We start from the raw sequence: 62,888 nt of genomic DNA, 5'->3' as shown, positions 1-62,888 counted from the left end.
GTGGGTCTGGACCTCACTCATTGTCAGTTCGCTTGGGCCCAGGCAAGGGCTTTACGCCCATTCTACAGGTGAGGAAGTACTCAGAGATGAAGTGTCTCACTAAGAATTCCTCACCTTGCAGTGACATGGATGGGTTACACACAAGAATCTACTTAAATAAGATAAACTCCTGTCTGCCGGTTCCCACATCACTCACAAACAGCTGGGTGGATTTTTACCCAATGGGTGGGCATGTTCAGGATGATCTGATTTAAAATATGGACCAGTGTGAGTATCCAGAACTCTCTTTGGGATGTCCAGGTACACCCAGAAGATCTTAAAAAGAAAGTAGACATCATCTGGCGGGGCTGGAACCCAGGCTCAAGGACAAGCAGATGGGAGATGAGGTAAGTGTACTAAGAAGCCAAGGAGAGAAAGGAAGCAAAGAAGGCAGGGGTCAAGGGCGGACACGCAAAAGGCAGACAGTAAATTCTGACCAAGTAACTGTAAGATACTCAAGAACATGCAGTTGAAGTCATGTGCTCCTTGGTAAATGCAGCAGAGCTTATTTACTTAATGATGATGTGTTTGACATTGCCACTTGGATGTGTGAGGCAACTCAAACATAACAAGTCCCAGAGTAAACGTCCGCTCTCCCCACACCACGCCAGCTCCTCCCTCAGCTTTCCCTCTCCCAGATAATGACAATTCCCTTCTGGCTCAGTTCAAAACCCTTGGAATCGTCTTTGGCGCCTCTCTCTCCCACACACCCCATTCGATTTGTGAGCAAATTGTGTTGGCTCTACCTTCAAGATTTATCCAGGATCTGACCCTTTATCACCTGCTCTCCCACTACCACCCTGGCCCAATTGCCTGGATTATTGCAATCGCCCCCTCACTGGTCAGTGAGTTTCCCAGTCTCCCCCCAATGTGGTCAATTCCCACAGCATCCAGAGCAATTTGCTGAAACCTAAACCAGATGCATCTCTTCTCTGCTCAAAGCTCTTTGACGGCTCCCATCTCACTCAAAGTAAAATATGACTTCACTCTGGAATATTCTGTAAGCCCTACACAACGTGGTCCTCCTTGTTAGCTCTTCATGGTACTGCTGGGAGATGAGCAAGGGAGGAAGGATGGCTCAAGGGATAGAGATCATGTTCCCAGGGTTGGGAACACAGATCACTCACCCGGGGGCTCTGCCCACCACTCTGCCCCATCTGATTCGATGTGGCCAGCTCACTTCACCCTCTCCCCAGAAAGCTGGCTCCCTGCCCATTCTCCAGAGCCAAGCCGGATAAGCTTGCAGACTGTGCGCTTGACTGCGGCAGGCCCCTGGATTCCACCCCTTTTTAGGCCAGACTGGAGCTGTGCATGGCCCACTCTGGGCTGCAAGGCAGCCATTACAGGAATTTAAATCCCAAGAACGGGTCGGCCCAAGGCCAGCCTGCTGTGTCCTGGCTGTGACTCTGATTCACCCAGTGACTGTGAGCATGTCACCTCTCTTTTCTGAATGGCTCCCTTCCCTTTTTACATCCTGTAGAGTTCTGATGGTTAAGCTTTTTAAGGATAAGTTGATGAAACATAGCTGTATTCTGTGAGGCAGACAAGTAACCAGAAGCCAGAAGATGCCAATACCAGCTCACCATTGGCCTAAAGAGAGATCTAGAGTGGACAGTCACAGAGTTCTGTCCCAAGTCCTGTCCTAGTCAACAAGCCCATTGGTCCCTCTAAGGTAAAAGCCTATTGTGATGTGGCTGGAGGGCAATAAGATGTTGGATATCAAGAATGCCCAAAGACCTTTACCAGCAGGACAGAGGGGCTGAAAGGAAGAAGATAAAATACGAAAGAGTGAATGTCAACCCTTGTACTAGGACCTAAAAGCCAGCAAGTGAGTTTGGGACGAGGAGGACAGGGCTGCCATGAAGCAGGGTTAAGGCAGGAGTTCTTAAGTGGTAGAAGTGGGAAGTACCACCTCTCAGGGAGCATTTTACAAATTCATGGAGTTATTTTTGGCTGTCACAGTAACTGGTGGGAGGGGGTGGGGGCAGGCTCTCTTGGCATCTACAAAGGCAGGGACTAGGGATGCTGGGCTTTCCACAATGCACAGAGCCGTCCCATCCAACGGAAAATTGCCTGGCATCCATCATGATTTTCAAACGTCCGCCAGATGAAAACCCATGATAAATATAAATAGGTCGCACTTTAGAACACTGCAATACAGAAACGTTTTTACAAGACATTATGTGAAAAACCCAGTAAACTAGGAACGGTTGTTATAGACAGGGAAGCATAAATGGAATAAGGACAGTGACTCAATTATTGTATAATTTTCTCATTCCACACAGTCCATCTAGACAATATTTTAGACCATCTCCAAATACCTATTTGGAGAAAAATATTTTCAGGGCACGAATGCAGCTACTGCAAAAAACAGTGAGGTCCACAGCAAATATTTAGTAGAGATGTGTGACTCCATTACAAACTTAGAGTCAATATCAGTAACTTAGCAAAGATGCAAGGCATCTCATTTCTTTGATGATGGTTGTTTTGAGCCTATGCTTTGGAAATTACGTGTTGAAATGGTTTCTTTTGGGCTTGCCTGTTGTTTTTCAATCTTATGCAGAAATGGTCCCCATAGGTGCATACAGGATTGCTCCATACTGTTGGCTATAAAGCTTTCTTTCACAATTCATCCTCTGGCCCTGTTTGCCTACCACAGGCTGAATGCACCCCTCTGCTGAGCAGTGGGTTTCCAGGACGGTGCATTTTTCTGTGTGACTGTGTCACTCCCCTGGGTAATAAAATAAGTATTATTTATCATTATAACTCTGAGGCCCACCTCACTTCTGAAAATGCCGCATTTCCTCATTCTTTCCACTTGATAAACTGAAGTATGCCTTGATGTGTTCTCTTTATTTCTGTTAGTTGTTCTTTCTTTCTCTTATCATATACAAATAAGTCTTGCCCTAAGAACAGTTTTTATATTTGTTTCCACTCATACCTTCTGCCCTTTCATTTTCCCAAACTTTTCATGTGTAATGGAGTCTGATCTGCTTACATCTCTGGAATCCAAACGTATTAATTATGAGTAGTTATGGCTCTGACATCTTCATTATGTCTTAAGAATATTGAAATACACAGTATTTTATATTATAAATTCCTTCCTATTTTATTTCCTTTATATTGCACACTGGGCATTGTATAGAAATATATATGTGCCAGTAAATTATCACCCATGAATTTCATTTCAGAAACTTAAAATGAAAGATAGCATAAAGATATTTGATATAAAATAGGGACTTTGGCAATTACACTTTTAGGTTTATACCCAACTACAATAAGTACACCAAAAGACAGGCACAAGAATGTTCTCAACGACACCATTTGTAATAGTCCCAAACTGGAAACAATGCAAATACCCTTCAACAGCTGAATGGATACATAAACTAAGTGTAGTCACACAATTGAATTCTCCACAACAAGAAGAATGGGCTATTTACAAATACAAACACCACCACAAGTGAATCTCACTTGAACTTGACCGTTGAATGAAAGAAACCAGCACAAAAGAGTATTACCAAATGATTCCATTTATGTAAAGTTCTAAAACCAGCATAACGAATCAATGCTGTTAGAAGTCACAAGAGTGGTTACCTTTGGGTAGTTTGATTGGTTAGAAGTGCAGTGGGACCTTCCAGGTGGATGGCCAGGTCCTGTTTCTTGATCTAACATGTCAAAGAAGCTTGAAAATATTCACAATTCACACAACAAATCGAAACCTTAAAAGATGGGTGACTCCTCAACCTGATAAAGGGAATCTACAAAAACCCCACAGCTAACTTCATCTTTACTGACGCAAGACATGGATAATCCATGAAGACTCAATATTGATGAGATGGCAACACTCCCCAAATTGATGTATGGACGATTCAGTACAATCCCTACCAAAATCCCAAGTGGATTTTTGCAGAAATCTACAAGCTGACTCTAGAATTCATATGGAAATGAGAAGGATACAGAATAGCCAAAAAAATCTTAAAAAGAAGATTAAAGTTTGAAGACTCACACTTCTCAAATTCAAAACTTTCTACAAAGCTATAGTAATCAAGACAGTGTGATACTAGAAATAAACCCTCATATTTATGTGAATTAATTTTTTTAAAGATTTATTTTTATTTATTTCTCTCCCCATTCCCCCACCCCCATTGTCTGCTCTCTGTGTCCATTCACCGTGGATTCTTCTGTGTCCACTTGCATTCTTGTCAGCAGCACCAGGTATCTGTGTCTCTTTTTGTTGGGTCATCTTGCTGCGTCAGCTCTCCATGTGTGCGGCGCCACTCCTGGGCTGGTTGCGCTCTTTTCGCATGGGAAATCTCCCCTTGCGGGGTGCACTCCTTGCGCATGGGGCTCCCCTACACGGGGGACACTTCTGCGTGGCACGGCACTCCTTGCGTGCATCAGCACTGCACATGGGCCAGCTCACCACACAGGTCAGGAGGCCCTGGGTTTGAATCCTGAACCTCCCATATAGTAGGCAGATGCTCTATCTGTTGAGCCAAATCCACTTCCCAGTGTCAATTAATTTTTGCCAAAGGTATCAAGACAATTCAACAAAGAAAGAATAGTTCTTTTTAACAAATAGTGCTACAACAACTGAATATCCACATGCAGAAGAATGAAGTTGAACCTTTCCTTACACCATCACAAAAATTAGCTCAAAGTGGATAAAAGCCATAAATATAGAGTAAAAACAAAAAACTGTTAGAAGAAAACATAAAAGTATATCTTTGTGACTCTGGGTTAGGCAGTGGGCTCTTAGATACAACACCAAAAGTAATGAAAGAAAAAATAGATAAAATGGACTCAATCAAAATTTAAACTATTTGTGCTTCAATGGACAGAATCAAGAAAATAAAAAGATAATTCAAAGAATGGAAAAATATTTGTAAATCATGTATCTGATAAGAGACTTGTATCCAGGATTTACAGAGAACTCTAACAACTCAGTAATAAAGATAAATAACCCAATTTAAAAATGGGCAATGGATCTGAATAGACTGCTCTCCAAAGAAGATTTACAGATAGCCAACAGGCACATGAAAATATGCTCAACATCATTAGTCAATAGGAAAATGCAAATGAAAACCACAAGGACATATTACCACTCCATGTCTACTAGCACGGCTTTAATCAGAAAAACAGATAATAAGTGTTGGTGTGGATGTGGAGAAATGTGGAGCCATCGTACATTGCCATTTCAAGCAACCATATATTGTATAAATTCATTTATATGAAATATCCAGAATAGGCCACTCTATAGAGGCAGCAAAAGCAGTGAGATGACAACCTCCACATTATTTGCCCTCAAAAATCTCACATAAGTGCATTTAATAGGAATGACCCAATTGTTCTCCAAAGCCCTAGCTGTAAGGGAATATGGGAATCTTCCCCTTCAGTTCAGGAAGGCGCATAGAAGCAGGTGGAAATGGATGTTGAATGAGCCAACCACCATACGAACCCAGGGCTACAGGGATGACCACTATGTGCAAAAGTGATAAAAAATGGGAAGCAACCTCAATGTGCAGCAAAAGGGGTTTGGTAAATTAGAGTTCACCTATTTTGTGAGATTCTAGACAATCATGGAAAATGTAGAAATACATTTTATGACTTCAAAAGATGCTAACCACATACTGAAAAAAGACAGGTAACAAAAACATACTTACAGGCGTCTTTCGTGGAGGCAGGAAACACATCTGCTTCATCTTCCTGTGCCTCCCCACCACCTGGCCCATGCTTAGCCAGTGGATGCGCAATAAACATTTGTTGGATGATTGAGTGATTTCATTTTTAGAAATTAAATATTTTTGCATATAAATTATATATATATGCATACTTAAATATGATATATCAATACTGAATGAAATACAACAAAATCCTAACAGCTGTCCTCTCTGGTGATATGTGGAGTGATTTTTACTTTCTTCTTTTAGCTTTTCTGTCATTTTCTAAATTTTGAACAGTGAATATGCTTTAATAACAATTAGGGAAAAAAACACAGATATTTCCGTTAAAGCCACAGAAAGAAGACATACCCACCTCATTTCTCTACCTCCCACAGGGCCTGTCCCAGGTCTGGACCCAGAAGAGGCACCGAGTCATGCCTGGTGACCAGGTGAGTGGACCCTTGTTTGCTGCCTGGGGGTTCTGGGTCTGTCTCACCTGGGGAGTAGAGCTGAGCTTCTAAGAAAATCCTGATTCTAGCACAGTAGTGCTTCTCCCATATAAAATTGGCCAAGTGCCAAAGGTGAGTGACCATTCCCAAGTGCCAGTCTTGAGTGCCTTGCCAAGGCTGTGCCAGGATTAGGTCACACAAGGGCCTTGAAGAACTTAGATGGGTGACTATGTCCTGATGTCCCATGTACCCATCAGGCTCTGGAGCTGGAGTTCCTTCAAGCCTGCAAACCAGTGAGCCAGTCCTCAATGTGAGTTTGTAACACTTTCATCTACACAGTTGTTGAGGTCTTAGGTCTCTTTAAGAGGAGTGTAGAGACCAGAATGGTGAAAGTGAGAGTCCCAGATGGCTCTGTGCTACCTGGAACCACACCTGGGCTAATGAGGTACATCCTTGGCCTCAGATCCCCCATCTCACCAAGAACCAGCTTCTGCCTCACATTCCTATCCATGGTCAAGGCACTTGGTAACATGGGCCCTTTTCTCCCTTGGGGTCTTTGTGAGAATTGGAGAAGACCTCAGAATGCTTGCCAGCACCAGCCATTACTTCATTTATCATACTCATTAGCCAGATGGAGCAACCAATGCTCCAGAGGGAAAAAAAGAGAGAGAAGGAGAGAGAGAAATCAAGGTCGAAGCCAAGTGGAATGGTGTGTTGTCATCCCCTGAGATAGGGGACTAAGGAAGAGCTGATGGAGGGAGGATCAGGACAGTCAAGGAGGCCATCAGATCAGTGGGTCTGGAATCCAGGAGCATGATATGGGATGGAGGATGCACATGTGGGGTCGTCAGCATACAGACAGTATCTAAAGCCATGAGGAGCCTCCTCTGGGGTTGCTGTGCAGATGGAAGGAGATGACAGCACAAGGACGCCCACAGAGTAAGTGTGTAGCGAGCGATGGCAAGCAGCTGTTGCCAAGGCAGTTGTCATCGGGACATATGACCTTGAGGTTGAGTTTTGAAGGATAAACCTAAGGAGCAGCATGGGCAAGGCATGGAGGTGTGACCAGGTCCCACCATCTCCCTCCCCCAGGCCTGCATCTTCTCCCACCTGCTCAGCAGCCCCAGCCTCCTCCCCATGCTACCCCACTTGCTTACTCCTACCCCAGCGAACAATTGGCCTCCTTGACAGAGGAAAGGCATTCGGCAAAAAGCATCAGTTTTGGAGCCAGGCAGGACTGGTCTTGGGCAAGTGCCTCAGTCTTCCCATCTGTAAAAGGGCGGGCCCTTGTGAGGCTTCAACACGAAGCCACTGGATGTAGCTGAGCTGGGGTCAGCTGCTCCCCGTGGGGCTGGGAGGGAGGCTTGATGAAGGCCAAGTGCCCAGAGTGGGAGGCCCGATGGCCCTGCCGGCCTCCGCCGCCGCGGCTGCCCCAGTGGGTGTCCTAGCTGAGTCCCAGTGAGCTTCTGGAGGTGCTGGTCTAGAAAGATGCTCTTTCCCCAGGGCTACCTGACGGCAGCCACGATCGGGGGGCTTGGAGGATAGGGAGTGGAGGTGGCTCACGGAGTTCAGCAGGGGCAGCTGCCAGCAGGATGTGTCAGAGCGCGGGGTCGTCGGAACCAGCCGAGTGTGAAACCACCCTAACAGCCCCAGGGCCCAGCCCAGCTCCGAACTTCCACCCAGTGCTGCGGGTGAGCTCTTTCGTCTCTCTGAGCCTCATTCTTCACTTCTGGAAATTGAGCAATGGGGTCATTTGTCATGCAGTGAACCACCCTAGAGACTGTCCTTCTGGGACAACATGGGGTAGAAGACAAACAAAAAGCAGTAGCGTGGGAAGTGGATTTGGCCCAATGGATAGGGCATCTGCCTACTACATGGGAGGCCCAGGGTTCAAATCCAAGGCCTCCTGACCCGTGTGATGAGCTGGCCCATGTGCAGTGCTGATGTGCGCAAGGAGTGACATGCCACACAGGGGTGTCCCCTGCATAGGGGAGCCCCACGCAAAAGGAGCACACCCCGTAAGGAGAGCCGCCCCGTGCAAAAAAAGTGCAGCCTGCCCAGGAGTGGTGCCACACACACAAAGAGCTGACACAGCAAGATGACACAACAAAAAGAGACACGGATTCTGGGTGCCACTGATAAGAGTACAGGCGGACACAGAAGAACACACAGCGAATGGACAGAGAGAGCAGACAACTGGGGGTGGGGGTGGGCAAGGGGAGAGAAACTTAAATAAAACAAAAAAAACAGCATATTGCCTCATTAAAAAAAAAAAAAAAAAGGCAGTAGCATGTCAAATTCTCCACACGGAGCCCGGGGTAGGAAATGAGGCCAGCACCCTTCTCACATACCCCTAGAGCCAGCCTGAAGGTGCAAATGGAATGGAGTCCTCAAAGCCCCTGAAAATGATAAAAGCAATAAAAGCAGCCAACGTGTGTGCAGCTTTCCCCTGTGCCAATGCAAGGCCCCGCAGTAACTCGCTTATTCTTAACAACCCTGTGCGGTAAACACACTTACAGCCTCATTATTTGGGCAGGAGACAGAGGTACAGAGACATGAAGATCTTGCAAAAGGTCGCCCCGCTGGGGGGTCCGCTCTGTCTCCAGCTGCCTGATGAGCCCGCTGCCCCGGCCGTGGCCACCATGCACAGCTGCTGACCTGAGCAGAAGGAGGATCCCCGAGCAGGACAACCACTTCCCTCTTCCCACCTCTCCCTCCCGCAGCACATGTCAACTGTCCGACTGCCACTTGGGAAAGGCCGGGGTTAATCTACTGAGCCCTCAGAACACGCACAGAGAGATTCTTTTTATTTTAAAAAGCTTAAAAAACAAAGCAAAACCAACCCGTCAGGATTGTTTAGAAATCTGAACGTTCTAAAAATATCAGCAAAGAGGGGAGACTGTCCATTAGAAGATTCTCAGCGACAGGGGTGATGCTAATCCTATGTGATAGGTGTACTTTTCTTTCAGGCCTGGGAGGTGGGGAGTGCAAACTGCCCTTCTAGAAGTCAAGCAGCTCTGGGTGCAGGCTCAGGAGGCTGCCCGTGGGGGCCCAATGAGGGGGGAGTGCTGGAATTTCCTTTCCCACATCCCCAGCTCCATTTCCCAGGAATTCTTACCGGAGGAAGAGGCCTCGATGAATCCATTCTTTATAGTTCAGCAGGTCAAAATCACTGACTCATAGAACCCCAAAGGTTGCTAGAAATGGCTTATTTAGTCCAACCTTGCCATTTCACAATAGGGAAAATGAGGTCCATAAGTATTCAGTAACGTATGGTAGAATCCTCACTGTGCAGCTACCTGCCTCCCAACAGGGTTACTGGGAATTTAAGAAGGAAGCCGTGGTGATGCATTGATTCAGATCCACGTTCCCACTATGTGCTCTGGGGTAGGTTAGTTAGGCTCTCTGAGCCTTGGTTTCCCAATAATAATCCCGAAGACCCAGAGAGTCCTGGAGGAAATGTAGGTGGATCCATTCAGCTTTTTAATTGCCTGCAACATGTACTGACTCTGGCCAGCTGAACATGAAAAAGATCAGCTGGAAGGATGTGAGAGTGGTTCACTGGGATTCACCCAAAAGAAATGAAAATGAATATCCACACAAGGACCTCTATGTGAAGTTTACAGCAACTATTTATAATTGCCCAGAACAATCCAAATGTCCTTCAGTTGGTGACTGTATCTATAAACTATGGTAGAGTCAGTCAATGGAAGGGGAATTAACTCCTGATACTGCTGCAACGTGGATGAATTCCAAACGCATTACACTAAGTGAAGGAAGCCAGGCTCAAAAGACCTATATGATTCTATTTACATGACATTCCAGAAAAGGCAAAACTATATGAACAGAAACCAGATCAGAGGTGCCAGGGCAAAGGGTTGGGGGGAGGAAATACTTGCAAAAGGGCGAGAGGAAATTCTGGGGGAGTGGCAGGGAAGGGGGTAACGGGAATGTTCTATATCATGATCATGGTATAGTTACACAGCTGTATCTGCTTGTCAACTCATTGACCTGTATAAATAAAATGGGGGGATTTTATTGTATGTAAATTATAGTTAAAAAAATCTAACTTTTTTAAAAAATCAAAGGGCAAACTAAAAAGCCTGGCTTCAGAAAAGACAAGAATTGAAATAGATGTAGAGATGAACCAGCCAGCTTTAACCATTATTTAGAACTTGTGTCAGAGTTGTAGGGCCAAAGTCCCAGGAGAGAGTCTGATAGGCCAAGTTTGGGTCCCTGACCCACCCTTCACTAGGATTGGGCAGGGCCACTTGATTGCCAGTTCCATCTAGTCTGTAGAAAAGGGCAGTTACCCAGAGGGAAACAGTGGACTCTCTCTTTAAAGAGATCTCCATCAACTTCAGAGGTCTGTACGCATTGGGATTTATCATGAGTTCTGCCCTTTTAAGAATAAGGCTGGGGAGGTGGATGTGGCTCAAGTGATAAGGCCCCACCCACCATATGGGAGGACCCGGTTACGATGCCTGGGGCCTCCTGGTGAAAAGGAAGAGAAAGCATGCCTGTGCAGCAAGCCAGTGCCAGCGTGGCAAACCGAGTGCCCCCGCAGTAAGCCAAGTGCCCACGTGGGTGCCACGCGACAAGCCAAGCACCCACGTGGTGAGCCAATGCCCACACAGGTGCCCATGTGGTGAGCCGAGTGCCCGCGTGGTGAGCTGAGTGTCCGCACAGTGAGCTGAGTGCCTGCATGAGTGCCCACACGGCAAGCTGAGTGCCCGCATGAGTGCCCGCGTGATGAGCCAGTGCCCATGGGGCAAGCCAAGTGCCTGCTCAGCAAGCTGAGAGCCCACACGGAGAGCCAGTGCCCACACAAGTGAGCCATGCAGCAAGATGATGACGCAACGAAGGAGAGACAAAGGGGAGAGTCAAGGTGAAGCGCAGCAGAGACCAGGAACTAAGGTGGCACAATTGACAGAGAACCTCTCTCCACATCAGAGGTCCCCAGGATCGAATCCCTCTGAATCCTAGAGGAGAAAGATGAGAAGAGAAAACAAAAAAAAGAGAGAAATAACTACAGAAGATCACACAGTGAATGGACACAGACAGCAAAAACAGAAGGGTGGGGGAGGAGGAGGGGGAGGGGGAGGGGAAGGGGAATAAATAAATACAGATTTAAAAAAAAAGAATGTATCTGAAAGCCAGACACTAAAGAACAAACACTGTATGAATGCACTATTATGAACTAAAATATATTATGTAAAACATTACTATATTATGTGAAATATGAAATGGATAGAATTGCATATATAAGGCCATTTTTCTTTGAAGCTGAACAAATGTAAGGAAATACTACACAATGTTAATATCAGACAAAAAACAAACAAACAAACGCCCAAAAAACATTATACTAAGTCAAGGAGACCAGACACAGAGTACTACAGATTGTAAGATTCTGTTTATATAAAATGTAAATATAAATCAATTAATAAAGATGAAATGAGATTGGTGGCATGTAGGGCTGAGGAAGGAATGCTAAAAGGTGTGGAGTCTGTCTTTCTGGAGTAATGAAATTGTTCTAAAATTTTTGAGATGATGAATGTACAACATTGTGATTCTATTAAAAGCCATTGATTATACACTTTGGATAGAACAGCCAGAAACAGCAACTGTGTACATTGGGGGAAGCACAGAGAGATTGAGAGGCGAGGAATTTTCTTTTTGCTTGTCTGTTTTTTGTTTATTACTATTATTATCAAAATAATAAAAATGCTTTAATAGTGATTGAAGTGATGAATGCGTAACTATGTGATTATACCAAACATCGTTGATCGCACACTTCGGGAGAATTCTATGCTTTATTAAATGGGGCTGAGCCTCCCATCCGCTGTGCCAACGGCCATGGTGCCTGCAGCGCCCCCCAGAAGTGAAGGTTGGGTTTCAGACTAACTGGCTGCGTCTGAACGTGGCTTTAGGCCTCCAGGTCTCTGGTTTGGGCAGACGGCCCTGTGAGCGGCTCATCGAACCGACAGGAGAACCAAGGGGCCAGTTCAGCCAAACAAGTGGCCAATTCAGCTGGACAAGCTCAGCCACTACCCTGGAGGATCATTTATTTCCATGAGAGAAAGTGGGTTTGGCTCTCATTGACTGAACTGGGTGGGCCAGCCAGACACTACGGGTGACTCAGCCTCAGCGGGGGAAGGTGCAGAAGGCTGAGGAATCCCGGCTGTTCATTCTCCTGTCTCTGACAGCCCCACATGGCCTGGGAGCTTGGGCAGTCACCCACCCAAGGCCAAACTCCCCTTGCACGAAGTTCTAGCAGCATTGCTTACAAGCATGGTCTTTGGTTGCCCGGTTCTGCTCCTTCCAAGCTGTGTGACCTTGGGCAAGTCACTTTACCTCTCTGAATCTCAGTTTACACAAAGTAAAGGATTTTTCAGGCACTACCTGGACTTCAGGAGCTGTGCTCCGGATGCATTTTAGGATTTTAGAGAGTTAGGAGGTAAACAGAAAATCAGTGTACAGTTCTAGAGATTCCTAATTTCAGATGTGGGAACTATCATCATGAATCTCTACTTTATTCTCATGTTGTGATTGTGGGTTTGGTTTTATAAGGCAGTGCCAATATTTACAAAAGTTTCTTATGGCTTGATTGTGGATTTTTTTTCTGGCACATTGATTTTCTCTGTACATAGCTTTTCTACCTATTTTGCCAGAATTTCTTTATGTTGGAATATTTCTGTCTTTACAAAAGCTCCACTCGAAATATAAAATGTTTTGCCTTTCTTTTTAAAATTTAAACTTCATTTACCGAAGTGATACATAAATACATTTCCTCACTTAAAACCCACATCACCTTTCCGAGAAGACTGAAATCATCTTTAATCACCACTACCCTGCCTTCCCATTAGGACCCCTGACACCCCTCCCCAACTCTGTAAGCAATTTGGAGTGGATTTTTCCAACCTTTACTATACATTTACATTTAGCTATTTTACATATATGTACTTTTCTGCTCTCATCAAATGTGAACAGTTTGGTAGAATCATACCCCACACAATGTTCTGCAATCTGCTTTCTTGCTCAAGAAATTGGGGTTGGAATTTTTTCTGTGTCCCTACACAAAGTACTTCCTCTTCCCTTTTTTGACTGCTGTGTAGTCTCCAGAATGTGGTTCATTTATCCATCCCCCTCTGTTGGGCATTTAGGTTGTGGTCTGTTTTGTCCATTCCTGTACTCACTTCTGTGGGCACATGTGCAAGTGTTTCTCTTGGGTTTTTGCTTTGAGAATGGAACAGTATTTGCAATGCCTTTCCCTTTTTTATTTTTTATTTTTATGTTTTGTTAAACCATATTACTGAGATATAATCCACACACCATAAAATTCATCCATTTAAAGTGTACAACTCAATGGTTTTAGTGTACTTAGAGTTATGCAGCCATCACCATATTCCCCCAAAAAAATCCCATACCCATTGACAGTTGTTACTCATCCCCGCCTCCTGTCAGCACCTGGAAACCACTAATCCCTCTTCTGTCTCTGTGGATTTGCCTATTCTGGTCCTTTCATACAAATGGAATCACAAAAGAGGCAGCAGTCCTGTACTGGCTTCTTTCACTTGGTATAATTTCACTTAGTGTTATGCTTTTGAGTTTCATCCACGTTGTCTCATGAATCATCAGTGCTTCATTCCTCTTCATTGATAAATAACCAATGATCTTTTTTTGACCACACACTCTCTACTGGGCACAGTGGTAATCTTCACAAAACCCGTGAAGCGGGCACCGTTATTGTCGTCCTCAGTGTGCAGATGAGGAAACTGAGTCTTGAAAAACTGCCATGCCTCACCCAGAGCCACAGGAAAGCCAGCGGCAGAGCCGGGCTGTGAACCCAGGTCTGCCCACCTCCCGAGCCCGTGTCCTTGTAGCTGACCCATGCTGCTGGGAGAATAGGAGGGGCGTGACAGGGTCTCAGGGGCCCAGGGTGCAGGTCACAAGGTCCCTCTACTAGCAGGATGCCTCTGGGTCACCGTCGAGACCACTGATGCCTGCCCTGTGAGGCTGCATGGAACGAGCGGGACTGTTTACCCCGACCCCAAACGGCTCCCCACGTTATCAACATCAGAGCCCCTGGGCCTGCCTGGGAAGGTTCTCCGACACAGACTCTTGGCCTCCAGCCTCTTGTGTTTCTTCTCCGTGCCCCTCGTGTGTCAGCTTCCAGGCTTGTGGGGTCGTCACATCGGGTGCCCCTCTTTGTTAGGATCATGCGCCCATGAAGTGATATTTGGCTGTAAAGGTCTGGAGGGCGGTTTCCTGTAAATAAAGCAAATCTTTTTTTTTTTTAAGATTTATTTTATTTATTTCCCTCCCCTCCCCCACCCACCCCGGTTGTCTGTTTTCTGCGTCTATTTGCTGCATGTTCTTTGTCCACTTCTGTTGTTGCCAGTGGCACGGGAATCTGTGTTTCTTTTTGCTGCGTCATCTTGTTGTGTCAGCTCTCCGTGTGGGCGGCGCCATTCCTGGGCAGGCTGCACTTCCTTTTGCGCTGGGCAGCCCTCCTTACGGGGTGCACTCCTTGCGCGTGGGGCCCCCCTGTGCGGGGACACCCCTGCGTGGCACGGCACTCCTTGCACGCATCAGCACTGCGCATGGGCCAGCTCCACACGGGTCAGGAGGCCCTGGGTTTGAACCACCGACCTCCCATGTGGTAGACGGACGCCCTAACCACTGGGCCAAGTCCATTTCCCAATAAAGCAAATCTTGATGCCTGACATGGTGAGGACTCTGCTCTCCCCAAATCCTAAAACTCCCCATCCCCTGGGGCATCGGGAGGATTCAGACCTGGAACCACTTAGTGGTGACAACAACAGCTGCATCAAGCTAACCTCTTGGCTGGGGCCTTCCCTTCCTCTTCTGAGCCCTGAACCCAGGCGGCTGTGGGGTTTCAGTCCCATTTCACAGAAAGGCTCTAAGGCTGGAAGCCGCACAGCCAGTAGAAGGCGGCCAGGGCTGGGGTTAGAGCGTCTGACCCTGTGTTAGCTCCTGTCACACCAACTCACCACTGGTTCCACCATCTGAGCTTCATCTTCCACTCCGCTCCATGTTATAATACCAAAATGCAACTTACAAGCAGCTTTTTAAAATACCAGAATAGTGGGGAGCAGAGGTAGCCCAGTAATTGAGCATCTGCTTCCCATGTGCAAGGTCCTAGGTTCAATCCTTGGTACCGCCTAAAAAAAAAAATACATATATATATATATAATCAGAATGGGGGGTTATGGTACAAAGCCAGTGCTTACTTTTCTGCAGTGTATAGAGGGCTTCTCTGACTCTGCCTGACTTGCTGCGTGATCTGGGGAAAGTTGTTTGCCCTCTCTGGTACTTAGCAGTGGATCTTCTCTACTACTGGGACATCCCCAGGCTTAGGTCTGCCCCTGCTTGCTTTCCCAGTGGCTTTCCTGGGATTGAGGGGCATGTAATTAGAGGCTAAACTGAGCAGAGACCTCACCTCTCCGATGGAGCTAACAAGGGTCGAGAGGCTCCCCGGCACCACGCACTGGTTCCTGATGCTGATGGGGACATCCAGCACCGCAAATCCAGCCAACCAACGCCTTCCAGCTAACGCCCCCAGAGGTTTCTTTCTTACATACACAAACACGGATCACATATTCACTCAACAAACTTGTATTGAGCAGCCACTGAACAAACGAGGAGACAGAGATGCACATCCACACTGGTCCTTATGCAAGCAGACTGTGACGTGTCCTATGCGTGCTGGGGATGAGGCGAGTGGAGGGGCAAAAGGGAAGTCCTGTGGGTGGGCCCTGGGAGGAAGGGGCCTTTGGATGGGGCTTAAACCCTGGATAAACTTTGACTAGTGAAGAGAGCATCGCAGGCAGAGGGCACAGCTTGCGCTAACAGCGGGAAGTAGACAACTGCAGGATGCGTTTGGAGGCCAGTAGAGCGTCTAGTGGGGCTGGAGGATACGACCACGGGAGATGCGATTGCAGGATGAGTTGGGCCAGACCTGAAGGGCCTTGAATGCCAAGCAGAAGAGCTCAAGCTTTCCCCCAAGGGGCTTCAGCAGGGAAGGGGCGAGGTCACACTGCATCTCAGAAGGCTGCCCCCAACCGAGCACGCTCCTCTCATCTTTTTTTTATTTTTATAGATTTTTTAAATAATGTTAAAGATACATAGACCATACAAAATACTACATTAAAAAAATAAGAGGATCCCATATACCCCCTCCCCACCCCCACTCCTCCCACATCAACAACCTCTTTCATCATCGTGGGACATTCATTGCATTTGGTGAATACATTTTGGAGCACTGCTGCACTGCATGGATTATAGTTTACATTGTAGTTTACACTCTCCCCCAGTCCATTCAGTGGGTTAGGGCAGGATATATAACGTTCTCCATCTGTCCCTGCAACATCATTCAGGACAACTCCAAGTCCTGAAAATGCCCCACATCACACCTCTTCTTCCCTTTCCCTGCCCTCAGCAACTCCCGTGGCCACTTCGCCCCAGTCCCGGGACATCTGGGGTGTGAGTTCCACTTCACGGAAACGGAACCTGAGGCCTTCGGAGGTGAACAAAAGCGCCCACAGTCCCCAGAGTTTAAGAGGCACAGTCAGGGCTGGAGCCCAGTCAGCCGACCCGGTGCTTGTGCAGGGACTGTGGGCAGGGAGGATGGAGGGACTTGGTGAGTGACACACTGTGGGAGCTGAGGTGAGGCCTCGGGTCTGACGCCAGCAGCAGTGGCTGCCAACGGGCACAAGATGACCAGGTCAGTTTCTCCATCTGCCAGTAGGGAATAGGGCCCTCCCCAAACCTGTTCTCTGCCCCGCCCACCCACAGGCTGGCACACCCAGACCCTGCCCCTGGCCAGACGCCCGTCACATTCCCACTCAGAAGGCCCGAAAGGCCATGCCTGCCTCCTGACATTCTCCCCAAGTCCCCTGTCCTTACCTCGCCCCAGGCCAGCTCAAGGGATGGTCCTGCCCTCCCCTGCTTGCCAGACAGCTGCTCATCATCCATTAGTCACTGGGTGGTCAGTCGAAAGAAACCAGGTCTCAAATGCTAAATGCCTCTTCACGTCCCACCCACTGCTGTCCCCACCCCCCAGCTCAGCAGACCAGGGCCGCCTCTGCCTGGGGGCCCTTGTCTCTGGAGAATGGCTGAGCTGAGCCAATGTCTGAATGTGCTGTGTCCCCAGGCAGGTTCCTCAGATTCTCTGAACCTGAATCCCTTTCTTCCTTTTTTTTCCTCCCTCCCTCCCTCCCTTCAACTCGAGTCTCTAACTCATCTCTCTGTCTCTCATGTCACAAACATTCTTGACACTGTGGGTCAGAAACAAGCACTGCAGCCCTGGCAGGCCCCACTGGCCCAGGAGAGGACGGACCCAGAGGCAGGTCTGACCTCTGAACCCCGGGAGGCAGGCCTGACCTCTGAACCCTGGGAGGCAGGTCTGACCTCTGAACCACAGAAGAGTGAGCACAGGCTTTTTTTTTTTAGGAGGTAGCTGGACCTAGCACCTGGTGCTCAGCCACTAAGCTACACCTGCTCCCCCAGAGCTCCATTCCCCACCCCCCACTTTCTCACCATGGAAGCCTGGGCAAGTCACATCACCTCTCAGAGTCCCATTTAACAAATGACAAAATTGGGAGACTTAAATGGAACATCTGGCTGGTACTGGCTTACTTAATTTTTTTTTTTAAGATTTATCTTTTATTTAGTTCTCTCCTCTCCACCCCCCCCCCCCCCCCGCAGTTGTCTGCTCTCTGTGTCCATCCGCTCTGTGTTCTTCTGCGTCTGCTTGTATTCTTGTCAGCGGCACAGGAATCTGTGCTTCTTTTTGTTGTGTCATCTTGCTGTGTCAGCTTTCCATGTGTGTGGTGACACTCCTGGGCAAGCTGCACGTTTTTCATGCGGGGCTTCTCTCCTTGAGGGGTGCACTCCTTGCACGTGGGGCTCCCCTACACAGGGAACACCCCTGCATGGCACGGCATTCCTTGCGCCCATCAGCACTGAGCATGGGCCAGCTCACCACATGGGTCAAGGAGGCCCTGGGTTTGAACCCTGGACCTCCCTTGTGGTAGGTGGATGCTCTATCTGTTGAGCCATATCCGCTTCCCCTGGCTTACTTAAGTTTCTAAAAATTCACTTTTGTCTGCACTTTGAGGCGTAGAGATCCTTATGGAAGTTGAGGACTCTTTCTAATGGAATTTCAAGCATCATGACCCTGGATGCAAGAGTTATCTGGGAGGCAAGGCTGAGTCCCACAAAATATTCTATACTGTCTGCAACCTACTTCTCCTACACATCGGAACTTTCCTTTTTAGGGGAGGTGGTCCTGACTCTCGATGAGATCATCATCATCATCAAGAAGTTTTAGGCATTGTTTATTCAGCACTTAGTATAGGCCAGACACTGCTCAGGCATTATCTATAACCACCCCCAGAAGTGGATACCAGCATTATGCCCTGTTTATAGAGGAGGAAACCGAGAATTTGCCCAGGGTCACACAGCCAAGAATGACCTCAGAGCCCCTGTTCTAACCATTGCACAACACCTCCTCGTATGGGATGACAAAGGGTCCCTGCTTGCACTGTCTGGGAACCTTGATTCCCCGATCACCCTTTCTGGGAATCACTTTCCACCCTCAGTAAAACAGGGTTTAGAATCCTTCCTTGCCCCGTAAGGTGACAAGGCAGGGTTTCCCAGGCCCTCTGGCTAGATGGGAAAACAGCCCAGAGGGAGATAAGGAAACGAGTCTCTGGCCCCTGCCTGCCACCTTCTTGGAAGGCAGCCCTAACCCCAACTGGCCCCATCCTGGGATTGCTCAAGGCCTTGCGTCACTAACGCGGCCATGGTTCTGAGGAACAAAGGAGAGGAAAGAAGAGGAGGCAGCTGGCTGGGTCGGGGACAAGCCGGGGCTCTGGGCCAAGTCCCGTGCCAGGTACCAGGAACAACCCAATGGGGATTCTTGCAGACAGCATTCATTGAGCACCGACTGTATGCTGGCCACTATTCTAAATGCTCTCTATGCCTTATCCCACTCTATCTTGGCGACGCTCTGTTTAGTGATGTCTATTATCCTCCCCGTTTACAAATGAGGAAACCGAGGCACAGAAAGGTTAAGTGACTTTCCCAAGACTGCCCACGGAGGAGGCAGGGATTTAAACCCAGGGCCGACAGGCATACCGACTATGTGAGATGAATCGTTCCAGGAGAGGGAGAGGGGTGAATAGCAACAACGAGGGGTTGCTGCTGACAATGATATTGATGAGCCTTCACGTCAACCATTTTGGGGGGCTGGCAGTGAGCCAGGCACCATGCCAGTCACGATGGTGAAAAGAGAATAAAAAGTCCTGAGTTGATTCCTGTCCTCCAGAGAGCTCCCAGGCTTTGGATATAAAGGAAAAGTAATGACAGGTGAAGGAGGACATGCCACTTCCAAATAGAACAGGACAGGCAAAGCAACATCCACCCTTCCCTTTGGGACAGGACAGGACAGCCTGGGGCCTCCTTTCCACAAAGCCCAGCCCAGGTTGCTTTGCCCCCTGCATCCTGGGACCAGGCCCCAGGACACGTGGGCTTCTTGTCCCCAGGCTCGGGGGCCCAGCCACGGAGCACTCACCACATACCAGACACCCAACCTCGCTCCCTCGATGGAGCCTTCCTCCAAGTCTGCGAGGGAGGGATTCTCTCTCTCGTTTTGCAGAAGGGGCAACTGAGGCCAAGGGAGCCGAATCCTATGGCCACCTGAGAACTCAATCCCTGACCTCTTGACCAATGTCCACTCACCCTGCTCCTTCCCCTGAGCTCTTACCAATGGCAGGGAGGAGTTTCTGCAACCGCATCTGTACAGCCACATCTGGGGCAATAGCCCCAGGCCTATCCCTGCCCCATCGGACCATTTAATGGATTTAGCAGAGGCCCAAACTCTGGCAGGGCCCATTTGCCCCAGGAGCAAACATCCACTGAAACAACAGGGTTTGCTCCCTTTGTTACGTGTCACACAAGAATGGAGACCAAGGGCAGATTCGTAGGCCAGATCTATCAATAGATGTGGCCCTTGTTCCAGGAAAAGGGCCGGGGCAGGCTGTAGGCCTCTGTCCCTCCAGAGACCCTCCTGCTTGGGCCCTCATGTGGGGATGGGCAGCGTAGGGGTCCAGGGGGTCAGGGAGACCAGGATGGGAGGTGGGGACCCCCTAGGGGGGCCGGTTTCAGACAGAACCCTTGGCTTTGCTTTCTCCTGACACGCGGCAGAGCCTCCAAGAGGATAGCTCTCCTCGGTGGACGGACGGGTGGTGTATTAGTCAGCCAGAGGGGTGCTGGTGCAAAATACCAGAAATTGGTTGGTCTTTATAAAGGGTATTTATTGGGGGTAGGAGCTTACAGACACCAGGCCATAAAGCCTAGCTTACTTCCCTCTCCAAAGTCTATTTCCACGTGTTGGAGTAAGATGGCTGGTGACATCTGCGAGGGTTCAGGCTTCCTGGGTTCCTCTGGGCTCAGCGCCTCTGTTTTCTCCACAAGGTCAGCTGTAGACTCTCAGGTGAATGGCTCTGTCTCTCTCTCCCGGGCTCCAGCTTAAGACTTCAGCATCACACTCCAACATCAGAAACCCTCAGCTCTGTCCTTTGCCATGCCTTTTATCTGTGAGTCCAACTCAACGTCCTAATGACGTGGCCCAATCAAAGCCCTAATCATAATTTAATCATGCCCAGGTACAGACCAGATTACCAACATAATCCAATATCTATTTTTGGAATTCATAACCATATCAAACTGCTGCAGGTGGGATGGGTGGCCTGGCCGGGATTTAGCCGCAGGGAAGGAGTGTGGCTGTACCTGATTCAGGCTGCGTCTGCACGGGCGCCCATCTCTGGTGTGTGCGCACTGTGCGTGTGCGGCTGCTGCAGCTGATCTCATGTCCACATCTGAGGGTGTGTTGGGTGCCTGGGAGGTCTAGTCGTGTGTGTCTGTGTGTTTAGATGCCTCTGGACACTCACCTATTTGTGTGTCCAAGGAAGTGTGTGGGGACCTGCCTGGCTGTGGGTATGTCCGGCGTGTCTCTGTGATTCTGATTGGATTTTGTGGTCTTGTCCTTGTTTCTGTGCATCCAGGCTTGTCGGCTGTCGGGCTGTATCTATGTCCCTAGGCATCTTCGTGTTTCCACATTTTTATTTTGCGTCTGTGTCTGCTCCATGTGTGTCTGTACCTGAGTGTGTGTGTCTTTGTGGTCCCAGATCTGAGAGTAGGTCGATGTCTGTGTGTCCAGGTGTGTCTGTGCGTCCTGGTCTAATTGTACGTCCAGCCCCGCGCCTCCATCCTCTCCGCCAGGGGGCGCCCTTGCCCGGCCGCCGCTCCCTCCGCCGGGCTCCTGCCCCGCGTGTGCGCCCCCGCGGGCCGGAGCGCGGACCGACGGACGGGTGGGGGGCCTCGGAGGCCCCGCCCCCCGCGCGGCCCCGCCCCCGCCCCCGCCCCGGGCGGGCTATAAGTGACCCGCCGCGCTCCAGGCGGCAACGCCCGCCGCCCGACGTCCGCGCTTCGAGGGTCCCGCCGCCAGTCCGAGGAGCCACCGCCGCTGCCTGACCATGGCCGAGGGTGAGTGTCAGGGCCAGCGCCGCCGCCGTCAGGGCCCCCGGCCTGGCTGCGCCTCCCTGGTCTCAGCGGACCCGCCGGCGCGTGGGGATCGCTGTCTCAGGACCGTCCTGGGGCTCAATCCCATCCCGGACTTGGAGAGCGACAGGCAGGCGGGGCTAGGCCAGAGGGGTCTGGGTCCCCGTTCTGGCGCTGCTTGGGACCTCAGTTTCCCCCTCCCCAGGACATAATTATTAACCCTTGTCTCCCTGAATCAGGTGAGGCAATGGAATGCGAAGGGGTATTCTAAACTGTCAAGTGCTGTCCCTGCGGACAACGTCACCTGTCCTCAGTGAGGGGGGGTCGAGTCGGGGCTGTGTGCCAGGCAGCCGGAGCTGTGGAGTGGATGAACATGTGGTCCCCGTGGATGCGAGCTCTGGGGGCCAGAAAGGAGGTTCCAGCATTCTACGGGCAGTTGGCTGAGGCTAGACATGTCCCTTCCTGCTTCAAGCGCTATAGCCCTAGTCCTTGGCCACTTGCTGAGCCCATTTTCCCTCCTGTAAAATGGGGACAATAGTGCCAGCCTGTGGTATATCTGTGACAGGTGAGAGGAGTTAGGAAGGGGCTCGGTGAATCCTGCCTACCCTTCCCCCTACACCGTGCGCGCACGCACAGGGGAGGGCCGTGGGTAATGGTGGATGCCCTGTGCTAACACTGCGGACCCCATGTCCACTTGTAGATGGTCTTTGCACCCACTGCAGCCCCCAGGAAAGGGGATATGGGGAGAGGGAATTTGAAGAGGGACTTGGAGCAGGAGGGAGCAGAGATCTCAAGTCCTTTCTCAGTAGAGAAATCCTTGATTCTAGACCCCAGCGTGGAGCTTTGAAGGGTATAGACCTTTGGAGGTGGGCATTTATTTCTGGAAATCCTTCAGACAATAGCCTGTGGAATCGTTCCTTTGCCCCACACCAGGGACCAACCACCTCTCCAAGGTCTCCCGGGAGGATAACTGGACTCTCTTTCCTGTTTAAGGTTCTTCGGGGTTGAAGTTTCTGAACGCATCCCTCACCCCAGCAGGCCAGCGGGTCTCTCCTGCTGTGATTGCAGGGGATTAGCTTGCCCTATGCTTTGGACGTGCAGAACTGGGGGCAGGAGGACAGCACAGAACATGGGGGTGGTGGGGGCGTGAGGAGGGATAAAGAGCAAACCCTGCGCCCTGAGTGAGATGGCTATCGATAGAGGCTTCCAGAACCCCACAGCCCTGGACTCAGATCCCAAGCCAGCCATTTGCTCGGCGACCTGGGGCCACACACGAATTTTCCCCCCCTAAAAAGGGGATAGTGATAGAACTATCCCACTACGTAAGTGGAGTTGCCGTGAGGTTTAAATTGAGATTCTCCACGTAAAACCTTGGCTTTTTCAATGTGCCGGGTAACGTTGTTGCACCTCGCTTTTGGGGTGATTCCGTGGGGGCAGGCAGGAGACCAGGGCCACAGACCTGGTGGAAGCACCAACTTGCTGGGTCACATGGGCAAGTCCTTGCTACTAGGCCTCCGTGGGGCCCCGGGCTCTCCAACGACCCCACCGGCGCTGAGAGTCTGCCTTGTCCACACACCCCCCACCTCTGAGGTCTTCCCAGCCTTGATCTTGACCTTGCCAAGATTTATGAGCTTAGTGCAGCCCCCGCGTCCCCACCCAGCTCTCCCCTGCCCCTGCCCTGGTCCTCAGCAACGTGTGCCGCTATAAACAGACTTTTTAGCCCCTGCTGAGGACCAGGCCCTCCTAGATTTCTCCTGGATCTCACAGCAGCCCTTGGAGGCTTCAGAGAAGAAAACACAGAGGAGAGACCCTTGTCCAGGGTCATGCAGTGACATGACAGAAGCTGAGCCCAGATCTGGAAGACTCCCAGGCTTCTGCCATTTTTTTTTTAGACCTTTTATCACGGAGAATATTGACCATACATAAAAGTAGAGAGAGTAGTATATTAAATTCCTGTGCTTCATCACCTAGCCCCAACTACCACCAACCCAAGGCCACTCCTGCCCCCCGCACAGCCCAGCATGGCCCCCACATATTATTTTGAAGCAAATCCTAGACATTATATCATGTCATCATAAATATTTCAGTATATATCTCTAAAGGATAAGGGCTCTCTCTTTTAGACATAAACACATAGACAAAAATTTGTTAATACCCCTATTATTTCTTCAGTGTTCAAATTTCCAGTTGTCTCTCGTACACATCATGAATATTTTTAAGTAATTTAAAAAAAAAATCAAGATCCAAATAAGAACTTCACATCACAATGGATTGAAATGTCTCTTAAGGTTCTTTCGATCTACAGGTTCTCCCTGCAACATTTTTACATTGTGTCCTCGTGGTTTATTTGTTGAAGAAACCAGTTTCCCAGCAGATGGATTTTTGCTGATTGCGTCCCAGTGGTATGTGTGTGGACCACGTGCCTCAGTCCTCTGTATTTCCCGTAAATCGAAAGTTAGATCTAGAAGAAGAGCCTGTATAATTAACCTATACCAAAAACTGCCCTTATTTTAACCCAGCCAACTCTCCAATAACAATATAATAGAGTTCCTGTTTTTGGAGAACTTATTATGTGCCAGGCATGTCCTAACTCAGTTATGCTCACAACAAACCTGTGGGGTAGATTCTGCTGTCCCCGACCTGTGGATAGAGGAGGAAACTGAGGCCCAGAAAAGCTGAGCGGCCTGAGGTCACATGGCTGGGAGGTGGCAGAGCCTTCTCCCTGCACCCCGCAGTGAGCACAACCTTGAGATTGAGAGAGTTTGGGAGTCCACAGAAAGTTACACACACCGCTCCCCTATGGCCAGCAATCCCACCTCTGGGTATCTACTGAAAGAATTGAAAGCAGGGGCTCAGGCAGAGATTTGTGTGCTAAAGTTCATAGCCACATTATTCACAACAGCCAGAAGGTGGAAGCCACCCAAGCGCATAGGGATGGAGAAACCAAACGTGGTCCAGACGCAGGGGACTATGCCTCAGCCTTAGGAAGGAGTGAGCTTCCGGTACATGCTACTCCATGGATGACCGCACAGATGTCATGTTGAGTGAAATAAGGCAGGCACAGAGGGACAGAGAGTGTAGGAGTCCCCGTGGATGAAATAGCTAGAATATGCGGATTCATAGTGACAGAGAACAGAGTACAGGTTACTAGGGGCCGGGTGGGGGAAGGGGAATGGGGAGCTAATGCTTAGTGGGGGCAGGGTTTCTGTAGGATGATGGGAAAGGTCTGGGGATGGATGGTCGCGAGGGCAGCACAACACTGTGACGGCGATTAATCCCACTGAGCGGTGTGCTTGGGAGGGGTTGGCATGATTCACATTGTATGTATTGCCATAATTAAAAGAGAGAGACTAAAAAGACAGTGACTGTTGAATGCAATCATGATTCTGGAAAAGACATTATTGGGACATATGAAAAAATGGGAATATTATTATAAGCTTTATATCGTGTTAAATTTCTTGAACTTGATCACTGCTCTTAGTTATATAAGTGAATCACTGCGTAAGATGGTTACATACGTAAATATTGCAATATTAAGTGTTCAAGGAGCATGATGTATACATCCCACACTCATGCTTAGAAAATAGATAAATAGATGAACAGCTGGATAAATAAAATGACATAGTAAATGTTGCAAAATGTTAAAATTTGGGGTATCTGGGTGTGCCTTTTGTATAATTTTTGTACGTGTCCTATGAGTTTGGAAGAATTTCAAAATAAAGAGTTTGGGAGATTTGGTCCCCGCCAGCCCCCGTGGTGGGGGTGGGAGTGGGGGGCGCCCTGTGCAGGGCGTGAGGGGAAGGCTGCCCGTATCTAGAGCGCTGGCCACGGAGCACCAGGGCTGGAGGGCCCCAAAGATCCCCACCCCCGGGGGTCCCCGCATGCAGGGCCTCACAGCTGGTGGGGTGGTGTCGAGGCTCACAGCCTCCCCTGCCTCCGTAGAGCTGGTCCTGGAGAGATGTGACCTGGAGCTGGAAGACAATGGCCGCGACCACCACACAGCAGACCTGTGCCAGGAGAAGCTGGTGGTGCGGCGGGGCCAGCCCTTCCGGGTGACGCTGCACTTCCAGGGCCGCGGCTACGAGGCCAGCGTGGACAGCCTGACCTTCAACGTCACGACCGGTGAGCACCTCCGGCCCCCTCCCCCTGCCTCCCCTCCACCTCGACCCTCTGCTCTGTGACTTGGTTGTCTCCTACAGATACCAGGACAGGGGGCTTCACACTCCTTTGCCCCTTGGCGCAGCAGGTCTCAGGGTGTCCTTAGCCCCACTGTACAGATGAGGGAGGGAGGCCCAGAGATGGGGAAGAAATCACCCCAGGCCACCTAGCTTTGTCAACAAGACTGTGCCCCTGGACCCCTGGGTTTCTGAGAACCTGTTATCACCAGGGTTAGGGGTCAAGGTCCTGCCTGTTCCTTCCCACATCAAAACAACGTTCCAAACTCTTGCCAACAACAGCTTTCTGCAATCCATACAACCCAGCCAGGCTCCAAGTAACTGTATGAGGGGGCGGTTTTATGTCCTGCAGTTCCTCTTCCAAGTCTGATTCAGGACAGTCAGATCTAGGCTGGGCTACATACCCGCTGTGTGACCTTAGGCAAGTTCCTGAGCCTCTCTGAGCCTGACCTTCACCATCTGAAAAACATTCACATTGGAGGGTTGTTAAGTGATAGGGGCCTGGCATAAGGGGTAGTTTCCGTAGATGTTAGCGGCTGCTGCTGGTGTCACTCCAGGGGCTACAGGGATGAGTAAAGGGGCAGTGAGGCCTGAGCCACCTTGTCCCCAGATGTCTAGTGCCTAATCTTTGTTGGCCATTTGCAGAAAGTGGCCTCAAATGCCAAACTGGCTCATCTGGCATCTAGTGGGAACCACTCCCTCGAGGTCAGTGAGGGGTCTCCTGGCTGGGACTTGGCCCAGGGGTGGGAGAGGCTGGCTTTTCTCAGGTGTCCAAGGGTAGGAACTGAGCCCCTGGCTGAGGTCCCGCTGACCTGAGAGGCCGTTTGATAAAGCTTATCGCAGCACTCCCAGGCTGGCCACGGATATCCCCTCCGTCCCTTTCCTTCCCGCCCTTCCCCTCCTGGCAGAAACACAACCACTAGCTAGGGACACCCCCAAACCTGGCTTCCTAGGGGCCCTTTTTATTAGAGCTGAGGGGCCCCGGGCAATCTCTGGCATTTCCAGCCTCAATTTCCCTTTCTGTGAAATGGAACGTGGAGTATATGGTGGTCAAGGGCTGAGTGTGGTACCCTGAAAAGAGTCAGGCTTGAAATGGTGAAAATCACAGCAGCCAAGACATACAGAGCACCTACTGTATGCATGAGTGTCCTGTACCCTCCTGGCTTGGAAGGATATAGAGCCCCATTTTCAGATGGGAAAACTGGGGCTCAGAAAGGTCAAGTCACTTGCTCTAGTTTTATAGCAAATTAGGGACAAAGCAGGATTCAAACCCTGACCCCAGAGTAGAGGCCTTTCATCACTCTGATCTCACAGCAGTCACATTTACCTATTCGTCGCAAGTGCCTGCCAGGCCTCAGTTTGTTCCTCTGTGAAATGGGATGGTAGATGAGCCACTGGCTTGGACAGCCTGTGATTTCCCTGCTCTTTCTTCCTTTCACCCTCAAGCCATCCCCTTTCTTCTCTCTCCTCCTTCTCCATTTGTCTGGGCAGCCTGGCCTTAGGCAATTAGGGCCCCAAATTCAGGGTTCCCACCCCAGCAGCTAAGCTCTGTTTTTCAGTCTCCACCGACATATCCGAAACCATCGCCAGCCTACCCCAGTCCCTGGCACAGCCCTTGCGGGTGGCCACAGGTGCCCTGTATCTCTGGACACATGTGGCTTCCCTGACTGAGCAACCAAGACCCTCCTGGGGTCGGGGAAACCAGAGGGACAATACCAGGAAGCTGGACCCCCGCCTCCAGACCTGGCTGGGCGCCTGGGCCTGACCCCAATCCTGGGTGCCTGGGCCGTGGTGAGCTGTGGCTGAGCATCCAGCCTAGGGACTGGCCCTGCTCCCATGAGGGGACATCCCAGCTTGTGACCAGCCTGTCCTCCCTCTTCAGGGACACCGAGGCTCAGGGAGGGGGGCGAGCTGTCCCAGGTCACTCAGTCAACCGAGGGTGGGGGTTGGCCCCACGCTATCCAGCTGCTGCGTGTTTTCACCCAGGAAGGCTGAGACCCGGCAGGCTCTGTGACAGGGCCACACCACACTGGACTCGTACTATCCCTGCTCTGGAATCCAGCTCTGCTTCCTTCTGCGGGGCAGGGGGGACAGGGTTCCCGTGTGTGCCGGGGGGGAGGGAGTGAGGTCAGCCTGAAGGCGTGAAAAGAACCCTGGGATGACACTAATGGAAGCCTTTACTCTAGAAGGTTCCCCGCCCCTTCCCCGCTGCCAAGGTGTGGGATAGTGACCAGGCAGTGCCGGAGTCCTTTCCGCTCCGAATGGTCCCTGCGGCACCGCTGGCCCCACAGAGAGTACAGTGTGGAGCCACAGCCAAGGAATTTGCAAAAGCAGCTTGTGCGAGTGGCGCTGGGGGCCGTGTGAGCAGGCTGTCCTCGTCCCACCCTCCGGGGTCTCTTGGAAGAAGGGTGTGTGTGTGTGGGTTTGTGTGTCTGTACCCAGCTGCCCCAGGACAGGGAGCAAGGGAAATATGTCCCTTGACCTGTTCCCACAGGTGGGTATGTCAGCAGCAGCAGAGGCCGTGGGACGTGGCCTGTGCCTGTTACTATGGAGACCAGATCATTGATTGTCCAAACAGGGACTTTTCTGAAAATGATTCTGGTTGGGCCACAGACCTGACCCGGGGCTGTCCTGGGCTAACTAGCACACACCCTTGCCCCAGCTTAGCCCTCTCGGCCTCAGGCTCCTCGTCCGTGAAGCGAGGCAATTGAGCCAGGCGACCTCTGTGTCCCACGCCCATCGTCCAAACCTACTATTGGCCTGAGAATTGTGATTTTTTAATGGTGCCTTTCGATGACACTGAGGATAGGTCACATCTCCTCCATAACTGCTATGAGCTAGTCACTGTTCTAAATGTTTCTATGAACTCTCATTGAATCTGCGAAACAGCTCTAGGAAGGTGTGAAAATGGTAAACAGTCTCACATATATATTTTTGATGTAATATTATTACAAAGTCAATAAAAAAAAAAAAAAAAGAAAATGGTAAACAGTAATTATCCTTTACTGAGCACTTTCTACGTTCCGGGCACTTTTCATGCCTCATCTTCTTTAATCCTCACAGCAAATTTAAGAGGATTGGTCCATTTTACAGGTGAGGAAACTGAGGTACAGAGACGCTGAATGACATGTCCAAGATCATCCAGCTAGTATGTGGCAGAGCCAGTTTCAGGTCAGGAATCAGACCTTCTCAGGCACGTGATCTAAGTTTTTTTTCCTTCTTTGATGAGAAAATGCAGACGGGAGAGGCCTGGTGACTTGTAGGTCACACAGTCTCCACTGACTTACCTCAGGCCTGGGGCTGCCCAGCTTCTCCTCCAGATGTGGATTCTGGAAATCGGGCAGTGTTTCAAGGCTTCCTGGCACCCAGACAGTGCCCCAAGGCCTGTGTCATTCCTGTTAGTTCATGGTTATATTTGGCCCTGGGCGTGGGGTGGGGCTGGCAGGTGGGGTGGCCCCTGTGGGGGAGCCCATTGGTAAGCAGGCCCCAGTATCGTCAGCAGGACGGGCAGAGCTGCAGCGAGAGAGATGGAAGAGTAAAAATAAACCCTCCTGGGCCCCTGGCCAACCAGGCAGAGAAGGCTCTGTTTCTCCTCTCCGCCGCCACGTCCAGAAAGGGCGACCGGCCCCTCCCGGCCCCCCCTGTGACTCAGACCTGCCTGCCGCAGGCCCGGCCCTCGGCCCCACCTGCGCGGCAGCGGCATTGCAGCCGGGCCCCTCGCACCACTGCACCCTTGACACCCCCTGCAGGGAGTGCCCGCGTTGGGAGTGAGGGCCACCGCAAGGATGTGCCTAGAGCCTCGAGACCCGTGGCTGACTTTGCCCCAAACCCTGCGGTATGCTTGGGAACCCCCCTTCTCTCTGAGCCTCAGTGTTCTCACCTGTCCAAGGCGCTCCAGGAGGAGCCCGAAGTGTCAAGGTTCTTCACAGAGTGTACGAGGCTGTAGGGCAGCCAGGGGTGGTTCCCCGGGGACGTCCACGGGCCGGCGGGATGAGCGCCGGCAGACGGCCGTGGGAGGCTGTATCGGCTGGCACCCTTTGCTGGCTGACCACGGTGTGGGGTGGGGGGCCTCCGTCTGGGCGTCAGAGGGCCAGGTCTTGGCTTCTTTTTCTGAAAGAGAAAGGATTTGGGTACAGAAGGACCCCGGGCCTGTGCCCTGCCCGCCCCCCAGGCTCACGACCACTGCTTCCTCCCTCTGCAGGCCCAGCCCCCAGCGAGGAGGCCGGGACCAAGGCCCGCTTCCCCCTGTCCGAAGCCATGAAAGAGGACGCCTGGACGGCCGTGGTGGTGGGCCAGCAGGACGGCGTCCTCTCGCTGCAGCTCGGCGCCCCGGCCCACGCGCCCATCGGCCTGTACCGCCTCAGCCTGGAGACCTCCACGGGCTACCAGGGCTCCAGCTTCATGCTTGGCCGCTTCATCCTGCTCTTCAACACCTGGTGCCCAGGTGAGCTGTGGGAGGGTGGGGGGCGGTGCCGGGAATGGGCAGGTGGGCAGGGCCGGACCACCCCTGGGGACCAGCAACGGGGCAGAAGAGGCATCAGAGTGGATTGGGTGAGGCCTGACCTGTCAGAGGTCCACTCAGCTTGCAGGAACCGGGGGTGGGATGGTCTTTTCCCCAGTTACACCTGAGGAGAGAGGCTCACGTGACGTGCCCGAGGCCACACCCTGCCACAGGGCGTCACCCCAGTGCCTCTGAAGCCTGTTCATCTCTAGCCCTGTGAACTGGGAATGGGGTGCCCAGCTGATGCCCAGAGCTGGGGCACCACGTCCCACTTTCTGCCTCGTGGGCTCTGATTCAAATCTCGCGAGACTGGATTGGGTGGGGGTTGGGGGGACTGAGGGAAGCAAAGGGGGTAGGAGGTGGGCAACAAATGGGGAGGCCAGGAGCAGTTTGTCTACTAAGTACCTCCTTGTCCACTCCCTCAGTGATTCCTCGCAACAGTCCCAGTGGGGAGATGTCAGAGTCCCATTTCACAGATAGGAAATTAAGGCTGGGAGAGGTTAGGTGACTTTTGGAAGCTCCTTCACTAAGTAAGTAGACAATGCTGGAGAAAGAGTCAGAGGAGAGAGCTGGGAAGTGCTGAGGCTGACTTGAGCAGGAGGGAGGTGGCAGGGGCTGCCGTGCCCTCCCCGGGCCTCAGTTTCCCCATCTGACAAACAAGGCAGTTGGATCTGACAGTCTCAGTTTCCTTCCTCCTCAGCCATAGTGAAGCAGAGAGAGAGGCCTCATGAGTGGGCCCCAACCTGGAAGTGGGGTGCCCCTCCTCAAAGCCTGGGCCCAGGACAGAAATTATGGCCTCCCTAGCGTTCGACAACCAGTTTCTCCCTGGGCCACTCACTGCTTTATTTCTTCTTCTTCATCTTGGGGGCACATTTTATAACGCGTTCGAGCAAAAAGTGTTTTTCTCCTCTTTTTTCTCTTTGGATATTTTTATTTTTATTCCTAATCATGAAATAGGACATGACACTATCTCCCTTTATAAGAGATTCTTGCGCAGCAAGTGCTGGTCCAGGGTGAAGGCTGCCACTGCCAGCCGCCTTGGGGATCCTCTTGTTACTGGATTCTATCTAGGTTCTTGGCTATGCTGCAGAAATGAATTTCAATATCACGCTGGGTGAGTTAGGCCAGAAATTTATTCAGGTAGGGAGGGATGAGAAATGGGAGAAAATAACAGAGCAGGGGTCCCAGGCAGTGAGGAAGGGGATGAAAAGGGATGAAGAAGGCTAATTTACAAGCTACAATTCCCCGTTATAGATTATAAGGCCCCAGGTTACTTGTGTGGCCACATGGCAGAGGGAAAATGGCCACAGCGAGTACAGAGGGCAAGACAGGCCTGCAGGCAAAAGAGTAAGGCGAGAGAGCACGCAAGCCTTGCGGCTTGCTTGTAAATTGCTAATTATTCCTCCCCTTTGCTAATGGCAGGGGAGGGGGTTTCAGCTGTTTGCTGTTTTGATTGGTTACGCCACCCATCAATCCCTTAGTGAGGGCCCAATGATAAAGTTCCTAGAGAACATCCAGGCCTTTCCTTGTTCCCAGGAAGAAGTCTTTGTTCTAGGAAGCAGAAATCTGGGTGGGGGTCCTCCAGCAGCCATCTTGGGGGCTTCTGGTGTCCACGTGGACTCTCTTGCCAGGTTCCAGATCCGTCTATTAATTCCCTATCTTATTAGCCTGCGTCATTCCCCCCTCAGAGAGTTCTACACCTTTAATCTTCAAGGGGTGCTGAAGGAAGAGGACCTTTTTTCTGTAGCTGCTTCCTGCTGATTAGAGCTTGCAGACCCTGCCTGACAAGGTGTAGGATTCCCATGCTACTCTATCTCGACTGGAAAAAGACGGATCTGGCATCCTGTATGAAGCTGGATCAAGTCCCCATATGGCTAACAAGATGTTTATCCTGGAAGAAATCAATTTAATTAAAATTTTGAGAACACGGTCCCGCTAAGAGGACACTGGACCACAGGTGTAGAAAAGGCCAGGTGTTTATAAAAGCTGCATTTCCCTGACGTTGGTGGGAAAAGTATTTTTTCTTCAGTAGAATGGAAAGAAATATTGCCCTTTTTAGTTAAGGTACAGGACATGGAAACAGACAAGGTTTCTTAAAGGGAAGTTTGGTTTGTTTTCCCCCTAGCAATAGGCATTTGGGCTAGAGTTCGAGGGAACAGTTGACTTTGACACTACTTAGCTTTGTTTCTTGAAGAGGTATTTCAGGCCGTCCGATGACTGGCATTCGTGTGTTCCATCTGGAGCTGCCGGCGAGCTGGCACTTTCTTGGGCAGCCGGCTTCACTCAGGATTAGTGCACTAAGCTGGAAATTCTTTAACTTTAATAAGGGCTATGAGGGAGACCTGGGCTAAGCACATTCATTCATTACTTAGAAAATGAAGTTTACCAGGACTTTTAACATGTTTAATGCTTTTCTGTACATGATCTAATGGAAAAGACAACACTATAATTACCAAGCATATATCTAGAATAAGATATAGGTATAGTACTAAATACTAATTAATGTGCTACTCAGTGTATAAGGTTTGTTGTGGTTTTTTTTGAGCTGCAATTAATAGATTTAAGTTTCAGGTTTGCAATACCTTACATGTTATCCCTGCATGGGAGCGGGCCATAATGTCGATTTGTGTTTAAGTTCTACTTACGGTACTCTGGTGATTATGGCTCCACTTGGTATGTTCTTCACACAGTGAGCAAGCCGCAGCATTGTTGATTCTAGAGAGAAGCTAAGAAGGTAGTTTCTAGTATTCCACTGGCCTGGTGCACAGTGCTCTCTGGCACTATGGAACCGTGCCAGCCTGGAGGCCATATCTACCGTACGTTTGGCTGTACCAGGCATCGTTGGCTGCAGCAGGAGTTTGAAAGTGTAACGTAGTTTGCGTCAACTTCAGGAGCACAACCAGAGATGTGACATAGAAACCGTTATTGCTTGAGGGGTCAGTGACCGACCTAGCTAATAACTCATATGGAGCGGCAACCTGTGATGTGTTCAAGGCCTGGTTTGAATGCACAAGAGAATTTGACAATGTTGAAATCCATCTCGTGATTTTTATATACCTTTTAAACATTTCCAATGCAATGTGTTACATATCAAATGACTTTGCTTATTTTTACACTTTACCATGGAGACATTAGCAGATATTTTACTTTAGCAGTAGAGGAAAACTATTTTTTAAAAATGAAAACTGAAGATTCCCAATGGAATCAAGGTAGCTTCTCATTACCACCACTTGAATATGTACGTTGAGGTGACTTTTAGACAGACTTCATTGCTATGAAGTTACTTTTTGCTTTTAATATCAATCTAGGTTTCTGGTTAATAATGGCTTCTTAGAACTAGAGCCATTTAAATGCTTCAGTTTGGAGGATGCTTTTACAAACTCTTTATAATTGACCACAACCACAGACTGGCTAATTTACCTTAGGCTATAATTAGTCATTTGTTAATCTGATATTATTATCCTGATGTATGAAGTTACACTGAGCAAATAGGCAGACATGAATAGTTTGACATGGAAATACAACTTAGTTACTTAAAATTTTCATTTCTTTACAAAACAAATATAACTAAAACATTTGAAAGATCTTCTGGAAGGTTTTTTCTTTAATTTGCGCTATGATCATACAGTTTTGCACAAGAATTTTGTTTCTTTATTAATGGCTTATTAAATGGTTTTAATACCATTTTCCTTTGTCTCAGAACTTTGTATTTTACTTGGACTTTAACAGACTTTGGATGAGCAAGACTAATTCTATGTATATTCACTGAGGCTATCAAAGCCTCAGGGAAACTGGTTTCTCTCATGAATTGCCACTTTTAGGAACACTGACAGTCAAGGCAGGAGGCCTCCTTCACTTCCCAGTCCTCAGAGATAAAAAGACTCCTGTGGCCACTGGACTGGGGAAGTGAACGTTCAACCCCAAGGGTCAAGAATTGCACCAGGCAGCAATTTAGTCCACGCTTGGAGCCACGAGAGGAAGCAGGGTCACTAATACCAGTAGGACAGGAGACAGGGATGTCTCAAGTTTGCTTTCCCCTGAGCCATAGGGGCAGAAGCTGTTATGAAATAACCATAAGCAAAGGCAAGGGGTGAGGCTAGGCTTGAAGGGACCATAAACGAAGGTAAGGTCAGTTTAGAATTTACACTTACAATAATAGGTTCAGGCTAAATCCATTCAGTTATCATTTCAGTTATTGTAAGGTGAATTGACTACCTTTATTAACTAAGCTACAGAATTTTATTAGTAACGACTTTGTGAAATTTCTTTGCTTTCCTAGCAATGGAATTAATTTCACTTGTGATTTATACATTAAATCCACTAGCAAGACAGTATTGACTCTCAAAGACTAATTTTCAGGTGACCTTTTGCTGTCATCCAATTTGCAAGAGGTGAACACCAAATCAGATTTCCTAGGCATAAGTAAACTGACAAAGTTAAACACAGATTTCAAAGCTGAGTACAAGGTTATGTACAAATTAAAACAGAAGAGAGAATTTTATACCTTTAGCATTTCAAGGAACTCTTTGACCTTAATTAATGGCACATGAAGTTTCTTTTATTTTGATTACTATTCATACCTTTTATAGGCACAACTGAGTTTAAACTGAAAAGTTTGAGGTTTATTTCCTCATTTCTTTAAGGAGACACAATATGAGGTTCCTGGGCCTCAGATCTATTTGTTCTCTTTTCTGCACTGGTTTAACTGGAATTTAGGGTTCTATGCAGAGGCTGCTCTTGGCTATACTGGGGCCATGTGGACCAGCAGTAGCAGAATTTCCTGATCACTAAGAGACTCCTACAAGGAGTTTGCTGGCAGGCTAGAGACTGTGCCCGTTATTTTAGGAAGAATGAAGAAGCACCCTTTAATCGACTGTTCTAGTGTCCCAGAGACTAGTCTGACTAAATTCAACACTCCATATAGTCCGGAGCTGAAGCCCTCTCTCAGCATCCTGAGAATATGTATTTTCAGGGCATAATTGACCCACAAGTGTCTTTGTGGGCAGGTCTTAGGGGTATCTGATTCTGGATATCGGATAAAAGAGCCCAAGCTGACTGGGAGGCCTGAGCAGTGGCCCCAAATCAAAGCACCTGAGATGTCTGTCCCAGGAGATATTTGACTGCTCTCTGAATGGATGGGCCCAGGGAATGGGGGCCATTCAGTTTCCTGCTCTGGTTCTCGGCACCCCTACTTTCTAGGGGCCGAGACCAACCCAAACAGAAGTTCCTGAGTTAAATCCCAGGAAACGTTTGGCTGCTCTATGATTCCTGCCACCCCAGGGAATCAGAGAGCCCCTGCCACCAGGGATAGCCGGGGCAGCCTGGACTTGGGAGACAGGCCGAATTGATTTTCAGCCTGCAGCTGCCAAGCCGAATTGTGCTTCTCCCGCCTGTCCTTCCAGAATTATTAAATGCAGCCTTAGTTCTGACTTTAATAGTTTTCCAGGTAAACTAATTATTAAAAGGCCATTAAGTGGTTAGAGGTTAACTGCACAAAGTTAACAGACCCTGGGGTCCTGAGGCAATAGTTTCCTTACTAAACAAAGGCATTTTACACAAGAACTTCATTTTCACAGTTTTTAAAAAACAGACCAAAGCGTAAACCTGCAAAGAGAGATTCAGCAAAAATTTAAAACATTGGTAAAGATTAGAAATCCCGAGGGTATTCTGGTCACGTGGCCACCCTGGGGAAGCTCTCCCATGGTGTCCGTCCTGGCTCTGCCTGTGCTTTCCTACTCATCCCCCAGGTAACTGGGTGTGGTCAGATAGGAATGCCGCTTGCAGAGGCCTGGACCTGGTGGTGGGGGGTAAACTCTCGGCTCTCCTACTGCCGCATGTGCGTTCCCTTTAGAGAGGGCAGGAGAAGGCTGTGGTTGCCAACCCCGTGGGTAGAGCCTCCTGCTGCTAAAACAGCTTGAAAGATCAGGGGCACAGTGAACTTCAGTTCTGTGCCGCAGCCCTCCTGATGGGGGCTAGATCTAACAAGGCGGGACATGCAGCATAGACACAAAGAATTCCAAAGCCACAGCCCCGTCCCTCCCAGGATTACAATCTGCTGGGGCTCATTCACAAACCCGTTTAAAACAGAGAACCAAAGGATGGCATTAAGCAGGCTGTAGGCCATAGTTTCTCTCACCAATAAACTCCTGGCTGGCTCGCCAAATATATTACCAGATTCTATCTAGGTTCTTGGCTATGCTTCAGAAATGAATTTCAAGAGCACACCGGGTGATTAGACCAGAAATTTATTCAGGTAGGGAGGGATGAGAAATAGGGGAAAATAACAGAGCAAGGGTCCCAGGTAGTGAGGAAGGGGATGAAAAGGGATGAAGAGGCCTAATGTACAAAGTACAATTCCCCGTTATAGATTATAAGGCCCCAGATTACTTGTGTGGCCACATGGCAGAGGGAAAATGGCCACAGCAGCGTGCAGAGGGCAAGACAGGCCTGCAGGCAAAAGAGTAAGGTGAGAGAGCACTCAAGCCTTGCAGCTTGCTTGTAAATTGCTAATTATTCCTCCCCTTTGCTAACGGCAGGGGAGGGGGCTTCAGCTGTTTGCTGTTTTGATTGGTACGCCATCCATCAATCCCTTAGTGAGGGCCCAATGATAAAGTTCCTAGAGAACATCCAGGCCTTTCCTTGTTCCCAGGAAGCAGTCTTTGTTCTAGGAAGCAGAAATCTGGGGTGGGGGTCCTCCAGCAGCCATCTTGGGGGTTTCTGATGTCCACGTGGACTCTCTTGCCAGGTTCCAGATCCGTCTATTAATTCCCTATCTTATTAGTCTGCTTCACTCTCCTTTGATCATATGTGAGCACCTGGAGAAAGTGCTGTCTTTTTGATCTCTCTCTCTCTCTCTCTCTCTCTCACTTTCACTCTCTTTCTTTCTCTCTGGATCCGGTATACAATATCATCAATCTACAACTTGTTTTTGACCCTCTACCATATGGCTACAATATGTCATGATCCCTCCGCATCAACCCGCATCCATCAGCCTCATGGTGGGAAGAGCCCGGAATGCCCTGGGCACTGCCCTGTGGACCCTTCCATTGTCCAGCCCCCCACCAATGGGCACGAGGGCATCCCAGTGCCCCGTCACAGTGAGGGTGTTGCCCCTGCACCCTCAGCACATGCCCTGTGGCGGCCTTGCTGGACCGCTGGTCAGTCTGCAGGTGTTGCCACTGCACGGGGGCAGGCACTTGCCGCGCCACACCCGCTCGGGGATGGGGTGGGGGGATGGTTAGGGGAGCAGGCAGTGCAACCCCAGGACATCCCCTTCCTCCCACTCTGCCTCCACCCAGCAGGAGGGGGTGGGGGAGAGCCGAGCAGCAGTGACCAAAGGCACCCCTGTCCCGTAGGTGGGAGCCCATGGAAGTGGCTGTAGGGAGGCAGGAACTGGGCCGGGGGCAGGGGGGGGGGGGGGAGGCGGGGGCTTGGGGAGGAAATTGCTCCAATGGTGGGACCTTGAGCTCCAAGAGAGGCATGACCGAGTGCCAGTCACGTGGGAGGCTTTACCAGAGGAGACCTGAGCTGGGCTGTCACTGCCCTGGTCCTGGGCCACACGGGGCTTGTGCCAGCACTCACTCGAAGCTCAAGCACCACCACGGGCTTTTTCTGTCTTTTCTGTTTTCTCCCACACTCCCCCGCTGATTCACAGCCTCAGAGTTCATTTATTTTAAGGTTAGTTTTTATTGCTCAGGCTCTGGGGCCAAAGAGCAGGATAAATGAAGATCTGTGTTTGCAAGAAGGCGGAGCAGGCGGGGCCGTTTTCACATTTGCTGTCCTTGCAGTGAGAAGAGTGGGGGTTACTGCTTCTGGGCCCACCCAGCCGAGGGGCCCCAGGGGTCTGGATAGCTGTATTCCTAGCCCAGGAGCTCCAGGAGAGGGGGGTCCCAGGATAGACTTCTCCATCAGGCACAGGAAGCACCTCACCTAGGACCCCCGATATTTTAGGGGCCCATGGAATGTTTTAATTTATTTTAAAATCAGAAGAAAACGGTGAACTTTTAGATCCAAAATTATATATATATACATTTTTAACAAATGAATTCTATTGATACATATTAATAAAGCATACAATTCATCCAAAGTGTACAGTCAGTGGTATTTGTTATAGTCAAATAGTTGTGCATTCACCACAAGACTTTATTTTAATATGTAACATTAGTATATTCATACACCAGTGCAGTCATAAAACACGTAACTTTTAATACTTTTTTTTATGGTGAAGGAGCCCTCAGAGGCCCACATCCTGCCAGAGACATAAGGCAGCCCCAGGTCCACCTTCCCAGCCTCAGTTTCTTCCTCTGTGAAGTGGGGGTGATAAAGGCCAGCGTGGCCTTTGGGCTGCTGCCATCTGGCCCTAACTTTTCAGCCCCCTTTTCTCCCTTCCTCTTATCACAGAGCACTAGGAGCCCTGAATTTTCCTGCCGCTGCACCTTTGTTCTCTCTAATCCTCTCCCAAGAATGCCATCCCACCAGGCTCTAAGTGTCCAAACCTTAGTCACCACTGAGGCAATGTTCAGACGCCTCCTCCTCCAAAGAGGCCTCCGGACCTCCCCAGCTGGGCAGGGCCCCCCTCCCCCTTTCTCTGCCTTCCCGTCGGGCACTGAACTCTCTCCACCTTGAACCTCACTGTTCCTCTCTCACACTGGCCCGGTGATGTAGCTTCCAAAGCACCTTTCAGGTCTGCTGTCAGGTTTTACTCTTGGTCCTCATTGAGATGGGAAGAGAAGAGACCTGTCAGGGTCACACAGCAAGAGCCAGGCGTTTCCCCACTCCTGCTTGTCTGTCTCTTGTTTCGGCTTCAGTTTTCCCATCAGTAAAATAGTTTTGAGCCTGGGCTTCCCATCTGTAAAATGGAGTTTACAAGGACCCCCTCCGTGTAGGGCTCTTGTGGGAATTGAATGAGTTAACACCAGCCAGGCGCAGGTCCTGGGTAAATAGCAGCAACTCTTGTTCCTAATTGGTAACACCTTATCTCCTTCACGTAGAATTGTTAATTATTAGTTTTCCTGATGAGAAAAGAGGGAGGCTTGGGAGATGCTGGCCTGGCTGGGGGGCGGGCACCCCAGCTGCCATGTCTGCGGGGCCTTGAGCCCTGCCAGCCCCACCGCTGAGCCCCTTCCTCCCGGCCCGCAGCGGACGCCGTGTACCTGGAAGCGGAGGAGGCGCGGCAGGAGTTCGTCCTCACGCAGCAGGGCTTCATCTACCAGGGCACAGCCAGGTTCATCAAGGGCCTGCCCTGGAACTTCGGGCAGGTACAGCCACACCCCGCCCCTCCCAGCCATCTCCGGCCCCACCGCGCGCCAGGCCCGGGGTCCGAGGCAGGCAAAGTCTGCGCGGGGCCCAGAGCCACTGCCCCCGTGCTGTCAGGAACGTGAGGGCCCTGCAACGACCGGCCGAAGCCACGCAGCACGCGTGGAGGGAGGCCGGTGAGGAGGCTGGGGTCGGGCAGGACCACGGAGATGAGGCCTGGGGGTGGACGGGCAAGCCTCGGAACGGGCCAGCGGTGATGGGGTGACAGGGAGGGTGTCCTGCTCTTGGTAAAAGATGACGGTAGAGTTGCAGTCCCAAGGATGAGAAGGTGTGGGCCATACAGAGAGTGGTAGAAAGAGCGTTCCAAGCAGAGGAAACAGAAAAGGCAAAGGCCTGGTTTCTGCTGGCAGCAGAGAGACGGCGAGCCTGGAGCAGGAGTGCAGCAGAAAGACAAGGGAGGGGCGATTGCACCGAGCCTTGCAAGCCCCTGGGAAGAAACCAGTTCTAGGGTCAGGTGGGGAGCCCCTGTGGGTACTGAACGGAGGAGTGATGGGTTGGATTGACGTCTTCCTAAGCCGCCTCGGTGCCTAGTGGAGCAAGGGGCATGGGGTGAGGCAGGAGGTGCTCTGAGTCCACGGGGTGAGTAAGTAGTAGTAAGAGGAAGCTTTAGGGGAAGCGGGAGGTTTAGCTGAGGGTCGAGGGCACGGGGGCCGTGCAAGGCTGAGGAGAGGGGGAGCCCCAGGGACGCTGGCCTCTCTGCTCTGTGGGCTCTACCCCGAAATCCCAGATCCCCCCACCCCCGCCCTGGGTGCAGGCACCACACCCCACACTGTGGCCTGCCCAGTCATGTCCCACCCCACTCCCTCCTGGGCCACGAAGACGCAGCAGACCCAAGGCTGGTGTGTGAGATGCAGCAGCATCTGGGGGCTTGGAGGCAGGCTTCCTGAAGGAGGTGCCTTCTCTTCGCCTTCATTCTCCTCCTGTTCCCTCTGACACAGTTTGAAGACGAGATCCTGGACATCTGCCTGATGCTCCTGGATGTGAACCCCAAGTTCCTGAAGGACGCCAGCCGCGACTGTTCCCGCCGCAGCAGCCCCGTCTACGTGAGCCGGGTGGTGAGCGCCATGGTGAGTGAGGGGCAGCGCTCCCCCCCAGGGAAGGGGCCCCTGGCAGGCCCCAGTAGGCTCCTCCATCCCTGGATGACAGAGGCCACGCTCTGCGGCGGGAACAGTGGGGGACCCGGGAGATGGGCAGGTCTCAGCGAGGAGAGCTTGTGTTTGAAAAGGGGAGACTCACGCAAATGACAGTGATGCCGGGGATGTAGCTCAGAGGCTGAGTGTCTGCTTCCCATGCATGAGGTCCTGGGTTCAATCCCCTGTACCTCCTAAAACAATTAAAATCCAGGAGAGAGATGCCTGGTGGTCCTCCAAAGCCATTCATTCATTCATTCATTCAACAAACACTTACCAAGTGTTGCCAGGAACAAGATATTTATGATTACTAACTTAGGATGTAACTTAGAGCTGACGTTCTAGTGGATGGAGGGAGACAGACCTTAACCACAATATCGCACGAGTGAGTGCACGCTCATGAATCAGGATGCGTGCACTGGAGGACCCCCAGGCCTAACCTCATTGGAGGCGCAGAGAGGACCTCCTGAAGAGGTTCTTGAGCTGATTCAGTAACTAGCGAGAGAAGAGCATTCCAAGCTGCGGGGGCCGCATGTGCAAAGGCCCAGGGGAAGGAGCCTTTGGCAGGCTCGAGGAGCGAAGGGAGGCCAGTGTGGCGAGAACGGAGTGCCCGAGGGGGACGACAGTGCAGGACAAGCTGTGGAAGTAGACAGGGGCAAGGCCACGTGGGGCCTTGTGGGCCACGGTCAGGAGGATGGATTTTACTCTGGAGGTAATGGAAGGCGTTTGGGAGGGTTTTAAGGGTCAGAGGATGACACCATGTGGGCACGGTCCAGAGCAGGTCTTTGTAAAATTCAGACTCCCCAGCTTTGTACTCTCCAGTGGTCAAATCCACATCTCCAGCATCTCAGACCCTTCCCGACCTTGACCTCTCTCCACTCCTCTGCTCCCTCTTCCCTCTCCTGCACTCCGCTTCCCGTTCCAGACCATCTCCAACATACTGCAGTGTGATACCTCAGTACCTTTGCACCTGCCGTTCCCTCATTGGAAATCCCCTCGCTGCCTTTCGCTGCAGTGCTGCCTTTGTGCACTTCCCGGTGCAGCCGTCCCCCTCTTCCCAGGCTCGGTCCCTCACGATGTCCCACTGGTTGTAGGTCAATTGCAATGATGACCAGGGAGTGCTGCAGGGACGCTGGGACAACAACTACGGGGATGGCGTCAACCCCATGTTGTGGCTCGGCAGCGTGGACATCCTGCGGCTCTGGAAGACCCACGGCTGCCAGCGCGTCAAGTACGGCCAGTGCTGGGTCTTCGCTGCTGTGGCCTGCACAGGTGAGCTGCGTGCCGGGACGCGGGGAGGCCTGGAACCTGCGGGGCACAGCGAGCACTGGAGTGGGAGGCAGGAGACCCCAGGACTGGTCCCGCTTCTGCCACTAATGCCATCGATGTACCGTGGGGCCTGGAGTCAGCGGCTGCCCCTCTTGGGTCCTTTTCCCACAGCTACGCCTCGAGTGGCTCAGGTTTGGATCAGGGACATCAATCAGGAGGTGGTGTGGGCTCAGGAGTCAGGACATGGGCTCTGGAGCCAGGCACACCTCAGTTTAAAATCCCCATCCTCCCGGGAAACGGACTGGGCCCAGTGGTAAAATCCCCATCCTCCCACTCGCCTGCTCTGTGACTTTCAGCAAATGAGTCTCTCTGAACGCCAGTCTCCTCATTTGTAAAATGGGGCTACGTAGGACCTACCTCCTAGGGTCGCTGTGACATGAAGCTGCCGGCACAGAACCTGGCCCAGTATAGCTCTCCTTAAGTGTTAGCTGTTCATAACTTGATGAGAACAGTAATATCAGTGTCAGAAAAGAGAAAGCACTTTCTAAAACATGAAGGGGGCATGATAAAACAATTTATAGCAAACAGGAAAAATTCTAAAAAAAGAAATCTTGAAAACCCAAGCCCAAAAAACGTTTAAAATTGTTCAGGGCTGAATGAGGGTGTTTATGAGAATGCAGTAGCACCATCCAGTGAAGAGCATGGATTCTAGAGTCAAGGTCTGTATTCAAATCCCAGCTCTGCTTCTTACCAGCTGTGTTTCCTTGGGCAAAGCACTTAACTCCTCTGAGCCTCAGTTCTATGATCTGTTAAATGGGCATAATATTAGTACCTTTATTCTGGAATAGTTCTGAGCATTAAATGAGCTGATATTAGTACCTTTATTCTGGAATAGTTCTGAGAATTAAAGGAGCTAATATGTATGAAGTGCTTAGAATGATGTCAGGTGAATAGCAGAAAATACTTATACCATGCTGATTATTATTATGACTGTTACTGGGCTCAGGAAATCTAAGAGGTTGGTCTAGGGTCCCCAGCTTTTCTGACTCTGAGACCAGTACTCAAGAATTGAGAGGGGTCTCTGGGAGCCCCATAACACTGTCCCCGCGCCAGTAGGCTGGGTGGGGCAGCCTGGCCCCGGCTCCCAGCTGGCATCTCCCTCTGGCCCTTCCTCTCTGCCTGTAACTGTCTGCTCCCGGTGACCTCGGAATTCCCCTTTCTTGTGGAAACCCCCTATCCCAGAGCCTTTCTTCTGACAGGTCTGAAATGCTCAGAGAACCGCGTGGGTTTTCCTGGAGAAACCCCCCAGTCCTTGACCTGGGTCTCCAGACTCATCGGCAGGTCCTTTTCCACCCGGGGCTGTGGCCGCCGGAAAGCTGAGCAGCAGGTCTTGCCTAAATTGTCCTCTCCACAAGGCCAGGCCTGCGTCAGGGGCCCTGAAGGCTCCTCCCAGACCTGCCAGGGGAGTCTCGGCAAATGAGGGACCACCCGATCACCCTGGCCACAGCGTTCCTGTGGGAAGAAAAATGGTGCCCAGCCAGCGGGTGCTGGCACCAGCCGCCGCGGGTCGAGCCCCGGCTCGTCACTAGGCTCTGCGTGGAAATGAATCAATGTCTCCAGACTTCACTTCCCTCCCCTGTGAAATGGTGTCCGAGTTCCCTGGGAGCTCTTAGGACCCGGGCTGATGTCTTAGCGCAGGCCCTGACTCAGATGAGTTTTGGGTAGGGGGGTTTCCAGGGAAAGCGGGGCTTCCGTTGTTCTCAGCTGGATTCCTGGCCATTTCCTCAACATTCACGCTCGTCTGACGCTGAGTGGGCAGATGTCTGTGGAGACGGGGTCGTTGACATACTTGGCTGACCCCAGACTTCCTGAGGGCTTTCTCCCTGCCTGCCCTGGGCTGGGCATTGGCTTCGCAGGGGGGGCAGCTGGGGACTGCCACACCCCGTCTTTCTCTCTGAATCATCCCAACATCCTGACAAGCTGCTATTATTAGCTCCTCTTACAGAGGAGGAAACGAGGTTCAGAGAGGGGATGTGGCTTCCCCAAAGCCACCCAGCTGGTGGGTGGCACAGCCAGTCCTGGAATCAGGTGTGCGTGGCTCTGGGGGGCCCTCCTGGGCTCAGCCTGCGAGGACGAGGCCTGCTGGGCACCCCCCTTGGGACCTTCTCCTTGGGCAGCAGGACAGGCCTCCCCAAGCCTCTGCTCCACGCTCAGAGGCCCTGAGGGTGCAGGAACCAGGCAAGAGGTGGGGCGGGAGGGTCCCAGCCGCTCCTCCCTCATCCTCTCAGCTCCTGGCCAGAATCCAGGGCCATCTGGGCAGCACTTGCCCTGGCCGATGGTGGGTGCAGGGCAAGGGCCACAGCCCCACCCTCCCAGGGGCTCCACCGCAATCAAAACTAAAAACGAAACTAAGGTCCCACCGGATGCATTTCCTAGGGCTTTTTGCTTCTCTTTTGAGATACTGACTTTCTTTTTTTGTTTGTTTGTGTGTTTTTTGGTTCTCCGATCTCTCTCTTTTTTTTTTTTTTTAATGTTACATTCAAAAAATATAAGACGTTCCCATATACCCCATACCCCACCCCACTGCTCCCACATCCACCTCTTTCATCATTGTGGCACATTCATTGCATTTGGTGAATGCATTTTGGAGCACTGCTGCACCCATGGATAATAGTTTACATTGTAGTTGACACTCTCTCCCAGTTCCTTCAGTGGGCGATGGCAGGATATATAATGTCCAGCATCTGTCCCTGCAATATCATTTAGGACAACTCCAAGTCCCAAAAATGCCCGCTCATCACATCTCTTCTTCCCTCAGCAAATACTGTGGCCACTTTCTCCACATCAATGCTGCAGTTTCTTCCATTACTAATCACAGTAGTTCCACAGTAGAATATCAGTAAGTCCACTCTAATCCTTACTCTATTCCTCCATCCTGTGGACCCTGGAATGGTGATGTCCATTCCACCTCAATATCGAAAGGGAGCTCAGATTCCACATGGATGATGGATGCAATTCTCCTGCTTGACTTTCTTTATCCTACCCTGAGAATCTGTTACTTTTACAACATCCGTAAAGAGCACATTAAGAAATGAGGGAGTCTATGGAGTGGGTGGAGCTCAGCGGCTCAGTGCCTGCTCTGCATGTCTAAGGTCCCAGGTTCAAGCCCCAGCACCTCCTCAAACAAAAATTAGGAATGAAAGCACCCGTGATCCTACCTGTCTGGAGCATCGGGCACCACCCCTTGGGTAAAATTTGTTCCAGGGTTTTCCACTCCCCACCGCACCCCACCCTTGTGTCTTACAGAACCGAGACTGGCCTGCAGAGGCCCCTTGGCCTCCGGCCTTTCATTCATCTGGCCCTGCAATATCAGCCACTTTCCAAGTTATCCCCTCTCTCTAGAACAGTGCTTTGGGGACCCTGGTTGACAAAGGAGGGAGCTAGGCCCAGAGGTGCACGGCTTGCCCCAGGCGCCTGGAAGCAGCAGGGCTGGGCTGCAGCGGTCACTCCCGCCTGCCTTTTCTCCCTCCTGCCTCCCTCCTTCTGCACTGTCTCCTTCTCCTCTTCTTCACCCTGTTTGACAAAATACTCTGCTAAGCCTCAAGACAGATCCCTCGCTGCCCTCAGACCGACCCGAATCCCTCACACTCTTGGGAATGCCGCTGCATCCCCAGTGGTCCTATGAGTGCAAAGTGCCAGGCATCCAGCCCTGGTGAGATGCGAATGCCCTGTGGCTGCGGGGAGTGCAGAGAGCTGGAGGAGCAGCAAAGAGGCCAGCGTGGCGGGGGCAAAGCATGCAAGGCGGTGGTGGAGGGTCCGAGCCCGGTTTGGAGGCCCGTGGGGAGCCGTCAGAGGTTTAGCAGGACACTGTCGAACTTAGATTTGCGTTTTAGAGACTCTCTCTGGCAGCTGATGCGAGGCGGACAGAGTGGACATGGGGCAGCCAGTGAAGGGGATGCCATTCCTGGGGTGAGAGGGCACGGTGAACACCTTCTCCGTCTGGACAATGGGTACAGCGCATCCTGGGGTACAGATGGGCATGTGGAGGCCCAGGGTAGGGCAGATGTCTCCAAGACTTTGGCTCAGCTCCTAACCACCCCCACCCCGTGCTCTGTTCCCCGCACCCCACCCCCAGTGCTGCGCTGCCTCGGCATCTCCACCCGCGTTGTGACCAACTATAACTCGGCCCACGACCAGAACAGCAACCTGCTCATCGAGTACTTCCGCAACAAGTTCGGGGAGATCGAGAAGGACAAGAGCGAGATGATCTGGTGAGGGTTTGGGGCAGGGGGTGTGAGGACAGGGGTCGGGGTCCACGGGCAGGGGGTGGGCAAGGAGAAGAAGCCTGGGAAGGCTTCTTGGAGGAGGTTACGTGTGAACTGGGCCTTGAAGGTTGAGCAGTATTTGGACGGGGTCGGGCCCTGCCTGAAGGGGAAGCGGCATGGAAAAGACCTCGAAGAGGGGGAGTCCCACACAGTACATGACGGGGTGCCGGGAGCCCGGCCAGGCTTGGGAGTCTGAACTTGACTCCAGGGACAGCAGGGATTCAGTCAAAGCTTCAGAGTGGAAGAGGGATCTACCGAAGACGACGGAGGAGGAGGTCTAGCAGGAAAGAGGCGGGGCCTGTGGGCTGGAAAAGAAGGGATGGCGCTAAGAAATTAAGAGATCAAGTGAGCAAGACCCAAGGAACCGCAGAAATGGACAGAGGGAAGGGGAGAGGAGTTGAGAACGACTCCCAGGTACCGAGCGAGCTCCGGGCTGGAGGGTGGTGGGGCCCCAGGAGGCGGGACAGAGCGGGGGCGATGCTGGGCTCAGGGTAGGCCAGGGCGAGGGGTCCGTGGGCCGTCCAGCGGCTGCCAAGGACGGCTGGGCTGCTGGAGGGGACGGCGAGAGCCGCACGTTGGAGCCCTGGCCAAGGTTCGGCTCCATTTCCCCTACAGGAACTTCCACTGCTGGGTGGAGTCGTGGATGACCAGGCCGGACCTGCAGCCGGGCTACGAGGGGTGGCAGGCCCTGGACCCCACGCCCCAGGAGAAGAGCGAAGGTGGGTGGGCATGCCCCCTCGCCACGACTCAGAAAGTCGGAGCGAGGCACCCAGAGTCCCTCGGCTCCAGAGCTGGGATGCTGACCTCCAAAGGTCACCACGCAGGCACTCATGCGGGCACTGGCTCACCGCGCAGGCACTCGTGCGGGCACTGGCTCACCACGGGGACACTTATGCGGGTACATGCTTTCTCTTCTTTTTCACCAGGAGGCCCCAGGGATCAAACCCAGGTCCTCCCATAGGGTAGGTGGAAGCTCTGTCACTTGAGCCACATCCGTTTCCCAATAACATTTTTAATTGCAAAGAATATAAGACATAGTGTTACAAAGAAAACCAATCACATTAAAATATAGTTATCAAAAGTTTTGAAAAATAAGTTTATGATATAATAATATATGCGCTTCTTTATGCAACAAGATTTAGAGATAAGGCAAATAAGTTCCATAATTTAGTAGTAAAAATGGATGTAAATATTTCTAGTTATCTGTGACAACGATAGGGTGATATGAAAATATCGGTGTTTCCTATGGATGGCAAATCATAGGCATTCTTAGTTTGTTGCCTGCATTTTTAATCAAAGGAAATACTATCAAAGTAGTGTGAAAATAAAAACAATGTTTTCCCATCCAAGTTCACGGACCCCTGAATTCTATTTGCAGCACCTTGGGGGTCTGAGAACCCTGGGTTAAGAACCCTACTGTGTGTAGCCTTTTCTCCTGGCCCTGTCACTTCTCAGTATGTCACTGGCATCTGTCCATCAAATAGATTTCTGTGATTTGAATTTTAATTTAAAGTTTCTGTGATCCATCGCTGCCCAGCCTCTCGTCTTCAGTATTTATTTATTTTTGGCCAATTTGGGGTGGTATAAGCCACACTGAGATAAACCTCCCGCCCTCACTCGTGGTCAGCACACCCTCCCCGAGGCAGACCACGCGTATGGCGCCGACTTCAGCTTCGGTGTGAGCCTCCTGCTTGGCTCCATAGTTTTCCTTGGGATGCTTCGGGATAAATTTGTATTTTTAATTATCAAACACTTCCACAGCCCTTAGGCTATCCTAGGAGCGTTACATATGCAACTCACAAATCCCCATGAGGTAGGTACAGCTATTATCCCCCTCAAGAAACTAAGGCTGAGAGAAGTAACTTGCCGAAGGTCCCACAGCTAAGAAGCAGGTGAGCTGGGGTTTGAACCCTAAAAGTTGGCCTCAGGAGTTCCTCCTCTTCTTCCTGACCCCGTGCTGCCCTCCCAGAAACGGAGTCTCTGCGTGGAAGAGTGGCGTGGTCTTAAGATTCTTGCTCTCTGCGGTAGAAGGCGGAGGGGACCGGAGGGAGCCGCCCCCCCGTCCAGCCCCGGCCCATCTTCCCCGTCTCCTGCCCCCAACCAGGCACGTACTGCTGCGGCCCCGTGCCCGTCCGCGCCATCAAGGAGGGCGACCTGGTCGCCAAATACGACGCCCCCTTCGTCTTCGCCGAGGTCAACGCCGACGTGATCGACTGGATCCGCCAGGACGACGGGTCCGTGCGCAAGACTGTCAACCGCTCCCTGGTGGTGGGGCTGAAGATCAGCACGAAAAGCGTGGGCCAGGACGAGCGGGAGGACATCACGCACACCTACAAGTACCCGGAGGGTAGGTGCCCCCTCCAGCCCTGCCTTGCAGATAAGCCTCCCGCCTACCAGCCCAGCGGGCCTGTGGGGGCGTGCGCTTTATTCGGCAGCCCGCACGCAGCAACGGCCTGTAGGCTGCACTCCGTATTAAGACATTCCTTCCACGCAAGTATAAAACTTACCGACCGTGTTGGCGGATGGCGGTCGAGGGGTATTCATTCAGGAAAAGCATTCGATTTTCCACGAAAGGATTCAATTCGGTTTTTAAGCCTGACTTGTTTGGTTGATTTTGATGTTTCATAAACTCAAAAGGAATAACTATTCTCTAGGAGAGAAATAACATCTTAACAGAAAAACTGACAATGACATTCGCTATGTTGTTTATTAGCCCAGTACTTGTCAGTGGCGGGGCCTCCAACAGGGGTAGGCAATTCCATGCTTTCTGTTTCGTTTTTGGTTTTGGCAACATATCCTTGAGAGACCTGAAAGTCCAAAGCCCAGAGAGAAGAGGTTTCTAGAACGCTGCGGTGTTCGTCTTTGCAGAATTTACATAGACCTGAGGCATGCAGGTAGATGGGGGAAGGTTAAATTAAAGAGAAATGCACCAAGAGAAACTTAAAGATAATAGGACGCATTCAGTGAGACACAAAGATGAGGCACCTTTCTGCTGTTAATGTTAAATAAGTAGGAAAAAAAGAACTTGGTTTATTTTAAAGACTGGATTTGAGCATAACCAAGAGCCAGTTCAGTACAATACATATTGTCTAAGCACCTACTATGTGCCAAACACAGTGGGACCAACAGAGGAAATGAAGAAAGCACAGGCCCTGCCCGCCTCTGGCTTTCCAGGGGGATTGGGGTGGGTGTTGTGTCCATGCTGTAGCTGAAAGGCCTTGAACAGAAGGGAAAGCTGCTTTCCCCGGCCTCTGAAAGGTCTAGAGCTGCTGGTTTGATAAAAGGGGTAGACATATACCCAACAATCCTGGAGGGGGAAAAAAAAGTTTTTAAAGCATAGGACAGAGATATATGGAAATAAAGGAGAGACGTCATTGCTGCTGGAGAGCTTGACAGGGGGAGAAAGGAAGGGAAAGGATTTCAGGTAGAAGAAATTCCCAAGCAAACAGTTGGGTGAAACATTCGCATTGATTTACCTATTGGAAAAGTTGTATTAGTGTCCACAAGGCACCAAGCTCTGTTGGAGGCCCTGGGTGTGATATAGTGATAAGGAAAACACACTCTTAGCCTTTCAGCAGCTCAAGGGGGCGAGCACATACACAGCAAACCATTGGTGAGCCAAAAAACAATCGGCAGCGGTGGGAACCCAGAAGACCCTGGGACTTCTGGGGAAGGAGTGGTCCTAGAAGGCTTCCTGGAGGAGGAACCATTTGGGCTGGGTCTTGAGGGATGCATAGGTGTTCACTTGCAGAAGGGGACTAAAATGCTCTTTCCTCCTCCTGGCTCAGAAATGTAGGGAAAAGACTTCCTTCAGGGCTGCTCTTGAGACCCCAGCCCCTGCGATGTCAGCTGTGACGGGCTCCCGTCCCTGTCCCCACAGGCTCCCCGGAGGAGAGGCAAGTCTTCACAAGGGCCAACCACCTGAACAAGCTGGCCGAGAAGGAGGAGCCCGGGGTGGCCATGCGGATCCGCGTGGGCTCCGGCTTGAACATGGGTGGCGACTTTGACGTCTTTGCGTTCATCACCAACACCACCTCAGAGAGCCGCTCCTTCCGCCTCCTGCTCTGCGCCCACACCGTCAGCAGCAAGGGAGTCCTGGGGCCCCAGTGCGGCCACAAGGACCTGCTCTCACTCACCCTGGAGCCCTCCTCGGGTAAGGCGCTGCGCTCTCCGCGCAGGGACCGCCCGCCCGCTGGCGACAGGCTCGGCAGTGCTCTGAGCGCACGTCCGTGTTAACTTACCCCACAGACTCGAAGCAGCACTTCCTCTGGGTCAGCTCCTGTTCTAAGCACTTTGCAACTATCAGCTCGTTTAAATCATAGAACAGAAGCGGGAGGCTGATTCCATTATTCCTCCCACTTTCCAGATGAGGAGACGGAGGCACCGAGAGGTTAAGTAACTCTCTCAAAGCCACGCAGTGAGGAAGTGATGGAACTGAGATGCGAGCCTGCATTCTTAGCCCTATACTATTGGGTTTCATCTTATCTTTACATGACCCTCGAGGCCCGGTGGTGGTAAGGTCCAGCAGTCGTAAGAGCTCAGCTGTTCAGGAGGGGCAACCAAGGCCCAGAGAGGGGAAGAATTTCCCAAGAACACAGAGCAAGTGAGAGGCAGAGCTGAGAATCAGCCTGGTCCGCTGACCTTCCAGGACTGGCTGGGACTGGATATTAAGTGGCCATGCTTTAGCTGGAAGGAATAGAACAGAGGGAAAAGATGCTTTCCCGGCCTTGGAAAGGTCTAAATTCATTCCTGTGCTCATCATCTCAAATTCTCTCAGGGCCAGAGCCTTGCCTCACCTTTTCCCACTGTCCACATCTTTCCTTCGAGAGCAAGGCCTTGGTATCACCTTTCTTTACCTACCTTGCTCTGTGCATCGGTCAGTCATAGCTGTGTAACAAACCACCCGAAAGTCAGTGTCTTAGAGCTGTAAGCATTTATTATTGCTCACATTATTATTTTTTTTTAGGTCCTGGGGGCTGGGATTGAACCCGCGCCTGCACATAGGGGAAGCTGGCGCTCAACCACTGAGCCACAGCAGCTTCCCTTAGTTGGTTTTTGACATTTGTTTTGCTTGTTTGCTTTTGTTTTATCAAGGGGAACCCACCACCCAACCTAGGACCTCCCATGTGGGAGACGTGGCTTGAGCCACATCTTCTCCTTCACATTAATTTTTTTTAATTTTTAAAATTTCTTTGTTTTGTCTTTTTGTTTGCTTGTTTTGGTTTTTGTCCTCTCACATTATTTTTAAGTTGCTGGGCATATCTGGGCCAAACCAGGCTGACTTCAGCTGGGCCCACTCTTGTCTGGGGTCAGCCACAGGCCAGCTGGGTGCTGGCTGGGGCGACTTTTCTCAACGGCAGTTCTAGGAGAGAATTCAGTCCTACAGAGAATGAGTTGAGAGGCTATTTGTTCACATCCCAGGATGGTACATAGCAGCGTTCTAGAGACCTAGCGGATAAGTTCATTTAACATGTGCAATGGATGTGTTAGGCCATTAGGGCTTAATTCTCTCCAGGAACCCCAGCTGAGAATGCACGGCAGCGGCTGTGGGTGACTGTTCAGCTTTGTCACCGCACCTTGTTAGTGTCATAAAAATAAACCTGAGAGGGGTGGTGGCTGCCAGCACTCGAACCCAGGCCTCCTGCACCTCGGTGCCCCCATCTAGTCTCCTTCTGTTTGGGGCTCAGCAGGCAGGAGGAGGGCAGAGGGTTGTTAGAGCTGGGAGAGCCCCGGGAGCTGGAGGTAAGACAGTGACCCTCATCCAGGGACAACTTTGTCCCTGGGGCCTCAGAGAGGAGGGTCCCGCTGGCTGTGTGACCTGGAAAAAGGGCTGCCTCCCTGAGCCTCAGTGTCCCCAGCAGGCACGTGGAGATCAGGAGCCAACAGCACAGGAGGGGCAGGAGGGTAAGAGGTGCTGCACACAGTAGGTGCTCAATGTGTGGTTATACCAGAGATGAGGGTGAGCCCAGGGCGGCCATGTTCTGTGTTCAAGGAGTAAAATCTCCCCTCCTTTGTCACCTCTGCCATGACCGGGGCCCCAGGGCTGGTTCTTGGGGCCCAGCCCCCGAGTGCCTAAGAAAGCCCGTCTGTGTTTTGGGCCGGGGTCTGCGGTACTGACAGTTGCCAGCTCAGGTTTTTTGAACTTGGGCACCCCCTGGGCGCTCCTGGAGTTTTATCCCCAGGGCAGACCCACCGTGGAGGCCCAGGCAGAGCCCCTAGCAGGGGCTGAGCCCTCGGGGGCCGGGGAGGCACAGCACCGGGGGCGAGGCCCCAAGGCTTACACTTTGCAAGTTGGTGTTTCCCAGCCAGGCCTGGCTCTGACCCTTGCCTCCGATGCACGCCCTTGGGCAAGTTGAGCTTGTCCTCGGGGACTCCCAGTAGACTCGAAGTATTGTCATCTGTGAAATGGAGTGAGAGCCACGCCAGCCTGGAGGACCGAAGGAGAGGATGAGCCTCAAGGGCTCGGCACAGGGCGTGGCACCCCACAGGGACACGGGACAAAGCTGGGGAAAGTGCCCAAAGGTGCCGGGATGGTGGCCCCGTGTCTCCTCTCAGAGCAGACGCACAAAGAGGCAAGGGTGGAGGAACAGGGGGCCGAGAAGCCCCCAGGGCCCTTCCTGAATCCTGCCATGCCCGACAGCTACGTCACCACTGGGCTCAGTGGGGCCCGAGCCCCTGCCAGCCTTGACGGCCTGGAGAGGACCCAGGTCTCGTCTCCGCCCCCAGGACCCCAAGTCACAGGCAGGTGGGGGGTAGCCAGGCACCACGCTCCAAATCCTGCAGCACCCCCACCCCCCAGCTGGCTGTGGGCTCCTGGGTATTTCTCGTCTCCATCCTGGGCCTCAGTTCCTCATTTGTGCAGCGGCTGGTGGTCTCCCGGGGCCCTCGCAGCGCCGTCGTCGCGCGCACCCTTGTCAGTTCGTTCTGCCGAGAGCCGCTCTGAGTGGAGGGGACACGTGGAAGGCGAGGCAGGCGGCCGGAGCGCAGGACGTGCTGGAACAGGCCTCCGCCGCTTCACCCTCTGCCTCCCCATAACGCAGGTGCCGGAAGCATTGTCCTGCCGGCTCCAGCCGAGCCTGTCGGGTTTCCCCATCATCCTGGGGGTGCACTGTTCCCAGCAGCATGGCCCTTGAGCCACGGGCCCACCAGGAGCCTGTGCACCGCCCGCTCGGGTCCCTTCACCCCGTAAGAGCCCTCCCCTTGGCCGAGTCGCTGGCTGTTCCCTCGTGGTAAGATCTAGGGGATTTCCACAGGCCAGGCCCAGGACAGCTGAGCCCAGATGCCCCCTCCGCCTCCTCCCGGCGCTGCCGCCTCTCCCCGCTTCGCCGCCGCCTCCTCCTTCCTCTCCTCGTGCACCTTCCCGCGTGGATCCCTGGGAAGGCAGCCAACGTGGCCTGGGCCACCATCCCCAGGGCACCTTCTGGAACAGGGCAGATTGTCTAAGGAATGTTCAGGACTGACCTCGTACATTTCCTTCTCCCAGTCCCTGGCCTTGGCCAGCAGCCCTCATGCCCCCCAGCCCCCCCAGCCTCAGCCTCCTGGAAGTCAGCAGCTGGGGCCACATCCTCACACTCCTGGAGAACAGCACTTTCTTTTATTCCTGTGGAGCTGTCAGGTCTTGACCCATTGATTTTCACTCCTTTTTGTCCCCTGTGGCAGCAAGTCTGGTTTTCTTCTCCCTCTGGTCACCTTATCAGAGGCTGCAGCAGATCCACCCAGGGAGTGAAAGGCCAAAGGGCTGGCTGAGCGGGTGCCACCTGTTCCAGGGTGCAGGGGGACCAGCGGTGAGCACAGCGGGGGCCTAGCCGTGCCCCGCTCGGTGAGCAGGGCCTCAGAGTTCCTCTTGGGTTCCCCGATGACCTCCTGGAGGAGGTCTCAGCTGACCGTCGCTGATCCCCTTGCACAGCAAGTTCAAGTCTCCAGCTCAGAGCTCCTGGCAGACAACGGTGTCTGTGAAAACTGAGTAACAGGGCTTGCTTCTTTTATTTTTATGGGTTACTTTCGAGTTACAGTAAACAAAACTGGTTTGCTGCAAATAGTGATAGCGAGTGTCCCTAAACAAAAACAGCCAAAAAATAAAATGAGTCCATTTCAAGAAAAACAATGAGCCAGTTATATACACAGACGTGCCTAGGATCCCGTGAGAGGCTGGAGTCTGGGAAACCCGGGTCTAGGGTGGGGGCGGGACAGAAGGCAGAAAATGAGACTTTTCCCCCGACGCTGGCTCCTGCCGGGGGGACGAGGAGAGGTTGGTGGAGCGCCAGGGAGCCCCAAGACCGTCCGCCCAGCACCCCCATTTGAAGGGATTCTCCCAAGGTTCTCTGCAAGTGAGTGGACAAGCAGGACCCGGGCTTCAGCCTGTGGACTCTCAGTCCAGTGCTCTTTTTGCTTTTGTTCCTGCCTCCTACAGGCAGCCCCTGCACCTTGGGCCTCCGTGTTCTTGTCAGAAGGATGAGGCTAAAGCCCAGGCTTCACTCCTCCGTGGAGGGAAGGGTTGGCCCTGCAGCTTCTTTCTCATCCCCTCGTCACTGAGCATCTTCTGCTTTGAAATGACCCCTGGTCTTAACTCTGCCACATAGGCCCGGATATCCCAGGGAACAGAGAGGGCAGGTCATCTGCCCAAGCTCACACAGCCAGACCGGGTCTCCTGACCACTTCCTGGCAGAGGCACGTCTCCATCTGTAAAATGGGCACCGTCCCACCAGCCTGTGAGCTCAGGTCCACTGAGGGACTCTTCATGGGATGCGGAGGGGGCCGTTTGCCTCTAGATTATGCCAGCTGCCGGACTAGGGCCCTGCGCCTCCTCCCGCCCGGGCCTCACCTGTCACCTGCGGGGTAATAAACGTGCGATCCTCTTAGGGTGGCGTGGAGGTGGAGTGGGGGGACGTGGTGGAAAGCGCAGTGCCTGGCACAGCAGCAGGCGTCGGCTCTGATTCTCTGAGGGCAGAGCGTGCCCCTCCCCTCAGCCCTGGGAGCGCCCTAACTACAGGGCCTCCCCACGACCCTGACCGTGCCCTAACCACACCGACACGGAAACGGAGGTCCCGAGAGGTGGACCGACTTGCTCACGGTCCCCAGTTGGCAAGGGACAGAGGCAGGATTAGAACCCAGGACCCCAGAGCACGGGCACCCCCCCCTTCTCTGGATCCCTGCAGCCAGGGCAGGTGGGAGAGGGCCTGGGATCTGTCCAGCTGGTCCCACCCCGTGACCTCAGCGCATTCCTTCCCCTCTGTGCCTGGCGGAGTTTGGAGGGGCGAGGCGGGGTGAGGGTGCAGTGTCACAAGCGCCCTCCCGCCTCCCTCCTGCAGAGAAGAGCATTCCTCTCCGAATCCTCTACAGCGAGTACTGTGACTACCTGACGGAGTCCAACCTCATCCGGGTGCGGGGCTTCCTCATCGAGCTGGCCACCAAAACCTACCTGCTGGCCGAGAGGGACATCTATCTGGAGAATCCGGAAATCAAGATCCGGGTAAGGGACGGGCTGGGCTGGGCAGGGAGTGGGGCAGGGGCAGGGCCCAGGGCAGCCAACCCCACCTGCATCTTTAGATCCATGTATCCTCGAGACCTCTGGAGCCTCGGGGGTCCCCAACCCCTCATCCAAGAAGCCCAAAGAACTTGGAGCGCAGAGCCTCTAGAAATGGGTCCCAGATGCCAGAGCAGTACAAGCATGGGCCCTCAAAGCGCTAAACTCCAAGACTGGGTCCCTGAGCCCTGGTGGTCCCAGGGGGTGGGGGTAGGGGGAGGAGGGGTGAAGGGCACGGGCTCTGGAGTCAGACTGCAGGGATTTGGGCCTGGGTGGCCTGAGCTATCACTTGACCTCTCAGTGCCTCAGTTTATTCACTTGTAAAATGGGGCTGATCCTAGCACTTAGGGCTGTTGAAAGAATGAAATGTGTATCCACAGGAAGCACTTAGAACCATACTGGGCACATTATAAGGGCTCAATAAAAGCTGTCATTACCACCATTATCATTGTCACATGCCCAGAAGCCCATGTGCAGCAGTTATAAATAAATGGTAAACAAGGGAGGCAGTGGGTGTTGCTACCGTGTGCCAAGCCCTGCTTGTAGCTTGCACACCTTAGCTCATTGAATCCTCATAAGAACCCTATGGTCAGGCATTTCTCTCCCACGGGGGGGAAAAAACTCAGGCTCAGAGAGGGTAGTCACTTCCCCAGGGTCACACAGCAAGTTCAGGGAAGGGACAGAGGTCAGCCTGACTTCAAAGCCTGTGATCGTTCTGCTTCAGATCCTAGAACAAGGTAGGCACCTTGTCTATCCTCTTGGTCACGTGGAGTCTCACTGCAGCCCCACGAAGGAAATCAGGATGGGTATTATCATCCTCGGCATTTTCCAGAAGAGGAAACCGAGGCGCAGAGGCCGCGAGTGCTGGTGACAGGGCACGGCTTTGTTCGGCAAACATTAGGCCGAGTCGTAGCGAATACGGAGATGGCCCTCCCGGGCCCTGGCTGCCCTCCAGGGACTCTGCCCGCCCCCCCCGCCCCGGCCCCGCTGCTGGCCCTGACTCCTGCCCCGCACTCTCTCCTAGGTCCTGGGAGAGCCCAAGAAGCACCGCAAGCTGGTGGCCGAGGTGTCCCTGTGGAACCCGCTCAGCGTGCCCCTGGCGGACTGTGCCTTCACCCTAGAGGGCGCCGGCCTGACCAAGGAGAAGAAGGTGGCGCAGATGTACGTGCTCTTTCCTCCAGCCCCGGGGGCTGGGGGAGGAGGGTGGAGGCTACAGGGGAGGGGCTGGCCCCTGGGCCGGGACCCCCTCCTCGTCATCTCCCTGGACATGCCCGCACGCCTGCATAGCATGTCCCGCAGCGGCGATCAAGTCCCGCGGGGCTCGGTTCCCAGCCTCACACCCTCACTCCGCGCCGGCCCTCCTCTCCCGCATTCCAGCCACGTGTCTTCACAAGCCCAATAGTCCATGATTAAGCTCCCTCCCCTGGCCCCACGGGGCGGCCGCCGAAGGACAGCGCTCTGCCTTCCCAGCGTCTGCCCGGCTGCTCACGCGGGCGTGACCCCCCAGCTGTGCATTTGCACGCGTGCATGTGAACAGACACGTTTCTTACTTGGTCTTTTTTATTGCCATGGAACGGACCCAGAGCGAGGAGGGCAAGTCACGTACGTTCCGCTCAGGCCTTCACAGTGTGCGCCCCGCGGGCGGCGCTCCTCAGACGCGCCGTCCTCCCCCGCCTGCACGCGCGGCACCCATGCCCAGCGGGAGGGCGGCGAGCGGGGCCCCCCTGTCTCTCACGGTAGCCGTACGTTCCCCGAAGCTCCGGGGCCAGGCGTCATCGCAGCCTGCGCCCGCGGGGGGAGCCCGGCCTGGGCCCCGGCCTCACCCTCCTCGTCTCTCGCCACAGCCCGAGCCCCGTGGAGGCGGGGAAGGAAGCCAAGGTGAAGGTGGACCTGCTGCCGTCCCACGAGGGCCTGCACAAGCTGGTGGTGAACTTCGAGAGCAACAAGCTGAAGGCGGTCAAGGGCTACCGCAACGTCATCATCGGCCCCGCCTAAGGGGCGCCCGGCCCCCCACAGCCGGCAGAGAAGTCCCCAGTCTGACTCCCACCTTTACCCCAAGCCGGTGAACAAATTATGCCCCCCCCCACCTTGAGCGCCGGACCCCAGGGCAGGGCTGGGCTGCTGCTGGGGCGCTGGACTGGAAGTGCCACTGGCCCATCAGGTTCCACACCTCCCCCTCCCCTTTAGCCAAGAGGGATGTTCTTTGTCACCCCAGTGAGAGCCTCCGCCTGGGCGGGCTGGGTAGGGGTGGGGCTCTCACACCTCCCTCTCCAGCCCCGAGGCCATTGGGAAAGCCCTGAGCCACCCAGCTCCTGGTTTACCTCCCCAGCCCCTGGAGGGGCAAGAAATGGGATCGAGTGCCCACTGGCCCGATCGATCAAGGCACCCAACTCGGAGCGAGTCCTCTACCGGCTCCCCGGACCGTGCCCAGGCCCAGGAGGAGGCCAGGAACCGGCCCAAGCTCCCCTCCACATGCCAGCGGCCCTGGCCCAGCAGTCCCCCACCCCACCTCCCCACTGTGAGGGACCTACTGTGTGCCAGGCGTCTCCTACGCTTGCTGGTGTTCACCCGCCCATTCAATCGCTGTGGGAAACAGCAGAGTAACGAGGAAACTGAGGCTGGGCATGGGCCCGCTCCTCACCAGCAGGGCTCCTGGTTATTTGACAGCCTGGGAAAGGCAGAGGCCTAGGGACAGAGCCCAGGCCTGCTGACTCCGAGTCTAGTGCTCACGTCATGCCAGCCCTGACCTGAGAACGGCAGAGAGGCCGTTTGGAACCTGATCAAAAAGGCCCCAGTCAGAGCAGGAGTGGAGGAGGGGGCTGGAGGGGCGGGGGGCCAAGCTCTGGGTTCTCGCCTCCAGTCTGGCCTCCCGCGTCCCTGCTCTGGGCCCTGTTTCATCACGGGTCCGAGGAGGGGCTGAACCAGCTCCTTTCCCAGGCCCTCTGAGCTCGCGCTTCTGATACCTTCACCTCGCTCAGCCTTTGAACACCCACAGCCGCTCCCTGGCTCCACAAAGCCTCAGGCAACTCTGGAAAGTAACACCAGGGCCATGACCACCCTCCGGACCCCCCCCCCCAATAAGCCTGGGGAGCCCATGAGCCGTCATCTCCCCTGTTACCCCCAAGTCACCGGGCCTCCCTCCGGCTGGAAGGGGAGGAGACTTCTCTGCCTGGGGTGGGATCACCATCTCCAAAGCCCCCAAGGCCCTTTTGGCCTTGGGGGAAAGCCACACTAATGTTCTAGAACCTTCTGCTTTGCATAGGGAAGAATCACAAATGAGCCAACGTGTTCTGTATGTTCAATGTGTTCTGTATGAATCTAGCTCTGTTTCTCTCGGGTTTTATAAAAGCTTCTGGGTTCCAAGCAGGCAATAGTTAGGCTTTTGAACCACAAAGAAGGGAGCACTGAAATAAAAGAGTTTATTTTTCACTTTCAGACGTGGCCTGGCCTCGTTCTTTAGGGACCTTGGAGGAGGGTGGGCGAGCCCCTCGCTCCTGGGGGGCCACCTCCTGCCTGGGAGCCTTTCCCGAGGTGTCCACTTAGCCCGGCCTTCAAGGCCCTTCCAATCCGCGGCCGTCGCCGGGCCTGCACTAGTCAGGGCTCTCCAGGGACACGGCCCGCAGGAGCCGTCTGTAAATATTAGATTTTTAGAAGAATCGTCTCACGCGACTGTGGGGAGGCACAAGTCCAAACTCCGGAGGGCAGGCTGCAAGCCAGGGCCTCCGATGCCGGGCTCGATGAACTCCCCGGGAGCCGCTCGCTGGCCGAAGGAACGCCGGAAGCCAGTCGCTGGCGACTGAATCGCCGCGTCTCCTTTTAAAGCGCTCCGCTGAAGGCGTGACTCTCTCACAGCTGAAGGCAGTCTCCTCAGGTGAGTGGGGATCAATCAGCCACAGGGGCAACCCGCTTACTGGTGATTTAAATTCTCACAGTAACAAACAGGCCAGTGCTTGCTTGACCAAACAACTGGACACCAAAACCTGGCCAAACTGACACATGAACCTAACCATCATACGCCCGTTCCACAGACCATATTCGGGGTGCACTGAAAACTTCCCGTGTCCCCCAAACACCCTGTCCACCTCTTAGCCTTTGCATATGCAGTTCCCTGAACCTAGAATGCCCTTCCTCTCCTTTATCTGTCTTGCAAACTCCTACTCATCCTATGTTGCTTAAGACCAAAGTCACCTCTTCTGTGAAGCCTTCCCTGATCTCTTCTCAGGGCCCCAGAGACCCTAGGACATGGATCAACTTGAGCATTTATCACAGTGAATGTTTAGTTCCAGGTCAGCATATCTGACCCCTCCTCATCCTATCTGAAGTCCTCAGGGCAGGAGCCAAGCCTCTCTGACAAGGGTGCTAATAAATGCTGACCTGGTCAAGCGGCGTGTTCCAGCCCAGGTCCCACCAGGCCAGCTGTCCAATAGGAATATAATACAAGCCAAGGTGCAAGCCTCAGAGGTCATTTAAAATTTTCCAGTGGCCACGTTTTTAAAAAGGAAAAGGAAACATGAAATTAGCTTTACTCTTTTTTTTTAACTTAACATATCCAAACTATTATCATCTCAATGTGTAATCAATATGAAAATGATCAATGAGGTACTTTACGTTCTTATTTTCAGACCACGTCTTTCAGATCCGGCGTGGAGTTTGCGCTCAGGGCCCATGTCATTTTGTACCGGCCACACTCCACGGGCTCAGTCCCGGAGCACAGCGCGGGGCGGGGGTTCCGGGAGCAGCAGGGCTCGGGTATCCATCTCAGGCCCCACTGAAGAGGCACTTACGATGTTTGTGGAATGAGTGGAGGACAAGAGGCAGCCTCTGACCGCAGAGCTCTTGTGTTGAGAGACATAATATGCACATAAAAAATAAAACAAAAGCGCATCGCCCTGCTGGGTGCTAGTCCTTCTGCGCCCCGAGCACTGTCTTCCAGGGTGGCCTTGGTCCCTTGCGCAGTGCATCCATTAGTGGCCCCCTGGGAAACGGAAACCGCTCAGCCCCTCCAGGCGGAGAGGGACAGGCCGGCCCTCACCACCCCGCTGCTGGAGGCGCAGCACGGCAGCCGCGGGGACCAGGGAAGCTGCTGGAAAGTGTACAGGGCTCCGGGGTCCAAGCCCCCCGCCTCCCCTACCTCCCACGGGCACACCCTCACCGGAAATGGGTTGGCAGGAGCTCTGGGAAAAGTCACGTTCAGGCTTCCAGCCTCCTGAAAAACAGAGATGGCGAGGCCAGGGCGGGATGGCGCAGGGTTGCTGGCGTCCGCCCTGCTCCCCTGCCTCCAACGCCCTGACCGCCATCTCCTCTCAGGGAACTCTCAATCTTGAATCCCTGCTCCAGGGTGTAGCTCAGTGGCTGAGCACCTGCGACACACGTACGAGGGCCTGGGTCCAATGCTCTGTACCACCTAAAACAAACAAAGAAACAAAAACCTGCTCCAAGGAAACCTCCTCTGTGAAGCCTCCCTGGACTGTAGCCAAATGCTTCAACCAGCAACCTGGGTTAGAAACAGCTGTCTGTGTGCCCACCCCATGCTCCAGAGCACCCCAAAGGCAGGGTCCGTACACCCCCACCCCGCCCTCAGCAAGGGGGTGACTGAGCCAGGCTCAGGGCTGCCAGCTCTGGCTCCCAGACCTGACTGACTCCCCACAAAAGAGCAGGGGCCAGCTGTGTGTGTCGGGGCTTGGCAAACACAGGAGCCTCTCCTGATCAGACCCCAAGCCTGCTCCACCCCTGGGAGCCCCTAGCCAGGAACCCCAGGAAGGAAAAATGATGCAAACCCTCCTGATCACTTAGGCCCATTTTACAGAAGAGCAAATGAGCCCGAGGTCTTGCTTCCCACCCCAGATAGGAGGGCTGTAGGCTGGGTCCCTACAGTAGAGTGCTAGGCACTGTTCCGTGGCATCTCACTGCCCCTGGGCCCCCCATTCAAGTTCAGCTCATAGCTCTGGGGTCAGGGGCCCTGGGCTCTGGAGTCAAACAGGCTTGAGATCTAAACCTGGCTCTGCCACAGATTCGCTGTGTGGCTCCAGGCAGGTTTTCAACCTCTCTAGTTCCTCATCTGTCAAATGGAGATAACACGATATGGTATCTACTTCCATGGCCGATGTGCAGGTTCAATAAAGTACTTAGCTGGCTCCTGGCACATTATTGTAATAGTAATAGTCAACATTTCCTACGTGTCAAGAACCTTTACGTGCATTGAGTTATTTACTCCTTAAACTGAGGCACAGTGAGGTAAAGCAATGTGCCCAAAGGTCACGCAGCTGAGAAGTTGCAGACCTGGGACTGAACCCAGGCAGCCTGGCCTGCCCCGCCCAGAGCAGGCCCCAATTTCTGGCCTGCACCATGTCCACCACCCCGTTGCAGGGCTCCCGGGGCAGAGGCCGTCGGGGAAGGGGGAGTCTGGTCAGGCCCATCCTCCCAGCCCTAAAAGCCCCTTCCCTTCCCCAGCCGCTCTTGTTTGCCTGGGATGCCTGCCAGCTCACCCCTCAGCCTGAAGCCAAGCCCAGAATAGCAGAACCCTGATGGAGCTCAAGCAGGAGGGGCCGCGGGGAGCGGGCCAAGCTGGGCCTCCTGGCATCACATTCTTCCCGGGGCCAGGAAGGGGTCAGCACGTGCTCTCCTGGCCTCCCTGCTCCCTCCCAGGCCTGGGCAGATGCACAGGGACACGCCCGGGAGACAGCGAGGCTGTGTTCTCCTGCAGGAGGCCAAGCCCACAGGGACGGTCAGAAGCAGAGGTGATGAAAAACGGATGGTTTATCCCCACAACGGGCCGCTACGCAGCCTTGAGGACAAAAGATCTAGGCAGGCACACCACAGCCCAGATCAATCCCACGGAGCTGCGGTCGAGCAGAAGCAGCAGACGCACGAGGCCACCTTCCACTTGATCCCATCCACAGCAAGTTCAAGGA

The 62,888-nt window shown here is 52.6% G+C and overlaps 1 protein-coding gene and 1 long non-coding RNA gene across 2 annotated transcripts; one reads left to right on the top strand and one right to left on the bottom strand.

Annotated features, from left to right (window-relative positions):
* Positions 1 to 13,174: 13,174 nt before the first annotated feature.
* Positions 13,175 to 17,369, bottom strand: LOC131275848 (uncharacterized). The gene is made up of 3 exons (XR_009183314.2): positions 17,081 to 17,369; positions 15,166 to 15,336; positions 13,175 to 14,419 (listed from the first exon to the last, which is right to left on the bottom strand). It is a non-coding gene; the product is annotated as an uncharacterized lncRNA (long non-coding RNA).
* Positions 17,370 to 21,609: 4,240 nt separating this feature from the next.
* On the top strand, positions 21,610 to 59,412 carry TGM2 (transglutaminase 2). The gene is made up of 13 exons (XM_058287068.2): positions 21,610 to 21,724; positions 25,682 to 25,861; positions 30,116 to 30,358; positions 39,554 to 39,672; positions 40,669 to 40,797; positions 41,955 to 42,132; positions 46,265 to 46,400; positions 47,070 to 47,173; positions 48,559 to 48,801; positions 50,335 to 50,607; positions 55,763 to 55,923; positions 57,002 to 57,138; positions 57,822 to 59,412. Exons 1-13 carry the CDS (start codon positions 21,715 to 21,717, stop codon positions 57,970 to 57,972), a joined length of 2,064 nt encoding a protein of 687 aa, XP_058143051.1. The 5' UTR covers positions 21,610 to 21,714; the 3' UTR covers positions 57,973 to 59,412.
* Positions 59,413 to 62,888: the final 3,476 nt, after the last annotated feature.

Source organism: Dasypus novemcinctus, chromosome 24 (assembly GCF_030445035.2).
Source record: "Dasypus novemcinctus isolate mDasNov1 chromosome 24, mDasNov1.1.hap2, whole genome shotgun sequence".
In the NCBI taxonomy this organism is placed as follows: Eukaryota; Metazoa; Chordata; class Mammalia; order Cingulata; family Dasypodidae; genus Dasypus; species Dasypus novemcinctus.
This window is presented reverse-complemented; position numbering and strand designations above follow the sequence as displayed.

Excerpts from the sequence above, each read along its gene's own strand:
- TGM2 (XM_058287068.2), top strand. Across the intron at positions 40,798-41,954 it reads GCCGGGTGGTGAGCGCCATG|GTCAATTGCAATGATGACCA; the intron begins GTGAGTGAGGGG and ends CACTGGTTGTAG. Across the intron at positions 47,174-48,558 it reads GCCCCAGGAGAAGAGCGAAG|GCACGTACTGCTGCGGCCCC; the intron begins GTGGGTGGGCAT and ends GCCCCCAACCAG.